Below are 72,089 nucleotides of genomic sequence, written 5' to 3' on the forward strand. Positions count from 1 at the left end.
CAACTGATACCACAGAAATACAAAGGATTGTAAGAAAGTACCATGAAGATCTACATGCCAAGAAATTTGAAAACCTACGTGAAATGGACAAAATTCTAAAAAAATATAATCTTCCAAAACTGGATGAGGATACAGAAAGCCTGAAGAGACAATTAACAGGTAACAAAATCGGAGCCATAATAAAAAAAAACCTCCCAGTACACAAAAGCCCTGGACAGGACTGTTTCACAGGAGAATTCTACAAAACATTTAAGGAAGAGCTAATTCCTATCTTTCACAGACTATTCCAAAAAATCCAAGATGACAGAAGACTCCCAAACTCTTTTATGAAGCCAGCATCATCATAATCCCAAAACCAGATAAAGGCACAACAAATAAAGAAAACTACAGACTAATAACACTGGTGAACATAGACACTAAAATCCTCAACAAAATATTAGCAGACTACATCAAACAATATATTAAAAAGATGATACACCATAACCAAGAGGGATTCATCTCAGGGATACAAAGATGGTACAATATTTGCAAATCAATAAATGTAATATATCACATAAACAAAACAAAAGACAAAAATTGCATGAATATATTAATAGATGCTGAAAAGCATTTAGTAAGGTACAGCACCCACTTATGATAAAAACACTCAGCAAAGTCAGAGTACAAGGAGTGTACCTAAACATAACAAAGGCCATATACAAGAAATCTATAGTCAACATCATACTCAATGTGCAAAAACTGAAATCTTTTCCATTAAGATCAAGAACAAGACAAGGTTGTTCACTTTCACCACTTCTATTCAACATAGTACTGGAAATTATAGCCACAGCAATCAGACAAAACAAGGCAATAAAAAAGCATCCAAATAGGAAATGAGGAAACAAAACTGTCATTGTTTGCAAATAACATGATAGTGTACATAGAAAATACTATAGACTCCACCAAAAAACTGCTTGACCTAATAAACAAATTTGGCAAAACAGTGGGATACAAAGTCAATATTCAGAAATCAAAGGTATTTTTGTACACTAACAATGAAATATCAGAAACAGAAATCAGGGGAAAAATCCCATTTCATACAGCAACAAGAAAAATAAAATACCTAGGAATAAACCTAACCAAGGAGATAAAAGACCTGTACTCAGAAAACTACACAACACTGAAGAAAGAAACTGAAGAAGATACAAACAAATGGAAGCATATATCATGTTCATGGATTGGAAGATTTAACATCATCGAAGTGTCTATACCACCCAAAGCAATTTACAGATTCAATGCAATACCTATTAAAGTACCAATGGGATATTTCACAGATATTGGAGAAACACTTCAAAAACTTATGTGAAACTATAAAGAATCCCAAAGAGCTGCAGCAAATATGAGAAAGAAAAACAAAGTAGGAGAAATCACAATGCCTGATATCAAACTGTATTACAGGGACACTGTAATCAAAACACCCTGGTACTGGCATAAGAACAGAATAGAGAGCCCAGAATAACCCCGAGTCTCTATGATCAATTAATATTCAACAAAGGGACAGAAGCATAAAATTGAGTAAAAACAGTCTCTTCAAAAAATGGTGTTGGGAAATCTGGACAGCTACATGCAAAAAAATGAAACCCGATCACCAACTTACACTATACACAAAAATAAATTCAAGGTGGATAAAATACTTAAATATAAGTTGTGAGATATTAAACGTCTTCAGTAGTATATAGGCAGGAAAATCTCAGATATTCCATGCAGCAGCATTTTCACTGATATGTCCCCTAGAGCACGGGACATAAAGGAAAGAATAAACAAATAGGATCTCATAAAAATAAAATGCTTCTGCACTGCTATAGAAAACAGCATTAAAATGAAAAGAGCACCAACTGTATGGGAAAACATATTTGCCAATGATACTTCATACAAGGGTTTGATCTCCAAATATGTAAAGAACTTACATGACTCCACTCCAGGAAGTCAAACAACCCAATTAAAAAGTGGGCAAAGGACTTGAACTGACATTTCTCCAGTGAGGACATACAGAAGTTCCAGAGACCCTCTGGAAAAGATGCTAAGTATCATTAGCCATCAGAGAGATGCAAATTAAAACCACAATGAGATACCATTTCACAGTTTTCAGGATGGCCATCATAAACAAAACAACAAACAAGTGCTGGAGAGGTTGTTGAGAAAAGGGAACTTTAGTGTAATGTCGGTGGGATTGCAGACTGGTGCAGCCACTGGGGAAAACAGTATGGAATTTCCTCAGAAAACTAAAAATGAAACTGTGTTTTGACCTGGCACTCCACTGCTGGGGTTATACCCTAAGAACACTGATACACCAATTCAAAAGAATCTATGCACACCAATGTTCATAGCAGCACAATTTCCAGTAGCCAAGTGTTGGAATCAACATAAGTGCCCATCAGTAACTGAATGGATCAAAAGTCTATGAAACATTTATTTACACAATGGAATACTACACAGCAGAAAGAAAGAAGGCACTCCTACCTTTTGCAACATCATGGATGGAACTGAAAAGCATTACGCTAAGTGAAATAAGCCAGGAGGTAAAAGACAAATGTCTGTCATATGATCTCACCTATAAGTGGAACTTAATCAACAAAACAAACAAGCAAGCAACATATAACCAGAGACATTGAAATTAAGAACAAACTGACAGTAGCCATAGAGCAGGTGAGAGAGGATAATGGTGGTAAAGGGTTTTCAGGAACATGTATTAAGGACACATGAACAATATCAAAGAGAGGTAGGATCAAGTGGGGTTGGCTGGGGAGGGAGAAGTATTTGGGGGGAAGTGGGGACAACTGTACTTGAAGAACAGTAACAAAAATGTGAAAAAGAATAATGGGGTAAAGATGCCATCCATAAATGTTTCGGGAAAACTGAACACGCAAAAAAATGAAACTGGATCACCTTCATATACCATAGGTAAAAAATGTGAATTTAAACCTAAATGTAAGACCCCAAATTATAAAGGTTCTAGAAGAAAACATAGGTAGTAAACTCTCTGACATTGGTCTTAGTAATATGTTTTGTATACCTTCACAAAAGAAAAAAAATAAACAAATGGTACTACATCAAACTAAAGAGTTTTTGCACAGCAAAGGAAACTATCAACAAAATGAGAATACTGCCTGCTGAATGGAAGAAAATAGTCACTGGATGATACATCGATAAGGGGTTAATATCTAAAATATATAAGGAACTCATACAACTTAACATAAAAAACAAACATACAAACTGATTTAATAACATGCAAAGAACCTGAATAGGTATTTCTCTGAAGAGGACTAACTTATGGCCAACAGTCATATGAAAAGATGTTCAACATCACTAATCATTAGAGAAATGTAAATTGAAGCCACAATGAGATATCACTTCACACCGTCAGAATGGCTTTCATCAACAAATCAACAAACAACCAGTGCTGGCTAGGATGAAGAAAAAAGGGAAATATTGTTGATTGGATTTTAAATTGATGCAGCCACTGTGGAAAAACAGTATGAAGGTATCTCAAATAACTAAAAGGGCATTTATTCAAAGCAACCAAAAACACTAATTCAAAAAGACATATGTATCCCTATGTTCATTGCAGCATTATTTATGATAGCCAAGAAATGGATGCAACCTAAGTATCCTCATTAGACAAATCAATAAAAAAGAAATGGTACATATTACAATGGGATATTACTCAGTATTAAGAAAGAATAAAATCTTGCCATTTGCAACAACATGATGGACCTAGAAGGTGTAATGGTAACTGAAATAAATCATGCAGAGAAAGACAAACACCATATGGTTTCACGTATATGTGGAATCTAAAAAACGAAAGACCAACCAAAACAAAAACCCTCATAGATACAGAGAACATTTTTATGGTTGCCAGATGTGAAGGGGGTTGAGAGTATGAGGGAAAAAAAGGGAAGGGATTAGGATTGCCAGTAATAGTCACAGGATGTAAAGTCCAGCATAGGGAATACAGTAAATAATATTATAACTATGTATGGTGTCAGATGCATACTATATTTATTGGGGTGATTGCTTTGTAAGTTGTTAAACATGAAAGAAAGAAAGAAAGAAAGAAAGAAAGAAAGAAAGAAAGAAAGAAAGAAAGAAAGAAAGAAAGAAAGAAAGAAAGAAAGAAAGAAAGAAAGAAAGAAAGAAAGAAAGAAAGAAAGAAAGAAAGAAAGAAAGAAAGAAAGAAAGAAAGAAAGAAAGAAAGAAAGAAAGAAAGAAAGAAAGAAAGAAAGAAAGAAAGAAAGAAAGAAAGAAAGAAAGAAAGAAAGAGAAAGTCAAATACATAGAAACAGAAAGTAAAATGATAGTTACCAGTGCCTGGGAAGAGGGGAAAATGGGGCATGTAATGCAGGCCTTCCAAGCCAGGGCACTGCACTGCACTTATGTTTGTGATATTCTGGAAAACACCACCCAGAAGACCAGTAGATGCTGACATGCCATGTGGTTAAAAACACCACAATTGGAAACTTTATGTGTTCTGTTATGAAGAAATCAGAGTCCTATTGGATTCATGCAAATAAACATATTGCCATGGAAAAAATATTCCCTCATTAAGAGTTTCCAAATTTCAGAGGGATCAGGTAGGAAAAATATTGCTTACAAAAGTAATTTACCAACATCCTTTAAAAAAAGCAAAGATTTTGTTTATGAAAAAGAAAATATTAAAAATCAGCAATATTTTTCTCAAAAAGCTATTAAAGCCAAAATTATCTTCAGTTTATTATGTCCCATAATCAATTTCTGTCCATCTTGATCATTAGCAAGGAACTCTGTAAGTCCAGCTATTTCACAGAACCCAGCAATCTTCACTCAGTTCAAAGGTGTGATTTGAAAATCCATTCTCCAAAATAAGCAATCCAAAACAAGTCAGAGTCCTCTCCATGAATCCCTCCAAAAATATATTTTTGCAAATGTATCAGAGTAAAACAATGCCTGTTCATAAATGAAAAACTTAAAATGACATCGTTACAGACTTGAATATAAAGCAATTGAAAAAGGAATTTGCTTTGCTGTAACATTTGAATGTAACTAAAATTAAAAATGAAAGCATAATCAGAACTTATATAATCTCTAGAACATCTACTTTAATAATAAAAATTGTATATACAAATAGAATATACTTATTATTTCTATATTTGAAAAAGCCTCCCATATACCTTAAGTATATTAAATGGGCTTAATTAGTTCAAAAATTTCTCTTTTACAAAAGAGGGAGTAGAAATTCTTGAAGTATTCCAGGGGCCCATTGGAATAACTAAAAGTAGTTTGTCAATTAGAGTCTCCTAAACTTTGTACTTTGGGAAGGGTTTCAAATAAACTTAACCAAAAGACTATAATATAAACTTTTTGTAAAACAATGCATTTTTATTGTAATAACATTAAGACGTTAAATTTTTTTTATTAAATACTTTTGCATTTTATTGTGGTTCAAGTATAGTTTTCTGCCTTTTCCCGCCACCCCAGCCATCCCCACCTCCCTTCCCTGTTTCCACCCCACTCTTGATTTTGTCCATATGTCCTTTATTGTTGTTCCTGTAAACCCTTCACCCTTTTCCCCCCATTATCCCCTCCCATCTCCCCTGTGGTTACTGTCAGTTTGTTCTTAATTTTAATTTTTCTGGTTATGTTTTGCTTCCCTGTTTGTTTTGTTGATTAGGCTCCTGTTAAAGGTGAGATCATATGATATTTGTCTTTCACCTCTGGCTTATTTCACTTAGCATAATGATCTCCAGATCCATCCATGCTGTTGCAAACGGCGGGAGCTCCTTCTGTCACTCTGCTGCATAGAATTCCATTGTGTAAATGTACCATAGTTTTTTGATCCATTCATTTACTGTGATGGGCACTTAGGTTGCTTCCAGCACTTGGCTATTGGAAGTTGTGCTGCTATGAACAGTGGGGAGCATAGGTTCTTTTGGATCGGTGTTTCCGTGTTCTTAGGATATAATCCTAGCAGTGGAATTGCTGGGTCAAAAGGCAGATCCATTTTTAGTGTTCTGAGGAAATTCCATACTGTTTTCCATAGTGGCTGCACCTATCTGCAGTCCCACCAACAGTGCAAGAGGGTCCCCTTTTCTCCACAACCTCTCCAACATTTGTTGTTTGTTGTTTTGCTTATGATGGCCATTCTGACTGGTGTGAAGTGGTATCTCACTGTGGTTTTAATTTGCATCTCTCTGATGGCTACCGATACTGAGCATCTTTTCATGTGTCTCTGGATCCTCTGTGTGTCCTCCTTGGAGAAGTGTCTGTTCAAGTCCTTTGCCCATTTTTTAATTGGATTGCTTGTCTTCTTAGACTGGAGTCATGTAAGTTCCTTATATATTTTGGAGATGAAACCCTTGTCTGAGGTATCATTGGCAAATATGTTTTCCCATACAGTTGGATCTCTTTTTATTTTAATATTGTTTTCTTTAGCCAAACAGAAGCTTTTTATTTTGATGAGATCCCATTTGTTTATTCTTTCCTTTATGTCCCTTGCTCTAGGGGACATATCAGTAAAAATGTTGCTGAGTGAGATATCTGAGATTTTCCTGCCTATGTCTCCTCTAGGACTTCAATGGTGTCACAGCTTATATTTAAATCTTTTATCCACCTTGAATTTATTTTTGTATAAGGTGTAAGTTGGTGCTCAAGTTTCATTTTTTTGCACATAGTTTTCCATATCTCCCAACACCATTTGTTGAAGAGGCTATTTTTACTCCATTTTATGTTGCTGCCCCCTTTGTCAAATATTAATTGGCCATAGAGACTTGGGTTTATGTTCTGTTCCATTGGTCCAAGTGCATGTTTTTATGCTGGTACCAGGCCATTTTGATTACAGTGGACTTGTAATAGATTTTGGTATCAGGTATTATGAGCCCTCCTACTGTGCTGTTCTTTCTCAAAATTGCAGCAGCTATTTGAGGTTGTTTATACTTCCATGTAAATTTTTGAAGTGTTTGTTGTTTGTCTGTGAAATATGCCATTGGTACTTTAATAGATATTGCATTGAATCTGTAAATTGCTTTGGGTAGTATGGACATTTTGATGATGTTCATTCTTCCAATCCATGAACATGGTATATGTTTCCATTTGTTTGTGTCTTCTTTGGTTTCTTTCTTCAGTATTGTGTAGTTTTCTGCATACAGGTCTTTTACCTCCTTGGTTAGGTTTATTCCTAGGTATTTTATTTTTCTTTTTGTTATTTCAAATGGGATTTTTTTCTTGATTTCTGCTTCTGCTGTTTCATTGTTGGTGTACAAAAATGCCTTTGATTTCTGGATATTGACTTTGTATCCCACTGTTTTGCCAAATTCATTTATTAGGTCCAGCAGTTTTTTGGTGGAGTCTATAGGATTTTCTATGTACACTATCATGTCATCTGCAAACAATGACAGTTTTGTTTCCTCTTTTCCAATTTGGATGCCTGTTATTTCCTTTTCTTGTCTGATCATTATGGCTAAAACTTTCAATAGTATATTGAATAGAAGTGGGGAAAGTGAGTGGGGAAACCTTGTCTTGTTCCTGGTCTTACTGGAAAAGATTTTAGTTTGTGCCTATTGAGTATGATATTGTCTGTAGGTCTCTCATATATGGCCTTTATTATGTTGAGGAATGCTCCCTCTATTCCCACTTTGCTGAGTGTTTTTAGCATAAATGGGTGCTGTACCTTCTCAAATGCTTTTTCTGCATCTATTGATATGATCATGTGATTTTTGTCTTTGCTGTTGTTTATGTGATGTATTACATTTACTCATTTGTGAATATTGAACCATCCTTTCATCCCTGGGATGAATCCCTCTTGGTCATGGTGTGTGATCTTTATAATGTATTGTTGGATGTGGTTTACCAATATTTTGTTGAGGATTTTCGTGTCTATGTTAATTAGTGATATTGGCCTGAAGTTTTCTTTCTTTGTTGTGTCTTTATCTGGTTTTAGGATTAGGATGGTTTTGGCTTCATAAAAGAGTTTGGGAATGAATCTATCAATCTGGGTTTTTTGAAATAGCGTGAAGGATAGGGACTGGCTCTTCCTCAAATGTGTTGTAGAATTCTCCTGTGAAACCATCCAGACCTGGAGTTTTGTGCATCAGGAGTTTTTTTTTTATTATTACTGCTTCAATTTCATCTGCTGATATTGGTCTGTTCAGTCTTTCTACTTCTTCTTCATTTCATTTTGGAAGATTATGTTTTTCTAGAAATTTGTCCATTTCACCTAGGTTTTCAAATTTCTTGGCATACAGTTCTTCATAGTACTTTCTTACAATCCTTTGTATTTCTGTGGTATCAGTTGTAATCTCTCCTCTTTCATTTCTGATTGTGTTTATTTGGGTTCTGTCTCTTTTTTCCTTGATGAGCCTGCTTAAAGGCTTGTCAATTTTGTTTATCTTTTCAAAAAAACAGCTCCTGGATTCATTGTTCCTTAGAATTGTGGTTTTAGTCTCTATGTCATGTAACTCTGCTCTGATCTTGGTTATTTCCTTCTACTTGCTCTGGGTTGTCTTTGTTGTTGTTCCTTGTGCTCTTTTAGATGTGGTGTTAGGCTGTTTGTTTGAAATGTTTTTATCTTTATTAGGTAGGCCTGTATCACTATGAACATCCCTATCAGGACTGCCTTGGCTGTGTCCCATAACTTTTGGGTTGTTGTGAGTTCATTTTCATTTGTTTCCAGAAACTTTCTGATTTCTTCCCTAATTTCATTCTTGACCCATTCATTGTTTAATAGCATGCTATTCAATCTCCATGATTTTGAGTGTTTGGGGTTTTTTTCCTTGGGGTTGGTTTCTAGTTTCAGTCCTTTGTGGTCAGAGAAAATGTTTGGTATGATTTCAATTTTCTTGAAATTGTTGAGGCTTGTTTTGTATCCTATCATGTGTCTATCTTTGAAAATATTCCATGTGCGTTTGAAAAGAATGTGTACTTAGCTTATTTGGGATCAAGGACTCTATATATATATATCAGTTAAGTCCATTTGATCTAGGGCATTGTTCAATGCCACAATGTCTTTGTTGATATTTTGTTTGGAAGATCTGTCCATTTTTGACAGTGGGGTGTTAAAATCCCCTACTATAATTGTGTTGCTGTCAATGTCTTTCCTTAAGTCCTCTAAGATTTTCTTTATGTATTTGGGTGCTCCTATGTTGGGTTCATATATATTTACAATGTTTGTGCCTTCTTGATGGATTCTTCCCTTGAGTATTATGAAGTGGCTTTCTGGGTCTCTCTTTATGGACCTTTTTTGGAAGTCTATTTTGTCTGATATGAGTATTGCTACCCAAGCTTTTTTTTCTTGTCTGTTTGCTTGGAAAATTGCTTCCAGCCCTTCACTTTCAACCTGTGTAGGTCTTTCATCCTGAGGTGAGTCTCTTGTAGGCAGCATGTGTGTGGGTCATGATTTCTTATCCATTCAGCTATTCTATGTCTTTTGATTGGAGCACTTAATTCATTTACATTTAAGGTTATTATCGATAGCACTTATCATGAAAGTACCATGAAAAATGGCATTTATTCATAGCCATTTTTTTATACCTGTGTTCCCTTCTCTCTCACTCTTTTTCTTCCTTTTCTTAAAGTAGGCCCTTTAGCATCTCTTGCAGAACTGGTTTGGTGGAAGTGTATTCTTTTAGACTTTTTTGTCTGGGACGCTCCTTATTTTGCTTTCCATTTCATTGAGAGCCTTGCTAGGTAGAGTAGTCTTGGTTGCAGGCCTTTGTTTTTCATTACCTGGAATATTCCTTGCCATGCTCTTCTGGCTTGTACAGTTTCCTTTGAGAAGTCAGCTCTTGGTCCCATTTGTATGTTACTTCATGTTTCACCCTTGCTGCCTTTAATATTCTCTCTTTGTCTTGGAATTTTACCATTTTAATGATGATGTGTCTTGAAGTGAGCCTCTTTGGTTTCTTCTTGATAGGGACACTCTGCTTTCTGGATTCTTGTGACTTTTTCTCTCATGAAATTAGGGAAGTTTTCCATCATTACTTTTTCATACAGATTTTCTATCCCTTGCTGTTCTTCTTCTCTTTCTGTTATCTCTATGATATAGATATTATTACATATCATGTAGTCTTACATTTCCCTTAACATCTCTTCATTCTCTTGAAGTCTCTTTTCCTTTTCTTTCTCTTTCTGGGAGTTATTTTCTACCTTGTCCTGCAGCTGGCTGATTAGGTCCTCTGCTTCATCCTGTCTGCTTGTTATTCCTTCTACTGTGTTTTTATTTCTGAGATTTTATTGTTCATTTCTGCCTGTGTTTCATTTAGTTTCTATTTCCTTTTCTATAGTGTTGTAGTTTTCACTCAGTTCCTTGTAGTTGTCTGTGAGTTCCTTGAGCATCTTTATAACCATTATTTTGAATTCTATATCTGATAGTTTGTTTACCTACATTTTGTTTAGCTCTTTTAGTGGGGAGTCTTCCATTTGTTTTGATTGCATGTTCTTTTTTTGTCTCCCCATTTTAGGTGACTCTTTTTGTTTTTTTATGTGCTCCCTGTGCTTTTGTTTTGCTATCTGTCTTTGTAGGGTGAATTTCTATGTTAGGAATTCTATTGGGTTCAGTGGTGTGGTCTCTTTGATCTCCTTGTCTGGATATTCTAGGTTTGCCCTGTCTTCTGTTTGTGTGGGTTCTCTTGTACTTGCATTTTTACATTTTGGTGCTTCCTTTGTTGGTGGCTTCTCTCCTCCAGCAAGTATACTGATGTTCCTTGCTCCACCTATTCTTGTATGTGATCAGTGGCAGGGGTAGGCAAAATGGATTAATGTAGCGGGATAGTATCTTATGGGATTTAAAGTATCAGCAAGTAGAGAAGAGATAGGAGATTCATTGGATAAGTATAGCATTAACTGTGATATTTCACCCAGCTTGCCACTTTTCATGAAAGGTGAAAGAGATATAAAATTCTTGTTAGAGGGGAGAAGGATTGTGAGCTGAATCCAGGAAACAGAGTGTTGTGCAAGGTTAGATGATGAGATATAGTGATAGTAAAGAATGGAAAGTAGGCATAATGTGAGAGAGAATGGAGTTAACCACAATAGTAATGCTCAGGATTAAAATGAAGTGGGTTAAGATCATGGAGGGTTGCTGTGTAGTATGTACAATTGTATGGAACAACAATTACTTACAGTAGTACTGGAACAACTATAATATGACAAGAAATATATGATTTAGATAACCAGAATAGGAAGTACATGATCAAGAACAGTGTGTTATTGGAATATCAATGAAATGAAAAAAGGAAAATTAAAATACAATAAAGAGAGAACAAGGAAAACCAAACAATGTAATTAAACAGAGAAGTAAAACAAGGAAAATGAAATATAAGGAAGAAAATTTTTTAAAATACTAATAAAACAAAAGTAGTAAAAATCATGAAAAAATAATAACAACATACATAATAAAATGCCATCTCTATGGGATAGCAAAGTGACATTTGTGTCAGTTTCTCAATTTTGGGGGTTAGCCTTGTGCTCCCTCTTTGGATCTGCCTCTGGACCTTTCATAACTATATGTCTTATTGTCTCATTTGGGGAAAGAAGAAAAAGGAAAAAAAAGAGAGAGGACAGAAAAAAATAAGCTTCCTGCTGACTTTAAACCTGTTGAGCAAGTTCTGATGGTCTCCCTGGATGCCACAGGAAGAGGGGACTGGGCTTTGCTTTTCTCCCTTCCTATGGTTTTGAGAGGATGGGGACCAGGTGATCTGGGCTGAAATATTCAGTTGCCCAGCCTCTGGCCCAGGTCCTCTGGGAGCTGCCAGGCTCAAATCAGCCACTCAATCTCTGGGCACGAAGCTCAAATCACCCTCAGGGTGAACTAATCGCTGCTAGAGAATTCCTTACAAAGCAGCTGCCTGCTGTTCTTAACAAGCACACAGCTTTTCACACAGCCCAACTTTCTAACTAGTCTGGAGACTCTCTGAGTCATGGTGGTCCCACATGGTTCAACTCCTCCTTTCTCCACGTGTTGCCCAGCACCCCAATTTCTTTGGTGCCATCATCCACAGTCCCAGTGGATGTGTACTGCCTCTGTGTGTTCACTTCACTTCATCTCTATTTCCTCCAGCAACTTTCAGCATCCAGGTCCCTCCTGGCACCAGGCTGCCCTCCTGCTTTGGTAGAGGCTAGAGAGCTGGTGATCTAACTCTCCTCCCTGTATCCTACAGCAGGAGCCAGGCTGGGAGCTACAGTGGCCTAGGTCCCCGTGCAGATCCCCAAGACCTTACTGTCCCAACGTAGATCCCAGGGATCTTACCACCCCAGCACAATCTCCTTACCATCTGTTTTTCAATGTTCTCTACAATTTTTGGCCTCCAAACTTCATATAAGCTGGGATTCCATTGGCTGTTCACTCTGTTCCTCAGAAGATGGGCTGGGTATTCCAGCTGGGAACAGGGAGAACTGGGCTCTGCTCCCACCTACCTCACCATCTTCGATATTAAACTTTTTTTGAAGTTAAATGTAAATGCTTCTTTTTTAAAATCATTTTTATTGTTATTCTATTACAGTTGTATCAATTTTCCCCCCTTTGTCCTCCTCTGCCTATCCTACCCCCCACTCCCACAGTCAATTTCCACACTGTTCTCCATGTCTGTGGGTGATTCATACACATTCTTTGTGTAGTCCCTTCCCCTTCTTTCCACAATTGCTCCCCTCTGCTCACTTTCAATCTGCTCCATGTTTCCATGCCTGTGGTTGTATTTTGTTTCTTAGTCTATTGTGCTCATTAGATTCCACTTACAGTTGAGATCAGTTTTCACATCAAATAACTTGTCCAGACCACAAGATCCTGCCTAACTTATATAAGTGTTTACTTTCTTTAGGCCAATAAAATATTACATCCTAGTTATGCCATCCAGAGGAGAAAATGAACCACATGTATCACACAGATGAACATATAAAAACCATACACATGAACACTGGACACATAAAGACTATGCATACAATTTGAATTACTAATTTGTGTAAAGAAAACACAAGATGTTCTCATTTGCTTGTCTTTTTGCTTCTTCCCTCTCCACAATCCTTCTTTAATTTGCACAGACCCTCTGCAATTTCCTAGTCCCTTTTAGTTTGCCCTTTTAACTCATCCAGAAATTAGAAAAATTTACTTTTAATTCTATTTCCTCCAAAATATATTGCCATAATTTACACTTTTTATCACCAAAATTATAATATATATTCCTTCCCAACTTAATTAGAATCTCCAGTTTTTAGTGATAATTAAAATTAAGTAATTAGTATTCATTCTTTAGATTAACAAATTTATGAATACTTTTTATAATTTTCAGAAAGTTTTTTTCTATTGGCAAGTACACTCACATTTTTATTCTTAGTGATTTCTTTATTCCTTTAGTGTGCTCAAAAGTGAGATGTTTCATTATCTAGTGTTCTTGACAACTTTTATAGAGGCCAAAGAAAAGGTAGGGGAGATATCAGCCTTGGGCTTGTTACCAGAACTGCAGCACCTAGGCCTCCAGTAGGACATTCAGAGTGTTTAAAAGACTCACTTTTTCCCTTGTCTTCCTGAGCTTTACTATCTAAGAAGGGAGTGAGATCTTTTTCTCTCTTTAAACCATCAATTTAAATCTTTTATGAGTTGAATCCTTATGATGTAAGAACATGAGATCTTGCACATTAAAAATCTTACTTCATTTACTAGACCTTTAGCAAAACAACTCTAATTAGCCTAAAATGCAACCTATGCCACTCCTTTTGAAAACAGAAACAAAAACAAAATCTAAAGCAAAGGCAAAACTTCAAGGAGGGACTAGGACTAGCCTTAGAACCTTATCTCCTCATTTTTCTCTCTAACTTAATCTCACCCTCTACCTACCTTACTTTCAATTTGGCTGCTTCTTTCTTTTCCCTGTGCATGTCCTTTGCAAGCCCCATGGGAGCATCGTGGGCAACCCCCCCAATACTGGTGTACTACCCTGAGATTCCCCCACAGTTCTCCAGATTTTTCCCACTATTCCCGGTATTACCACCCTCCCGGCTCCCCCTCCTAGCATGTTGTCACATGCAGTCAACTAGATGGGGGTATTTTCCAGAATATCCTACCAGCTATGCCAATTGTAATTCAAGTGCTTCAAACTGGGGAGCTGCACTGCACTTGTGTTCGTGATATTCCAGAAAAAAAACACCCAGAAGACCAGCAGATGTGGGCATGCTGTTTGTTACCTGCATTTCAGGGGAATGCACAATTGGTGGTGAATCAACTGTGTGAGAGCGACTGCATCTTGCCTCCACCCTTGGTGCTACTTACCAGGTTAGGAAGGAAGCAGTGGCAGAGAGAGGGAGCCGGGGTAGTATGTGAAAATGCTACAGGATTGTGATAAACACAGGGGACTTGAGAAGTCTGGGACTCCAGATACAGTCTGTTTTCCTCACTCTTTATGGCTGCTGGCCAGGCAGCCACCTATTCTCTGAGGAGGATGGTCCCTGTCTTGAGCTACCCTGCAGGGAGTTATTGTTTAATAGGTATAGCATTTCTGTTTTGCGAGACACTGCTGCACAATAGTGTGAATATACTTAACACTACTGACTCTGCACTCAAAAATGGTTAAGATGGCAAATTTTGTTATTTTTTACAGTTAAAAAAATAAAATTTAAAATAATTTTTAAAAACATGTTTTACTTCAAGCAAGCAAAGAAAACACTGGGGGCATTTGGATCCTCTCTTCTTTCCCCAAGTCCTGACTACCAGCCAACACCATTAAAAAGATAAAACAAAACAATTTTAATCCAGTTTTCTGTGTGGCAGCCTGGTATTAATTTCTCTTTAGTCTGGGGCCAACTTGCCATCAGCCTGATCTTAGAGCACTGCAAGGGTCCTTCCTCAGCACAAGAAGCTCCTTTGCTTTTACTTTTTTCCAAGTCTTCAGGTCTCCAAACAATTGTATGGGTCTCAATTCTTTCAAAGGACCTTGAGATTAATGAAGCTAGCCACTTGGGCCATATTGATTAATCACATCCTAGCACTAGAGAGCATGTTTCTGAATTTTTCTAAACAAGTGCAGCTTTAAATACACCAAATAGTACCATCAATGTTTCCTGGGAGATGCAGAAAAAGTTCAGAAAGCCACATTGGTATCTCTACACTGACTGCATCAGGTCTATTTCATGTCCCTGGCAGGTGCGACCTTGAATAACACTAGCCAATTTTTAATAACCCAAGAACTGGCCAAAATTCTCTTTCTATAAAACAAACATGTGTCTTACATAAAAACAAATGCAATGTATGAATCTTGTTTAGGCCAGAGAGACAATGAGAGAAACTCTATTATGAACTGGGTATTAGATGATATTCTGGAATGATGATGAATTTGGATAGGTATGAGATAAGGTGATTAGATATAGATATAAATATAGATATAGATATAGATAGATACAGTCAGTGATATACCCTAAAGTATTTATGTGCCATCCGGAATTTACTTTTAATAAAACTAATGAAAAATATTGTGGGGGAACAAATGAAGACTGACCCATTGATTTATGGAAGCTGCATTATGGAGGTGTGTGGGTTTACCATACTTTTCTTTCTATGTGAACATGAGAGATAATGCTTTGTTCTACTTCCACTTCAGACATTGACTTTATTTATTAGATTGAGTTCTTAGCATCATGTTAAACAAGTCTGCATTAGTTTTAGCAATGAATTGGAGCTATGTAAAAGGTAGATTCTTTTTCAAATCACTGGACTTATTGCAGAAATATAATAATCATAGCTACCATTATTCGTTGTTTATTACATTCCAGATGCTGAAACGACCATTTTGCATACATTAACTTATTCAATCCTTACAATAAGTCTATGTTTGAGAGCATAAAGAGGAGTTCAGTTGCTGCCTTCAGACAGTTCTTCCAAGACCACACACACACACAAAAGAAATTCTAGCTAAATAAGTTGAAAAATCCTCAAAAAGTCTTTGAGGCAGTTTTCTATGAATACCTCTAATTTCTATCTGTAGTCTTAAAGTACACAGAATAACAATGATTATGATAATGATGGCAAACATTTACTGAGTACTTACAATGTACTAGAGTCTCTATTCTAAACCCTTTGCATGTACATGCTCACAACAACCTATTAGATAGTTTGGTAGATTATGTTCATTGATAGTGCCAATCAAATGTTTCCCTATATTCATGTCCCCTGAAGCTCCTGCCATCAATAGGTGGAATTTCACATCCTTGAAACTGGACTTATTTTTGCCTATACAATGTGGTCAGTAGTTGTGAGGACTGACCATATTCAAGCTAAGATTTCAAGAGGCCACAAATACTACTTTCTCTCTCTTGAATCCTAGTCTCTGCCATGAGACTAAGTTTGGGGTTACCAGCTAGAGAATGAGATACCACATGGAGAAGATCCAATGGGCCCTAACAGCCAACCACCAGAAGCAAAGCCACCTAGCCACTACCTAGCTGACCACAGGTGCATGAGCAAGCCCAGCTGAGACCAGGACTGCTCAGCTAAGCTTTGCTAACTAAATATATAGTTAGCAAACTATATGGTTGTATTCTGAACTAGTAAGTTCCAGAATGATTTTGTGCTATAAGCAAGTGCATTGTTTACTGTAGAAGAAACCATGACACATAAAGTTTCTTTTCCATAGTAACATAGTAAGTGGGAAACTAAGAAACATACCCAAGAACTCTGACTCTAAAGTCCACACTGTTAGTGCCTGGCTTTTCAGAGTAGATTATTTTTACTAAAGGCAAAGCAAAGTGGGAGCTTATTGGGCTTGACACCCAGTAACCCAATCATGACCAGAGATAATTTATTACAACCACTTGGCAAGATAGGTGTCCCCATCCTTCCTCACTACTTCAAGAACATCTTCCCTAGAGCTTGGCTTGCCCTTCACAAGAGGAAGAATCTCTCCTCTCTGGATGTAACTTTCAAGAGACAAGGCAGAAATTTGGTTAAATTATGCTGAATTCTGAAGGAGCCCAGTGAGGAGCCTGAGGAGTGATGTGTTAACTAAATTCAAAAGGTCAGAAAAACAGAAAATAGCATCCACACTTAAGCCTGAGAACCATTGTAAGTTTTGTTTTATTTTGAAGGCCATAGAAAGCTAGTGATACATTTTTAATAAGGAAATAATGTGATTACATTCACACAGTTAAGAAAATCAGTCTGTCTTTCACCACCTGGATTATGTCACTGTGTAAATGTACCATAGTTTTTTTGATCCATTCACTTACTGATGGGCACTTAGTTTGCTTCCAGCACTTGGCTATTATAAATTGTCCTGCTATGAACATTGGCGTGCATAGGTTCTTTTGGATTGGTGTTTCAGGGCTCTTAGGGTTGTAAGGTTTTCTTAGACCCTGCCGAGGAAATAAGCAGCCAATTAGCCATGAAAACAGGCAGATGAGCTTTATTTTGGAGGTTTGTGCTCCCAGGTGAGATTTTCTCTGCAGGTGCAGAGAAAGGGCTGAGAAAAGTCCGAGTGGGAGAAGGGAAAGGGTGGGGATTTTATATGGCTTGACTTCCCACGGGAATCAAGGATTGATTCTTGGTGAACAAAGAAGCAACATATCATTGGTGGTTCCTGGTCTGACGTCAGCTATCTCTTCCAAGTCAGAGTTCAGTCACCATATTACTTGTAGTCCAAACGGCGGCCATATTCCTTGTTGGCCATATTTGCAGTCCAAAACGCTATAATTGTGATTAGGTTCCCAATTGTCCTACCCTGCTGATCCTGACAAGGGTATAATCCCATCAGTGGAATTGCCCAGTCAAAACACAGTTCCGTTTTTAGTTTCCTGAGGAAATTCCATACTGTTTTCCACAGTGGCTGCACCAGTCTGCACTTCCACCAACTGTGTACTAGGGTTCCCTTTTCTGCACAACCTCACCAGCACTTGTTTTGATTTGGTTATAATGGCCATTCTGACTGTTGTGAAGTGGTATCTCATTGTGGTTTTAATTTGCAACTCTCTGATAGCTAGTGATGCTGAACTTCCTTTCATATGTCCCTAGGCCCTCTGTATGTCCTCCTTGGAGAAGTGTCTGTTCAGGTCCTTTGCCCATTATTTAATTGAATAGTTTGTCTTCCTGGAGTAAAAGACAAATACCATATGTTCTCACCTATAAGCAGAATATAATCAACAAAACAAACAAGCAAGCAAAATATAACCAGAGATATTGATATAAAGAACTAACTGACAGTAACCAGAGGGAAGCAGGGAGAGAGATAATGGAGGAAAATAGGGGAAGTGTCATCAAGGAACATGTATAAAGGACACATGAACAAAGCCAAAGGGGGTAGGATCGAGGGTGGAAGATGGGGATGGGTGGGTTGGGAGAGAGTGGAGGGGGAAAATGGAGACAACTGTACTTGAACAACAATTAAAAAAAAAAGAAAATCAGTCTGGCTGCAATATAGAGAATGCTGGATATTAATCTTGGAGCTAAGGAGATCAATTCAAAGTTAGAGCAGTCACTCAGAATATGGTGGTGGCCAGGACTGGGATAACACTCATGGGAATAGAGAGAAGTAGAGGGGTTCAAGGGTTATTAAGAGATAGAATCAACAGGACCTAGTGATCCAGTGAATGAGTGAAGGAGAGGGAAGAGTTGAGGACAGCCCAACCACAGGTCCACAAAAAGTAAATGACAGCCAAGAAATTCTATTCCATCCCACACAGTGTTCCTGAGTAACGACTGATCAGTTTCCAAAAAGGCCTGGGCTTGGTGTTCCCACAAGCAATGTCTGATGGAGATCTCTGAACCACTCTATCCGCAAAGAGTAAAAGCAGGCTTAGAAAATGTCATGAATTTAAAAGCCACTTGTCTTGACAGCATTAATAATCTGTCACCACCTCCTAACTTTGTTCTTCATTACAAAGGCCATTTTTTGAGTGAACAAAGAGGGTAAAGAATCTGGAAAGAACTATTTACCCAAAGAAACTGATAAGAGCTGAGGCTGGAGAAGGCTTGCAGGTGAATGAGGAAAGGAAGACAAACTAGGGAGAGTGTGCCTTTTGTCTTCCAGGGTCAAGCACATTCTGCCTGCTGCAAACCAGTCAGAGGCTCACACTTAGAAATGGAAAGAATACAGTTTCCAGCAGCTGTTCTTGATATATCCAGAATATTCTGAAAATGATCTAGCATCTCAGTAAAAGACATTTCCCATCTGATGAATCAGATATTCAACTCCAAGAACAATAAACTGGTGGTTATTGAGGACTAAAGGGTCTTTCTGACTTCCTCTATCAAACCCTGGTGCCAAAGTACCTTGTTCCCTGCTAGGATTCCAACAAACACTCACTACATGCAGATGGCAGTCATTCCATTTTAAGAAAAGTCCTTAAAAAGATTCAATAATACAATCTAAGCATACAAAAACCCACAAAATTTGCTTCAGAATTGTTTTGTTTCTGGTTCCTATTGTTCCCACTCTGCCAAACTCAGGATGACTGTCCTTGCATAGGTGATTTTCCTATTGGAATCAACCCCCCTGAGATGATTTCAGGGAGCTTTATTTTCCATTAACTAGCTAATTGTTTCAGGTTGTAGATGTTCTTCTCTACTTACGGTCACTAGATAGGCCTATATGGACAGGGTTCAGGCAATTCAGTTGGAGGTTTGTAGCTAACCCCAGCAATGAAGAGTGCCAGCCAACCCAGCTGAGGATCAAATGGGAAAAACTATGGAAGGTAGAAGGCTTAGCTCTCTAAAGGCAAATCTTAAAGGCACCCAATGAAATATTGTTTTGAAGTAAACATCCCCTTTGTCATAAAAATTGTATTTTATGGCTCATTTGCTAATTTTTCACCAATTTAGATTCTGCCTGATAAAGTTGACATTGTTAAATAGTACTAAGTTCTCTGATGTCCACCAGCTTTCAAGAAAGCCTCCAACTGCTTTTATGTGGTTTAATCCAAGTTAAATATTTGTAACACAAGTATGAAGTGTACCTTTGCATTCTAATTGTCTGGAATCACAGAAATCAATTTGATTTCATTTATTAAAATTTTTTTAAAAACCCTCCTACACCATGGGGTTATTACATTGGCTTAAACAAAGTATGGTATTTTGTGATGCATGATGCATTTACCAAATTCAGGAGGGAAAAATTGCAAAGGGCCAGAGACCCATTAGTAACCATTTCCTATTAGATTTTGGTGGCAATAGGGAAATAAATCACTCAGCTTCTACCTTCACATCATTCCTCTTCCACCTTTTTGCACAGATTAGATGTGTAGTCACCAGCTGGAGAAAGGAAATACTTCTGTCATTGTTCTCCCTCATTTGAAATGTCTGGTGCTAATTTGGATTAGACCAGGGGTGTCAAACTCATTTTCACTGGGGGCTACATCAGCCTCACGGTTGCCTTCAAAGGGCTGAAATAATTTTAGGACTATATAAATGTATCTACTCCTTAACTGTTAAGGAGTTGAAATTACATTTAGCCCTTTGAAGGCAACCGTGAGGCTGATGTGGCCCCTAATGAAAATGAGTTTGACACCCCTGGATTAGACTCAACAACTTCCTAAATCTGGGAAATGGATACCAAAACTATGTTTAACTCAATTTTTGGAGACCAGGTTTATATGGTAATGCAATCTAATAGAGTTTGAGATCTGCCATCATTAAGTCTCTGTTGAAGTCCCAGTTTTGCTCTGACTAGCTGGCTAACCTCTGGCAAATCCTTGGCATTCCAGTTTTCAGAGCTTTAGGATAAATAATAATTCCCACCTGAAAGGATGAAGATCACAGAGTCACATCAAGTGAGAAGCAATGGACAAAGAGTTCTGCAGGTGTGGGCTATTGCCTTTGGCTCACCTTCTGGAACTTTCTCAAGACTCAGAAATCTAGCAAGTATGAACAATGGATTAGGAGCGAGGATATTTCAGTCTCAAACACATGTCTGTCAAAATAATCAGTTTTTTCCATCAGTAAAACGGGTACTCTTTTCCCTTACATGTATCTACTCACTTATATCCATTACTAGTGAATAGAGCATTATATTAAGAACCAGGTGGCTTAACTCACCACACCACAGTGATTCCTCAACTTGTTGCACATTGCAATCACCTGGGGAATTTTAACCCTCCCAATATCCATTTGTACCCAATACCAATTAAATCAGAATGTCTGGGGGTAGAATCCAGGCATAAATATTTTTCAAACACCTTAAGATGACTCTACCATGTAGCAATGATTAGTATCATCTGTCTGACTACCTTCTATAGGCACCTGAGGGTACCTTTCAACTTTTTTGTTCTAAAGTATGTTCAACTTTGAAGTGGGAATCAAAGCCCAGAGCAACAAAATTGAACCTCTAAATCTCCCTCCAGTAAGCCTGGCAGCCACCCACCCCACATCTGGCATCCAGTTGGGAAGTGTGACCCATGAGCAAGCAGAGGGCACACGGGAGTAGGGATGTGAGCCTAGGGGTCCAGGTGAACACAGAGCACCACTTCCCAAACTGGATGATCAGCAGAGTAACATAGAAAGAAATATCACAATCGAATAAAAATAGGCTATTCTGGGTTCATCAAAACTAGCAGGTTTCTTCATTGTAGGACTTCTGAGACATTTTCAGGTGGAGTATGATTATGAATCTGCCATAGAAGGTTGTACCAGCATTTCTACCGCCCCCCTCCTTGGAAACCTTCATTTTTTTTTCAGAGCATTTTAAGGACTAGTGTTTCAAGGCATAAACTTTAACCTAGAGCAATGTTGGAAGTAAGGGACAGGCATTTTGTCCTCTGAGGGACATCTGGTGATATCTGGAGACATATTTCGTTGTCAGCACTTAGGAGTAGGTGTCTGTTACTGGCATCTAGTGAGCAAAGGAAAAAGCAAGGTGACAAATATACTACAATGTGCAGGAGAGCCAACACAACAAAGTTATCCAACCCAAATGTCAACAGCAGCACAGTTGAAAAGCCCTTGTCTAGAGTCACCTCTTCCCCTACAGATCATCTCCCATGCCATAGTCTTAAAAATTGAAGGCAATGGGAAAGCGAGAGAGAGAGGAGAGGAGGAGGAAAAAAGAAAGAAGAAGGGGGAGGAAATGTGTTGGGGACTGCTCTGTGTGGTTTCAGAGATTGTAGTCCTGAAAGAGCAAGCTCTGAAAGGGGCTGGTAAGTCTCCCTGGAAAACCAGGTCATAACGCAGGTGGCAGGCATGACTGAATTCTAACACTTAGGGCTCCTGTGGGAATCAGGCCTGAAATGTACATTTTTGTCCTTTGAAGCCTGCTCTGCTCAGCGATAAGCCCCATCAATGTAACCCAGATGTTTGAATTCAAAACAAGGACTGAAACTTCCTATTTCATGATATATGTCTTTATAGCCATCTGGCGTTTGCGTGTCTCACAGACCCCAACCTGAAGAGATTTCTGTGTTTCTTCAATTGTCGTGTATAGACAGTGTTAGTTTTTTATGACTATAGCCTTGTTGGACATTGATTGATAAGCTGTAGCATAAGCTATCCCCCTGCACTTCCCAACCCTAATAAAAGTTGTGTTGGAGAAAGGACGGGGGTATTCTCCACTAGAGGGAATTGCCACCCCTTTTCCCACCAGAGCAACAAGATTGGGTACAGGATGACTTGATTTTCATCTGTGGGGGCCCAAGTTCCCCTCAGAAATTAAAAACAGAATATAATGAAAGAGCAGACTGGGGAAAAAGAGAAGAAAAATAAGCCAGATTCATAATTGCCAAGACTTAGAGGCAACTTAGATGTCAGTAGGTGAGTGAATAAACTATGATACATCCAAAAAGTAAAGATAAACACAGACGGTAAGTGTCTGTCAAATTTGAAAATTCTTTCCGTGTCAGTCATACTTTAATAGAATAAAAATGAAATTTTTATTAAGGCTTTTAAAAAAATAAATTCTGGTACATACTGACAAGAAAATATTATTCAGGGCTAAAGAGAAATGAGCTATGAGGCCCTGAAAAGACGTGGAGGAATCTTAAATGCATAACACTAAGCGAAAGAAGCCAATTCTGAAAAGACTTCTGTATGATTTCAATTTTATGTCCTTCTGTTGTGCACAGAGGATTTTTAGAGCAATAAAAATACTCTGTATGATATAAAAGTGAATACTTGTTGTTAGACATTTGTCCAAACCCATAGAATAGACAGCACCAGGAATGAACCCTAATGTAAACTATAGACTTTGGGTGATTCTGATGTGCCAATGTAGGTTCAGAAATTTTAACAAATGTACCCTCTGGTGGGGCATGCTGATAATGAGGGAGGCTGTGCATGTATGGGGCAGGAAGTGTATGTGAAATCTTTGTACCTTCTGGTCAATTTTGAGTGAGCCTAAAACTGCTCTATAAGGGGAGGGGAGGGGAGGGGAGAAAAAGGAAAGAAGAAAGGGAAGGGAAGGGAAAGGAAAAGGAAAAAAGAAAAAGAGAAAAGAAAAGAGCAGCACTGTGTTAACTGGCCTCAGCCTCCTCACGCCTTTATTAGTTCTCTGAATTTAGGAAGGCAGATCTTTCTGCTCTTCCACAGGCACAAGCTGGTGGGTGAAAGCGAAGAAGACAAAAGAAAGGCAGGAAATGTTCTGTGCCCCAAGCTTGGTGCCTCTGTGCACTCGGGCGGCCTCAGACCCTGGGAGGCTTCTTAGGGTCCTTGTTCTTGGCTGGCATGAAGGCGTAGAGCTCCTCGATGAGCATCTCCATGCGGGCGGTGACTTCGGTCACAGTGTCGATGACCAGCTTCTGCTGCAGCTTCAGCTTGTTGTTCTCCCACAAGGCCTTGTTTTCCTCCTGGAACAGCCGGTGCTCCTCGCGCAGAGCGTGCAGGGCCCTGTTCTCCTCCTGCAGGAGCCGGTTCTCTTCACGCAGGGTCTGCAGGCTCTGGTTCTCCTCCCGCAGGGCCTGCAGCGCCCGGCTCATCTCCCTCAGCAGCTCCAGGGGCTGGCTGCCATCCACTATGCCAGGGCCCGGGCCCGGGCCCACCTGGCTCTCCTCCCGGGAGGGCCCAGCCAGGCTACTGACCATTTCGCGCAGGGCACGGAGAGTCTTGGAATCCTCCTGCGGGCTCGAAGGTCCCTTGGGCTCCTCGAACGCGGAGGGGAGGCCGGGGCCCGGATCCGTCAGAAGCCCTGAGCCACGGGGCTCCTCATGGGGTGAGGGGGCCGGGTTGCTTTCCTCCGCAGGACCCGTCTTCTCCTCGGCCGGGGCCCAGTAGGCCTTCCTCTGCTCCAGCAGCTGCTGCAGGGCCCGGTTCTCCTCCCGGAGGAGCTGGAGCGTGCTGCTCTCCTTGCTGCGGTGCCCGTGTGGGGCCGGGTCCTTCTTTACCACCTCCAAAGCCGTGCTGTCCTTGCGCAGCAGCGGCGACGAGGCCCTGCTGTCCTCCCGGCCCGGCGGGAGCTTTTGCTCCTCGCAGAAGACCTGCAAAATCTTATTCTCTTTCCGGAGGGTCTTGTTCTCCTCCCGCAGAGCGCGGTTCTCCTCCCGCAGGGACCGGTTCTCGTCCAGCAGCAGGTACTCCTTCGCCAGCCTCTTGTGGTGCAGCTTGTGGTGGAAAGAAGACGAGGGGGAGAAGTAGGGAGACTGCAGGCGGCAGTTCTCATTGACCCACCGCCCGTCCTGAAACACAAACATCTCGTCGCTGAGCTGTACTCGTGGAGGGTTGTAGTCTAGCTCTAGGTCCGCCTGGGAGGTGGGGCGCTCCATCGGATCCAAGGGCACCGAGGAGAAGCGATTCAGCGGGTACGAGTGCTGGCTGGCCACCCTGCGGCTCAGCCTGGGCAGGGCTGCCTGCCTGGCGCAGCGCGGGCTCGGGTACAGGTTGTGGAGCCTCAAGAAGGGCTCGGTTGTGCCCCGCTGTGGGAAAGAACGGGGGAAGCCCAGAGTTAGTGAAGGAGCTGGTACACCTGAGGCTGACTGACAAAGTAAGAGGCCAGGACGCCTCACAATAAACCCAGTCTGATAGTCTGCTCTGGCCTGGCCTCAGTAGGCACTTTTACACTTGGCCTGTTGGGGTCCTCACAAGGAAATGCAGTTGATCCTCATCATTCCCTGCAGTTATGTTCTATAAAATTGTGGAGAACACCGAATTAGTGAATACTGAACTATGGCTGCTAGGAGAAATACAAAATTAGGTGTCTGCCAGCCTCTGGTCACATTTTCATCAACCATCCAATACATAAGCGCAAACTGCACTGAAACTCATGCCTGAACAAAATTTATCTAACACAACTGTTTTCTCTGTAAAGCACATCATTGCCTTCTTGTGCTTAGAAAAATTAAGCAGCATTTCAGTACTATGCTTGAGGGTGATTTTAGACAGTGAAATCACCAACAAAAAAAAAATGTGAAAAACCTGTACTAAATAAACTGTGAAGTAAACATTGTTTTATGGTATGAAACAAGAAGGCTCCTCAGCTGAGATTGTTTGCATCAGGTCACTCAAGTGTTTCATCACTCTGTGCATGTCAGTGAATGATCATGGAAGAGTCATGAGTATTGATTTGGGGGTTACAAATTTTTGTGAAAAAAATTAGGGAAATTCACAAATACGGAATTCATCAGTAAGAACTATGATCTGTCACTGATGTGCATGTGAAACTGAAGCCTCTCTCTCACCCTCTCTGAGACTCAGATTTTTCACTAGCAACAAAGAAGGAGTCAAACTGCATGATCTTAAATTAGGCACTTTCTAATACTGAAAGTCAGTGAAATGTGCCTGGAAAATGGAAATAATAACATGTGCCCTGCTTAGTTCACAACACTGTGTGAGGATTGAATGACATAATGAATGTAAAAGTGATTTTAAAACTGTCAAGTGCCATAGAAATGTAAGGTATTGTTATCAAGAAAATTAGGCTTCAGTAATGGAAGAATTCTGAGATGTATTCAGAACGTGGTGAACAGGTGGCAGAGGCAACAACTACAGAAATAAATTTAAATAAGATAAGATCATGATAGCAACTTCTGAATATACCAAAAGAATTTTATCCAAGCAATGTTCTCCAAATATAAATTCCTTATTTCTGAGGTTATTTTCACAATTTTACAGATAGAGAAGATAGAAAACAAATTAGGTTACATACTATATACTACATATATATAATGTATATATGTATATATGTATATATCTCTAAACATATACTATATAAGTGTGTGTATAGAGAGATGCATAATTTGCACAGTATATAAAGTTGGTTTGAATTTTTTAAGACCCAAAGAGCTAGATAAGTAGAAGACACAGTTCTATGCCATTAACTTTGCAATAAGCACATGCCATTACCTTTTTGTAAGGATGTGCTTAATCTTCCAGATAGCAAGGGTGTAGGAGTATTCTGTAATGAGAACCTTATTTGCTTTAAATAAATCCAGCCTCTACAGTTTTTATATTTCTCAATTAGGAAAACACATTAGCTCTTGTAGCTGAACCTATGATCAGAATGAACTTCATTGTGGATAGTCCACACTATATCCTTGTAAATTGAAGGTTTCTTGATCTGAATTTCTGGGAAGATTAGCCAAGATCAATAGGTAATAAAACTGGAGAGGTTCTCTCCATCCTCAAATTAGAACTAATGACGGCCTCCATCTCAGCAACATCTTACCTTGGATGATATTATTGTGGAAAATGTGGTTTTAGTCAATGGTGTGTATCCAGATCTTGTGAAGGAATGGGGAGACAGAAATATTGAGCCTCAATTTTGTGCTAGGCCTGAAGCTGAGCATTCCACCTACCAAATTACCCCACAACCCTGAATTAATAAGGTGTTATTATTATTCCTATTTTATAGATGGAGAAACTGAGACTCAAGGAAGTTAAATAACCAGTATCAGTTTAATTACTAAGTCACAAACCCAGTTCTGGCTCCTTGAACTTATATGTATAAAGTGAACACATGAGAGATCACCATGAATTTATCAAAGGATTGGCAGTATTTTGGGGGATCAAGATACTTTTTCCTTAACTTTTTTATTATGGAAATTTTCAAACATCTATAAAAAGAGAAAGAATAATAATTACTAGATGGGTACATTTTTTCATGTAACCATCACCTAACTTCAGCAATTATCAAATTAAAGCCACAGTTGTTTCACATATACCATCACCCAATTCCACAGCACTCCCTTGTCACTGGGTTATTTTAAAACAAAGTGTAGATTTCCAGTCAAGATGGCAGCATACAGTACTCACCTCCCCCTGAAACCACATCAAAATTACAACTAAACTACAGAACAACCATCATTCAGAACCACCTGAAGTCTGACTGAATGAGAGTCCTATAACTAAGGAATGAAAGAAGAAACCACACCAATACTGGTAGGAATGCAGACATGGAACCAGCTAGTCCCATGCCCAAGTGTGGTGTGTAAAAATCAGGAGGGATATCTCAGCAATGGAGGTCCTCCATGAGGAGTGAGGGGTACCTGCCTCACACCAGGCCCCCAAGCCTAGGGTTCTATAGCCAGGAAGAGAAGTGCCCTTAACTTCTGGCTGTAAAAACCAGCAGGGATTGAAGCTGGGGAGATAGAGGACCTCTGGAGTCCCAAACAATTCTTCTTAAAGAGCCCACACACATACTTACTCAGACTCATCCTTTAAGCTCCAGTGCTGGGGCAGCAGCTTGAAAAGTACCAGAGCACTTCAGGTCAAGATGGAGGTATAGGTAGAGATGCTTTGCTTCCTTGTACAACCAAAAGGACAACTACCAATTTAAAAACCAAAAGCAACCAAAACTGCCAGAAAATTGAACTGTATGGAAAATTGACAACCAAGATGTTAAAGAAGAAACATTCATCCAGACTGGAGGGAGGAGCAGAGTCAGGCAGCCAGGGTGAAGAGGGTGCATGGCAAGGTGACAGACAGGGCCAGGCAGCAGCTGGTGGACCGGGAGGGTCGAACATTCATGTGTCGCTAAGCCAGGAGGAACAACTGGGGAGTGAGACAGACAACACAACCCAAGGTTCCAGCATGGGAAAAGAAAGCCTCAAAACCTCTAGCTGGAAAAACCTATGGGAGTTGCAGTGGCAGGAGAAACTCCCAGCCTCATAGGACAGTTTGTTGAAGAGACCCATAGGGTCCCAGAATGTACACAAGCCCACCCACTAGGGAATCAACACCAAAAGGGCCCAATTTGCTTGCAGGTAGCAGTAGAAGTGACTTACTGTGGGGGGAGAGCTGAACAAGCAGCATTGTTCCCTCTCTGACCCCTCCACCACATATAGTGCCACAACGTAGCAAAGTGGGTTGCCCTGCCCTGGTGAATACCTAAGGCTCTGCGCCTTACAATGTAACAGGAATGCCTAGACAAGGAAATATGGCCCAATATGGATCAAAACTCCAGAAAAAAAGAACTAAGTGATGAGGACACAGCCAACCTATCAGATGCAGAGTTCAACACACTGGAAACAAGGATGTTCACAGAAATTATTGAGTACAGATGCAAAATAGAGGTAAAGGCTATAAAAAGGGAAATAAAGAAAAATATACAGGGAACCAACAGTGAAGGGAAGAAAATGGGACTCAAATCAATGATTTGGAGCAGAAGGAAGAAATAAATACTCAACCAGAATAGAATGAAGAAACAAGAATTCAAAAAAAAAATGAAGAAAGGCTTAGGAACCTCTGGAACAACTTTAAATATTCCAATATCTGAATCATAGGGGTGCCAGAAGGAGGAGAAGAAGAGCAAGAAATTGAAAATTTATTTGAAAAAAATATGAAAGAGAACTTTCCCAATCTTATGAAGGAAAAAGACTTCCAGAAAGTCCAGGAAGCTCAGAGAGTCCCAAAGAAGTTGGACTCAAGGAAGCATACACCAAGGCACCTCATAATTACATTACCCAAGATTAAAGATAAGGAGAGAATCTTAAAAGCAGCAAGAGAAAAGGAGACAGTTACCTACAAGGGAGTGCCCATAAGATGTCAGCTGATTTCTCAAAAGAAACCTTGCAGGCAAGAAGGGGCTGGAAAGACGCATTCAAAGTCATGAAAGACAAAGGCCTACATCCAAGATTATTCTATCCAGCAAAGCTTTCATTTAGAATGGAAGGGCAGATAAAGTGCTTCCCAAATAAGGTCAAGTTAAGGGTGTTCATCATCACCAAGCCCTTATTATATGAAATGTTAAAGGGACTGATCTGAGAAAAAGAGGATCACCCCTATGAACAGTAAAATGATAACAAATTCACAACTATCAACAACTGAACCTAAAAACAAAAACAAAGTAAGCAAACAACAAGAACAAGAACAGAATCACAGAAGTGGAGATCACATTGAGGGTTATCAGCAGGGATGGAGAGAGGGGAGAAGGGGAGGAAGGTACAGGGAATAAGCATAATTGGTAGATACAAAATATACAGGGAGGGTGGGGGTGGTTAAAACATTGTAGGAAATGTAGAAGCCAAAATACTTATATGTATAACCCTTGGACATAAACTAAGGTGCTGGGGAATACTGGTGGGAGGGGAGGTGCAGAGCAAGGGGTATAAAGGCAAGCAAAAATGGGACAACTATAATAGCATAACCAATAAAATATGCTTTTAAAAAAGAAAGGTACCAGAGACATATGTGGATGAGCCTAATTATCCAGCATCAGGGTGAGATTTGAGGGGAAGCAGCTTTTTCCAAAACAGAAGTGCTGGCAAAGGCCATTGTTCCTTTGATGAGCCCTCCCCCACATAGCTGGCAGACAGGCACCATATCTGAGTCACCATAAATCTGGCTCATACTGTTGGCCCAACACTGGTGATTCTCTGAGGCCCTGACCCACCCAAATTTCAGGTCCACCCAAGCCATTTCCTGTGGCTTTTCTATACAAATGACCTGTCTTGGCTCATGCCTCAGATTTTCCTAAAATCTCTCAAATAAGCAGCATCTGGCCTCAACATGCCCTATACCTCTTACTAAGAGGCCCCAGGCTTGGCATGAGCAGCAGTCAGCCTCAGTTCACAGCTTTTCTGCACCTGGGCACCTCCAAGCTCAGCACAAGTAGCAGCCATCTGCAGCTCGCTTGGTAGCTCATGCTGGATGGCCAAGGGCAGAACACAAGTGGCAGTTGACTTTGGCTCTGCACCTCCTCCTGGGAGGTGCAGAGCCAGTGCATCCAGTGGACAGCTTCAGACCATATCAAAGCATAACCACCCAATGACCTCCATAAGCAACACACTCAAGGGGTGGATTCAGCAGGCACTAGAGCCCCACTGAAACTTTGCAAGCCTGCTCTTTGGGGTGGGTCCCTGAACAGCTTATCCTCCAAGATGGTCAGAAGTCAGTGGCAGTAGCCAGTCCTTGTTGCCAATCAGCCTGGGGGTAAATCCCTCCCACTGAGGAGCCAATAGCAATCAAGTTTTAACCACAGGAGAGGGTATACAGAGCCCACACAGGGGGCACATCTCAAGAGCCTAGCTTGCGTAATCAGGGAAGCAGTTTCACTGGACCCTACACCCACTACATTGAGCCACTCAACCAAGCCTGGAAGACACAGTAGCTCTACCTAATACATAGAAACAAACATAAGGAGGCGGCCAAAATGAGGAGACAAAGAAGGAGACATAAGTCCCAAATGAAGGAACAGAACATAACTCCAGAAACAGAACTAAACAAAATGGAGACAAGCAATCTGCTAGATGCAGAGTTCAAAACACTGGTTATGAAAATGCGCAGTGAACTTATTGAGAACATCAACAGCATAAAAAAGATCCAGTCAGAAATGAAGGATACAATGGAATGAAAACTACATTACATGGAATCAACAGTAGAGTAAATAAAGCCAAGAATCAAATCAGCAACTTGGAATATAAGGAAGCAAAAAACACCCAGTTAGAACAGCAAAGAGGAAAAAGAATCCAAAAATATGAGGATGGTTTAAGGAGCTTTGGGGACAACTATAAGCATACCAACATTTATATCATGGGGGTACAAGAGGGAGATGACAGAGAGCAAGCAATTGGAAACCTGTTTGAAAAGGTAATGACAAAACATCCCTAACTGGTTGAAGGAAATATACATATAAGTCCAAGAAGCAAAGAGAGTCTCAAACAAGATAAACCTAAGTAGGCCCAAACCAAGACATATTGTAATTAAAATACCAAAGGTTAAAGACAGAGAGAATCTTAAAGGCAGCAAGAAAAAAAGCAGCTAGCTACTTACAAGGTAGCTCCCATAAAACTGTTAGCTGATTTCTCAAAAGAAACTTTGCAAGCCAGAAGGGTTAGGCAAGAACAATTCAAAGTGATGAAAAGTAAGAAGCTACAACCAAGATTACTGTACCCAGCAAAGCTTACATTTAGAATCAAAGGACAGATAACGAGTTTCTTTGATGTGAAAAAGCCAAAGGAGTTCATCACCATCAAGCCAGTATTATATGAACTGTTAAGTAAAGGGTTTTCTTTGAGAAGAAGAAGAGTAAAAATGAATGACAAATACACATTTATCAACAATTGAATCTAAAAAAAATAAATGAACAAGCAGAACAGAAACAGACTCATAGATACAGAGAACATTTTGATGGTTGTCAGATGAAAGGGGTTGGGTAGATGAGTAAAAAATGTGAAGGGATTAAGAAGTACAGATTGGTTGTTACAGAATAGTCATGGGTATGTAAAGTACAGTATAGGGAATACAGTCAGTAACATTCTTATTTTATCCATTAATACATCAATGTGTATCTTTTAAACAAAACCACAATACCATTATCATCCTGTTAATTTTTGTGGCTTTTTTTTACTGTATTCTTTCCATTACCATTTAGTCCTCTTATATACCTCACCCTCCTGTAATCATCACACTGTTGTCCATGTCCATAAGTCCTTTTGCCTTTTTTCTCAATCACCCCATCCCCTAATCCTACCCCTCTCCCCACTTAACTGTCATCCTGGTCTCTATCTGTGAGTCTGTCTCTATTTTGCTTATTAGTTCAGTTTGTTCATTATGTTCCACATATGAGTGAAATCATACGGTATTTGTCTTTCTCTGACTGGCTTAATTCATCCTTTTAAAATTTAACAATGATCTCTTAACAACAAATATCAAGTCAGTGTTCAGATTTCCCCGATTGTCTCATTTCTTTTTTAGGATTGTTTGGTTTCAATCAGAGGAATACTCTTCTTCATCCAACTAAACATCCAAAGAGGAATCTATAATGCTTTATAACTGTTTAGAGAATCCTTGGTGACCTTTAAATCATCCTCTTCAGCTGCTGTTACACTATATTCACAATCTGAACTGGGTACTCAATGGATTTTTTACTCTCCCCTCAACAAATGCACTAAATAGCCCTAGCTGGTGTGGCTCAGTGGATTGAGCACTGGCCTGCAAACCAAAGGGTCGCTGGTTCAACTCCCAGTCAGGGTGCATGCCTGGGTTGCAACCAGATCTCTGGTGGGGGATGTCCAATAAGCAACCACACATTGATGTTTCTCTCCCTTTCTTTCTCTCTCCCTTACCCTCTCTCTAAAAATAAATAAATAAAATCTTTTAAAAAAGAAATTACTGTTACTTAAAAAAAAGAAATGCACTAAACAAAAACTTAACATGTAATGGTAGATCCCTAGTTATGGACAATCTGGCTGTCTGGTCCTTGTCCTTATGCATGCCATCAGGTAACCTTGGTCACATCCTCTCATCTTCTGAACTTGTTTTCCACTTGTGTATAATGAAGGGTCAGCAACATTATCTCTAAATGCCCTCTTAATTTAACTTTCTCTGGTTCCATCGATCTATATTTGTAAGTGGGTACAACTATGCCCCTAGCAGACCTCTTTTACCAACCTAGTTGACATCTTGTCTCCTTCCTTAAATGGTCAACACCTCCCAAGAAGATCCTTTTGCATTTTCTGTTTCATGCCTACCACTCCTGATCCAGAAAATGTCAATGGGCTAATAGGTTCCTTTACTTCCTTACCCAGGAAACCAAATCCTTCCCTTAAAACTGAGTCCTTCTATCTTTCCTCCTATCTCCAGACAGGATGAAGAAAGAGGTCAGATTCAGTATTGACTCATGGCCTAGTTTCTTAGAACACAGAAACCACTTTAGCCTCATTTATCCAATGTAAAGCTAAAGTAAAGTGTACCTTTTCTGTTTCTGAAAGTGAGAAGATTTAAGGAAAAATATGTCAAGAGTCCTGATTGAACATTAGGCATTTCAGATATACCAAGAATCCTGATTGAACTTTAGGAAAATATTATGCCAAGACAAATTCTTTCTTTCCTGTGGCATTTCCCCAACTGTAATCAGACCAGCTGGACTTAGTGCTCAAGTGAAAGTTTTTTCCTAGCCTTGTGAAAATGCCTTGCCCTTATCTAGTCCTACTCTGAAAGTTCTTGTACCAATTCTTCCTCCGCATTCATGTTAATGAATCAACTAACATTAATTTAGCATCTGGTCTCAGATCCTGCCCTCAGGGAACTTCAAGTCAATTTGAAAAGTCATTTATTAAGGGTGGGGCCTGACCTTATTGTGTGCATGTGCAGCTTGGTATGTGGCTGTTCCTGGTCTCTAGCAGACCTGAGAGGCAGCTCTCCTGTCCCTGCCCTGGACCCTCCTGCATTGCAGACCCCTCCCCCAAGACAGGGGGCCCTAGACCCCAGGGCACAGAAGTAGCCAACTTCCAAGTCTGGTGGGCCAGCAAGAATTCTCTGCACATTGACATTCAGAAGCTGAAGGAGAAGAGAAACATGCTGGACAGGGAGATTTCCCAATTAATATCTGAAGACTACAGAGTGGATGAACTGGAGGACCACATCTCCCAGCTCCATGAATACGATGACATCAAGGGTATAAGCCAGATGCTGATGGGAAAACTGGCCATGATCTGAGGTATTACCATCAGATTTGCATCCAGGATTTGGCCTGGATGTGAGTGACTGAGCAGAGGTTCACAGCCCCTTGTCCATGGCCCACTGGGACAACCGATGTGGATGTGAGATCAGCTGTGAAAGCCCAAGAAGTACACCCACAGGCTTTCCAACATGGCAGTGATAGAAGCCCTTTTCTAGAGAACCCATGCTCAGTCAGGAGAGGAAGGTGTGTTCCCAGCTCCAAGACTCCCAAAATGTCCCAGTGATACCTGTGTATGTGTATGTGTTCTATTTGTAAATAAACATGTGAACAATAAAGATAAGAAAGAATATTCAGTTATTAGTAATGATTACTTCTTGGTGCCAATGAAAGAGGTCAAAGTACCACAAGTATTATGTAGGCAGTAAGGTATGGGGATCTGGGGGCTGGACATTATAAAACCTGGAGAGTCCTGGCATTGCCTGTATGAGTGTATAACCTTTTAAGATCACTTAATTTCTGTGCTTACATTTCCATATATAGACTGTGTGAATACTAGCATGATTCAGAGCCACCCCATATGTTTGTGCAGGTTGTACAATGACAAATTTTAGAGGGTGATATTTACAACTGTTGTTGCAGTGCACAATCTGTACAACCATCCATAGCAACCTTACTAACATCTGCCCTATTTCACAGTTTGTTGTAGAGTTAAAAAGAAGTAAAATAAAATGTGATATTTCCTTTGTTTATAAAGAGCTACGGATGTACTTTGATATGGAAGAGAAGTTGCTTAGCATTCCCTTAGAGAAAAACTTATAGAACAAGAAAAAGGAAATAACATTACTGAATGACTATTATGTAACAATATGCTAATCGATTTATTCATATATATTGTCTTACCAAAAAGAGCCACAATGGTTCTACATCAGATCACCTAGCCATCAAGGGGCAAAGCCAGAGTTTAAACCCAGGATATCTGACTCCAAATTGCATGCTCATCCTAGCTCTTCACAATGCCCAGATGCTTTATTTTGCATCTGTTAATATTACTTTGCAGTGCTTCTCTTATGTTCTGTCTCACCTTCTCCCCAGATGAATAAATTGCAATTCTATAAGACAGTAACCTGTCCCTCATTTTTTGACATCCCTAGTTCTAGAAATTAGAACAGCACATTTTATATACAGCAAAAGTGTAACAAGTCCTTGTTGATGAACTAATCAACCAAAATACACTAAAAGGTAAGGAGGAGCTATTAGGTTGAAATATGTGAAACTGTTAACATTGTACCATTTTTAGACTATAAAAGTGATTATTTTGTTTGTTTTAATATACTTAGTGTATTTAATAAAGCTATGTCCTCATTTCAGTTTATATATTTAAACTGCAGAGCTGTTGCTGCATGACATAAATGCTACAACAGTGGGGGTCTGCTCATGTGAATTTCACAAAACTGTGGGTTCATCTGTGTAGTCCTTAAAAGCAGCTGCCCCTGCCTACAAATGCCTCATGTGTGCTGGTTGTCCATATCACCATCTTGAACCCATAGTCTAATGAGTGTAGAGGCCTCAAATTGTCAGTAACTCAAATTTTGGGTTCAAAAGTCCCATATCTTTGAGTGCTCTTCAAAAAGTCACTTTGCTCCTCTGAATGTCACCTCTAAAATGAACTTAAATGTAGCTGCCCTGACTACTTCCTGAGATGGTGGTGAGGCACCAAGGAAGTGGTAGGCAAGCTGTCATAAAGACCAGATGGCCAGATGGTTCTACTGGTAAGGCTTAAACAAGTTTCCTGACCTATAGCAAATGATGAATATATTTCTTTACAAAAGGCCTTTCCAAAAAGTGAGCATCTGAGCTAAGTAAGTACATGAGGTACAAAATCCCAGGCCTCCTTAGCCTATGTTTGAAGCCAGAGCCTGCTCAGTAGGTCACCTTGACCAGTGTTTTTACTGTGTTGGATTCATGAACAAAACTAATCCGTCCTTGATGTCTTCAAGCCCTAACAAGAGATATGGGCTGCCCTGACAAATGTGGCTCAGTTGATTGTGTGTTGTCCCACAAATCAAAAGGTCACCGGTTCAATTTCCTGTCAAGGCACATGCCTGAGTTGCAGGTTTGGTCCCTGGTCAGGGAGTGTACAAGAGGCAACTAATTGATGTTTCCCTCGCACACTGACATTTCTCTCCCTTCTTTTTCCCCTCTTTTCCCTCTCTAAAAATAAATACATAAAATCTTTTTTTAAAGAGAGAGATGGGCTAACAAAGACCCTGGAACACCCCTGAAAGTTCTGCTAAGCCTGGGAACAGAGTCAAAGCCTATGGCAGCACAGTGCAAGCCTCCAGAGAAACATGGCTCAAGTTTCCCATGAAGAAAAGATTGTCTCCTCCCTGGTCTATGGGAAATGCTCTCACATATGGACATATCTAGTAGAAAGGAGAGGAAAATGTTGGCTTCTTCATGTAAAAATGGGATATGAGGGTGGATACAAGAGAAATACAACTGGCTATGAGGTTCATTATACCTTCCCATCAGGACTTATTTGGAAGTGGCTAAGAGACTCTGCCCTCAGGTGAATACACTCACAGTTGTGACCTAAGATGTATTAATTCCAGGGATTCAGGAAGAGCCCCCTAGGCACAAACATATCCATCACAGATGCCTGAATGTCATCTATGAGTGGATGTTCTTCCTTAGTACCAGGCCTGGCCCTCTCCCTATCATCTCCTTAAACACAAGTGGTCCTGAAAGAAAAATGCTTGAAATCACCAGTGACTGGGTGCCTTTGTCAGATCACGAACTTCATAATGAGTAGAGAACATGGAGGAAAATTGGCCAATGGTGGGGGGTGGCAAAGGGCAAAGGAGAGGTGATAAGACCAAAGTCTCTTACTGATGCTACAGAATTTCTAAGGAACAGAACTCTCAGACTGGGACCTTCTGGAATGGAGTTCCTGGGGTTAATGGCTTCCCATCAAATGGGTTTGGGGACAGGACTGGACAGTGACTAACCAGGCTTAGCTTACACTCTAAAGTTCTCTTCACTCCTAGAAAAGTGTGGCTACCACAGACCAGAAGGTATTTCCAAAGCCTGGTAGATTCCGAGAGTGTTGACCAAGGTTTTAAACACATACTTTGCCAACAGTACTGAGGGTTACAGTCAAAGAACACTCAGCCACCTGAGGTTCTTTTCAGGCATGAGAATCTGAGGTACCCAGAATACTGGAAGGAAGAGCCAGATACACTACTAATTTTTCAGATGAGATGACAAAGTTGAAGTTCATTATCACATTTTTGTATTAACTCAGCACCCTATAGTCTGATAAAGTCAGTGTGGGTTTTAATGTGAACAGGTAAGAGGATAATTCACAGGTGAATGTGACTGATTTTGATAGAATTATAACATTACCAGGAAAGAGAATAAATATGTCATCATGTTATGGTAGTTTCAGCTAATCGTTTAACATGGAATCTCATGAAATCTTCCTTCTAACAGTCAATTCAGAGATACGGGTATTGTCAGCAATACCCCAAACTTCTGCAAAACATGCTCAAACAAATGGGGTTGAGAAAAGGCAACTGGCTGGGGGTTAGAATGAAGGGGGCCTGTTGGGTGCTTTCTGATCTGGTATAGATCATTAATGATCTAGCAGTAAACAACACCTTCATGTAACTCACAGATAGTGCTCAATTGGGGAAATGTGAATGCCTATGAAAACTGAATCACTATGCATGTTATGCACAAAAGGAATAAGGTCAGCTAGCTTGGGCAGGAAGTGACTGGCTTGATGGCTTCCAAGTTAATATGCTAGAAAGAAATAGATCAGAAAACACAAATATTTAATGTGAGAAAGAAAAACTGGAATCAATAAGACCTGAAAAGACCTCAGGGTGATAACAGATAGTGAATCATAAGCATTTGGAATGTAATTGAGACACCCAAACACCCAGCATGATTGGGATCTGGAGGGCCAGAGGCACTTTCTGGGGACAGAGCTGCTGATGTAATTCCCTTTTAAAATGAATGGACTCAGCTCCAGAATGAAGCAGCATGGGGCAAATAAATACAGGGAGCTCCTGGCAAACAGTAAGATGTGGGAAGAAGAGGTGGGATCTCCTAATAGCAAGAGAAGAAGCAGAGGGCTAAAACATGACCTTGTCCAGCCAGGTGGCATATACCCAGCAGAGAGATTGGGTGTAGCAAAGAGGGTGGGTTTTGACTTGGGTTCAAGCTCCCAACTCCAGTTCTGCTATTTATTACTAGTATGGTTCATGGGGTTCCCAGTTCCCATACCTATGCAACCTCTGCCTCACCCTTGCATGGCCCAGTGACCAACATCTGATTAAATCAATGCTTAGTTGATTGTTCTCTCCCCTTGTGAACCACATCAATGCCCCCCCACCAAACCACCATCTCATTGGAGTAGGTCCAATAAGTTCTTTGGTCCCTCGCACAGCCCTGCTGGTGGCACATTTCAGATAATCTAAACTTATAAACGCCCACATTCCCCTAGTGCACCATCCTAGAGCATCCTGGCAGGTGTCTGAAACCTGGTGCAAAACTTGTGCATAGCAAATGTACCAATGAGGCCACATTTGCCCATGAGGGGTACACATGCCCAGGCATCAAGTATCCTCTCACCCATGCACTCCATGCCCTCCCAGACCCCCACAGCAGCATTGGATCCTGCAGCACAGGAAGTGGATGGCTCGAGCATTTTTTTATTTTTAATCCTCACTGAGGACATGCTTATTGACTTTAGAGACAAGGGAAGGGAGGGAGAGAGAGGAAGAGAAACATCAATGCAAGAGAAGCATCAATTAGTTGCCTGTCATATGCACCCTAACCGGGACTAAACCCACAACCTTTCAGTTTACAGGACAACACTACAACCAACTGAGCCACACCAGCCAGGGCACTTGAGCCTTTTTTAACCACTCTCCAGTTCTTTTCCCCTGCCTCTCCTTCTTAATGCTGAGTTATTTCTGGGAGGTAGGCAGGGAGAGTTATGCTAGATTTAAGACTTCTCTATCACTCTATCACATAATCACTATTTCACTACTATTTCTGGGCCCCCTTCCCCAACCCCATCATTAGGTTGGCACCCTCCACCTGTCCCTTGGCAAAACAAACATTGATTTATCTGAGCTGTGAACAAATCAAAGGAGCAACACCTGCCATCACGAGGGTAGCAGCCAACAGAGTGACACATGTATTTCAGGTAGAAAGAATCAGACCTAAATCTAGGTTCCTACAGCTGTAGGAACCCTGTGAGAAGCCATCTTGTCTAACAATTCAGAGAAAGTTAGCTGGTATTCTAAGCTTCATGAGCTGAAACAGAGAAGCAGCTGTTCATCACAAAGTTATAGAAAAATGTGAAAACAAATAGCCAGAATATGTTTTTTGTCCTATAGTTTTTCCTCCTGCTGAACATATTTACCTAGATTGTTACAATTACCTCCACCTATAGAAGGAATGCTGAAGGTTTTCTTTCTAATGGTGTTCTTCTGAAAATCCTTAAGGTAGAGAGAGCTTTCCTAGAGCCCTCTCTTTATGAAAGCTGACTTCCCACAGGGAAGTGATCAGTACTGTCCCTAACACATCCCTGGACAGAGCTTTCAGATAGTTACCTCTGCATTGGACTCCTCCACTCTACATTTCAGCCCCTCTGGTGGCACCGCCATGGTCTTCCAACAGGGCCTTAGGTGACTCTGGAGAAGTAAGGTCACCCCCTTTGTGACATAGCAGCAGTAGAAACAATCCAATCAGGAGAACCCCATCAAGAAAGTGGCTGCTAAGCAGAAGGAGACCTGAGAATTTCTAGCCTGTCAATACTTCCTCCTTTCATTGGCCTCTGTTCTGATCCCTGTGCCCACCCTCTTATCCTGTCATTGGTATATAGGAGGTCTTAATTCCCTTGACATCTCCAAATGACCCTGTAACCCTTGATATAACATACTGGTTTTCTTCTCATGGATTCAGTTACATACATTTGATTCCAAGCCCCAGTTCTAATTTTCCTCCAGAAATTCAGAGTGGTTGAACATTAAGAAGTACCAAAAGACATAATATTGAGAAGATTGGCTTATTTCAGTGTCATGTGTTAGAGCTGGAAGGTCTTACAGATCACCTAACCCTCTCTCTTCATTTGAGGGATGAGGGACCCAAGATCCACAGTCACTAAGTGGTCTCACCCATGCACACAGCTGGTTGGAAGCTGACCTGCAATTAAAATCAAGGTCTTAAATACTCTGTCCATTCTATAACATCTTGCTACAGTTTGAAAGAGGAGGATTTTTCTGGCTAAAATTGGTACTTTAAATTCTTCTGTGATTATCCATACCTGAGGTAGAACCACATTGATTGGAATCTCTAGGCTATCAGATCTGGCATCTCCTTTCCTTGTAAAATGTGGCCTCGAGTGCTGTGGAAAAGAGAAAATAACATGTCTGCTTCCCAGTCCACTGGATCTCAATTACCCACCTGTAAAACAGAGGACTTTCTATTCACTTATCTCCTCTTGTAAGTTATGGACATTATGAAAAACTGAGTTTGCCTGGCTAGCGTAGCTCAGTGGATTGAGCACGGGCTGCAAACCAAAGTGTCACAGGTTCGATTCCCAGTCAGGGTACATGCCTGGGTTGCAGACCATGACCCCCAGCAACCGCACATTGATGTTTCTCTCTCTCTGTCTTTCTCCCTCCCTTCCCTCTCTGAAAATAAATAAATAAAATCTTTAAAAAAAAACTATCTTAAAAAAAAAAAAAGAAAAACTGAGTTTGAAAGAATGTGAAGATAATACCTGATAAGGGACTTTATCAAAATCTGAACAAAAATTAAGATAGGTATTGTAGTTGGTGTCAAAGCCTTCCAAAAGCCTTTTCTAAGATTGTATTTTTTATCTCAAGTAAAAAGTCATACCAATGTTAGGTGCCAGGTATATGTCCTATGTAGAATTTGGTCACCAAAACACTCAGAACATTCCAGAGGTGACATCACAAAACAATATAGTGTTTTTCAGGGCTCATGGTCTCTCAAACAACATAGTGCTTTTCAGGGCTCATGGTCTCTCTCTCTCTGAACATCTCAGGCAGGAATGAGGCACTGGCAGTCAGGAAATCTCACCCTGGTGTGTCCACATAGCTGGTCATGGTCCATGTGACACACAATAGTCCAAACACTAGCCCCCTGTTTGGTCATTCTGGCTGCCATTCACATCTCTCCTGTTAGGCTGGGCTGAATCCCTATCCTTTCTCCAGAGGTGGCATCTTCTGATTGGATCACTCAAGAAGAAAGAAACCCAAAATGAACTCTTTTCAGATCAAGAGAAGGAATGCAGTATGAGATGTTTTCTGACACCAACCAGTTCTCCCAATTCTCTGACACCAGCTGGACATCCTGAAATTCAGTTCAATTCTAAAACAATCTACTAGAGTTGGAATTGGGCCCAAAGTTAAAGGGCTCATTCCCACAAGACTGCAATGATTCAGACACCAGTCATATATCTGGGTCACCAATCTTTCTGACTAATTGTTATATCAAGAATTCCTATAAATCCCTCCTCAAATTTGATAATTTGATAAAATTGTTCACAGGACTAAAAAAACTTACTTACAATTACAGTTTTATTTTTAAAGATGTGGCTCAGGAACAGCCAAATGGAAGAGTTACTTAAAATGAGATATTTGGAGTGAGAGATGCAGAGCCCCAAACCTTACTGGTATATCACCCTACCAGCATCTCCATGTGGTCACCAAGCCAGAAGCTCTCCAAACCCTGTTGTTTCGGGGTTTTTATTGAGGTTTTAATACCTGGGCACAATTGATTAAATCATTGGTGTTTGGTAATCAAAAATTTCCAACCTGCTACCATCCTCTTTTCCAGAGGTGGAAGGGAGGGAAGGGAGGAGGCTGAAAGCCCCCTCTAACAAAATGGTTGATTTCATCTGGCAATCAGCTCCCATCCCAAAGCTATCTAGGGGCCCCACCGAAAGTCACCTCATTAGCATGAACTCATGTGCTCCAAACCGTCTTCTTATAAATAATAAAAGACACATCTATCACCCTGAAAATCTCAGGGTTTTAGGAGCTCTGTGCCAGGATCTGAGAACAAAGACCAAATATACATATTTATTATACTGTAATGGGGGACACCTCCCTGGAAATGGGGGAGGGGTTTGAGCTGTGAACTTGTTGCTGGAGACTTTGCCCCCTTGCTAAACATGGTGGTCAGAAGAGAGGCAATGGCAAACATGGCCAACACTGACCCTCATTGTTTGGAAGGCTTGACACTCCCGCTAGCTTTCAGTGCATATGAAACAGAGGGCACCAGAAAGCAAAAAGAAAGTTGGTTCTTTCCCCTCCCCCAGTGGGGATGTGTCAATGGTAGCCAGCAGACCTGCCAACAGTGGTCAGTGTGGGCCTATGAGCAGAGGCCTGGGGTCACAGACTCCAAAAGTTCCCTGAAGCTGAACCACAACTGGAGATTAGGTAAGCTACCTACATTCATGGTACTTTTGGGTGGGAGAAGAGGTTCCTGGCACAACCTTGAACTGAGCTGGCAGAGGGTGACAGGGTGATTTTTCCTTGGGTGTCTTAGAGGGAATAAGCTTTAAGAAGAAACTTGCCATTATTTCTAAAGACCTTGGTGATTAATAGTCAGCACTGTAAACAGATTTTTGTTCTTGTGCTATTTTCAGTTCTTGAACCTACATAGTAATTGTAATGACAAATATTTAAATAACTATTTTTGGTGTCATACTGACTCTTCCTTTCTCCTTACTTTTGTGACCCAGATATTTTAAACAGAAACTTGCCATTAAATAAAAGATTCCTTTCTTTTCCACCAAACTCTGTCTTTGGAGATTTGCCTGGTAGGTGGCTAGTGGCAGGACCCCACCCTCCCCATACTGGCTAGGTTTGGTAACAATACCACATGTAGAAACTGCATCAAGACCACAATGCCAACATCTGGGCTTCATGAAAGGGCTACCCTATGGCCTCAATTCTGTCCAATTGTTTACCTATAAAGGTTGTTAGTGGGGTCCCTCTTGTGTACCTTTAGCCTCTTTTAAGGCAGAGACCTCCAATTCCACATTATTGTGCCATATACAGAGGAAGGGAGTGGTAGGTCAGTGACAGCAGATTCAGGGACACCTCACTTCCCAATAGAGTCTCCTACACCCAAGTTACAATCAAGTATCACCTCACAAAAATCTAATATACAAGAATTCTGGTCAAGACGGAGGCATAGGTGGAAATGCTTCACTTCCTCACACGACCAAAAGAAGGATAACAACCAATTTAAAAACAGTAAACAACCAGAAATGCCAGAAAATCAAACTGTGTGGAACTCCAACAACCAGGGAATTAGAGAAACATTCATCAAGAACTATAAAAGGGGTGGAGATGGGCAGCTGGACAGAGAGGACCCACAGCAAGGTGGCAGACTGTGCAGGTGAGGCAGGGTCTGGCTGACTGGGAAACTAAAGACTCAAAACCTCTGGATGTGGAATCCTGAGGGTGTTGCAAAGGTGGAAGTAACTCCCAGTCTCACAGGACAGTTCGTTGGAAAGTGGAGCAAAAGCTGAGAGAGAGAACAGCATTGTTTCATCTCTGACCCCTCCTCCACAGACTGTGCCACAATGCAGCAGAGAGGGTTGCCCTGCCCTGGCGAATACCTAAGGCTCTTCCCCTTACAAATCTAGCAGGTGCACTAAGACAAAGAAATATGGCCCAAATGAAGAAACAGACCAAAACTCCAGAAAAAGAGCTAAATGACGAGGAGGTAGACAACCTATCTGGTGCAGAGTTCAAACACTGGTAATCAGGATGTTCTCAGAATTGATTGAGCTCAGTCACAAAGTGAAAGAAGAAATGGAAGTTATGAAAAGTGAAATAAAGGAAAATATACAGGGAATCAACAGTGAAGGGAAGGAAACTGGGACTCAAATCAACTATTTGGACCAGAAGGAAGAAATAAACATTCGACCAAAACAGAATGAAGTAACAAGAATTCAAAAAAAAAAAAATGAGAAGCTTAGGAACCTCTGGGACAACTTCAAACATTCCAACATCCAAATCATGGGGATCCTGGAAGGAGAAGAGCAAGAAATTGAAAATTTATTTGAACAAATAATGAAGGAAAACTTTCCCAATCTGATGAAAGAAATAGACTTCCAGTAGTCCAGGAAGCTCAGAGAGTCCCAAAGAAGTTGAATCTAAGGAAGAACACACCAAGGCACATCATCATTAAGTTACCCAAGATTAAAGATAAGGAGAAAATCTTAAAAGCAGCAAGAGGAAAGGAAACAGCTACCTACAAAAGAGTGCCCATAAGACCATCAGCTGATTTCTCAAAAGAAACCTTGCAGGCAAGAAGGGGCTGGAAAGAAATATTTGAAGTCATGAAAGGCATGGACCTGCATCCAAGATTACTCTATCCAGCAAAACTATCATTTAGAATGGAAGGGCAGATAAATGCTTCCCAGATAAGATCAAGTTAACAAAGTTCATCATTACCAAGCCCTTAGTATGTGAAATGTTAAAGGGACTTATGTAAGAAAAAGATGGTCAAAAATACTAACAGTAAAATGACAACAAACTCATAACTATCAACAACTGAAAACACAACAAAGACAGTCCAGAGCAAGTATAAGGAAAGATAACCCAAATCAGAGCAGAATTAAATGACATCGAGACTAAAAACACAATTCTAAGGATCAATAAATCCAGCAGCTGGTTCTTTAAAAAGATAAACAAAATCAACAAGCCTTTAAGCAGACTATCAAGAAAAAAAGAGAGAGGACCCAAATAAACAACTGAACCTAAAAAGCAAAAACAAACAAAAAAAACAAGCAAACAACTAGAACAGAAACAGAATCTCAGAAATGGAGATCACATGGAGGGTTATCAGCAAGGAGGGGGATGGGGAGAATAGGGGGAAAGGTACAGAGAATAAGTATAATTGATAGGCATAAAATAGACAGGAAGAGGTTAAGAAAGGTATAGGAAATAGAGAAACCAAAGAACTTACATGTACAACCCATAGACATGAACTAAGGTGAGGGGGAATGCTGGTGAGTGGGGAGGTGCAGAGTGGAGGGAGGATAAAGGGGAGAGAAAAATGGGACAACTGTAATAGCATAATCAGTAAAATATACTTAAAATTTTTAAAAATTATATATAACAATTCAAAGATAAACTGAGAAGGTAATTATTCATGTTATCGAAGAATATCTCATTTTACTTTTTTAAAAAAAGATTTTATTTACTTATTTTAGATAGAGGGAAAGGGAAGGAGAAAGAAAGGGAGAGAAATATCAATGTGTGGTTGCCTCTCTCACACCCCCTACTGGAGACCTGATCTGGCCTGCAACCCAGGCATGTGCCCTGACTGGAAATCGAACCAGCGACCCTTTGGTTTGCAGGCTGGTGCTCAATCCACTGAGCCACTCTATCCAGGGCAAGAATTTTTCTTAAATGGGAACTTCTCTAGGGGTTTCTTTTTTATTTTTAATTTGTTTAAATTGTGGTTATAAACACATGGCATTAAATTTACTATCTTAAATATTTTTTAAATATACAGTTCAGTAGTGTTAACTATACTCACATTGGTATGTAATAGCTCTCTACAGCTTCTTCATATTGCAAAATTGAAATTCATTGGGGCATGTGACAGGATGCCTTTTTTAAGCTATGTAATATTCCTTTGTATTTATATGCCACATTTTTATTCAGCCATTGATGAACATTTGGGTTGTTTCCACCTATTGGCTATTGTGAATAATGCTGCAATTAACACAGGTATGCAAATATCTCTTCAAGATCCTGCTTTGAATTCTTTTAAATATATACCAAAAGTGAAATTGTTGAATAATATGTAGTTTTATTTTTAATATTTTGAGGAACCTCCATACTGTTTTCCATAGCAGCTGCACCATTATTTGACATTCCCACCAACAACATTCAGGTTTCCATTTTTCTGCATCTTCTTTAACATTTATTGTTTTCTGCTTCTCCAGTGTTTCCTTGGGTGGTTAACTCTCATACTGTCTGAAAACACAATTTAGGTTTTCCTTATACACACATTTCATGGAAGCACCTGGACATCTATCTACCTTTGAGGGTGAGCTAGGATGATGAAAGCGATAAGCAAGTAGCTATATTCATTTATTAAGGCAACCCAAACAAAGGACCATGAACTAAATGGCTTAAAACAACAGAAATTTATTGCCACACAGTTCTGGAAGCCAGAAGTCCAAAATCAAGATACAAGCAGGACCATGCTCCCTCTGAACCAGAAGAACCATTCCTCGCCCCTCTCCTAGCTTCTGTGATTGTTGCTAATCCCTGCCCTTCCTTAACTTGCAGTATAGTATTCCAGCCTCTGCCTCTGTCATCACATAGGTTTTTCCCTCCTATGTCAGTATCTGTTCTCTTCTTGTAATATTACCAGTCATATTGGGTTAAGGTCTACCCTACTCCTGTATACCCTCACCTTAATTAATTATATTTCCAATGACACCATTTCCAAACAAGATCCAATTCTAAGGTATTGGGGGTTTGACTTCAACATATATTTTTTTGGGGGGTGGGAGGGACAAAATCCAGCTCAAAACAGAAGCTAATATTAACTGAATACCTAATGAGCATCAGCACTCTGCTCAACACCTGATACGTTATTTCACTTAGTTAGAGTCATTGGCCTGTGTGCAGGTCCTACCATCCTTGGGATATAGCCAACCCTTCGAGGTCCCTAAGCTCATCACTCTAGCCCATCTCTAGCAAGTTCAGTTGAACTTTTTCCTCCCACAGAATGTACATCTAATGCCAAGGAACACAAGCTCTGCTTACAAGGCTCCCATGGACAAAAGAATCTGCTGTAAACCTGATGTATTTTATTATATATATATATATATATAAAATAAAATACATATACATATACACATATATATATATATAATTCATGATGTTATTATTTACATTATATTATTTTGCCTACTCTTAGTCCCATTGGTTTCTTTGCACTTTTGGCAACCTGGCACCTAGTTACCTCCAGTGTGGTAAAATCCTTACTGTAGTCCTGTCTTGAGGTCATAGCTAGAGAAAGAAAACACCCCACCCCACTTAAGTTCCTTGTGGTTCTCTAGGGTGACCCCAAAGTTATACCCATGATATCATGGACAGATTATGGTGCAGTTAATTCCTAGAAAGGAAGTCTTACTATTGGATGATCACAAAAACTCCCAGGGTCCAGGAAATGGTGCAAATCATTTCTTTCCCTTTTGCAGCATCAACTGGTTCACCAGAGTCCTCTACTAATGGGCATGTGGAGTCTATCTCTTCGTGGGCTCCCTTCTTCTTTGGGTCTGCATTAGTCTTTGCCTATTTGTTTTCAGAAGCCTGGCCCCTTTAACTGGGGCCCCTTTAGCCTGGCCCCTTTTTAGCCTGGCCCCTTTAATCTGTGTGTCTGACAGTGATGGTTCTCACAGCATGATGGCAACACATTACCCACCATAATCTGATCAAAGACCCTCCTTAACCCATCCTGTGAGGAGAAGTGCTGGGGAAGGAAAGAAAGCAGTGAGCACATGGACTCTCCTGTCACATTAGCATGAAAAGATCTCTTTTTTTCTAAACCCAAAGGAAGGGCATTTTTAAGAATAAATGTACAGATAGCAAGGTCATGGACTCTGGTGTCAGTCATTAGACCTGTGTGCAAATCTGGAGGCCAAGAAATAATTACTTACTATGTGTCTTAGCTCTGTGTGCTATAGCAAAATACCATAGACTACATGGCTTAAACAATAGACATTTTTTTCTCATAGTTCTAGAGGCTGGAAGTCCAAGATCAAGGTGTCAGAAGACTTAGTTCCTGATGAGACCCACTTACTGGCTTGCAATGACCACCTTCTCACTGCATCTGGACATGATGGAGCTCTTTTATATCTTAGATAACCTACATAAAGGACACTAATCCCATCCACAAAACTTCATCTAAACCTAAATGAAAGGCCAAATCTCCAAATACCATCACACTGGGGAGTGGGGCTCCAAAGTGTGAATTTTGGAGGGACACAGACATTCAGTTCATAACACTAGGTGACTTGGGAAAGTTACCACACCTCTCAGAAACTCAGTTTCCTATATCAAAAATGAGGAAAATATATCTAATTTTAGATAACCTACATAAAAAAGCCAAACACTTAGTAAACTCTCAATAAATAAGCATTGTTTTGGCACCCTCATACAAACTTGCCTTGCTCCCTTTGACTTAAAATCTCAAGTAGTGTACACTCAACTGGTGCTCAATTAAAAAGCTTAATGCTGAAGCTTGTTGAGGGCTTCTTTGTATACTTTCTTGATGATTTGCTTTTTGTTTTTAAGGGAGGAGCATTTTCAGCTGGGCCATTCTGGTATTTATATCTGCAGTTGCCCATTAACCACATTCCTTTCTCTTTTGCAGGATACACGATGCTTCCTTGAGACTGCACCCAAAATGCCTGTTATTACTCAAATTAACAACATCATCAATCATCCATGTTCTGCGATCATCCATAATTAGTGGGAAATACACAGAGCTCAGAGGTAGACATGCCTCTTGGATTTCTAATCTAAACAGACAGGTAAAGCATAGTCAAAGGAAAAGGAAAGCATGCATCTGAGACTCTACAGGTTTCCTTGCCTACAACTGTTTGATGATGAATCACGGGAAGAAAAATTCAACAAAAATGATGGCCTATTAGAGAGCATAGGGCCTCCTACCCTACCCCAGAGAGTCTTAAAAAATGTAGCTCTTTGTCCAGGAGTCAGAGGAGGGAATTGGGGGTATGTTCTGACTTTTCTCTCCTCATTTGTCAAGGGGTGAGAAGTTGTGTAAATGTAGTAAATGATCATGATGTCTGTCATCACCAAATTGCATGTAACATATTTGGAAACATTTGTTATTTTTGATACTTAGGGCAGAGGTTAGCACTACTCTGGAGCCAGAGGAACAGCCCAAATATAGCAAAGCTTTGGGCCACACTGCTCTTGAGACAGGTTGGGAGGTCTCACCTTCTCAGGAAGCAGAAGACAGTGGCTAGGAAGAGCAAGAGGGGCTACCAAGAGATGAGTCTATCAGGCAACAAATAAAGACCAACTGTTGGAAAAGTCTGGGTGGGAATAAAGTCAAAATATAGAATAGTAGCTACTGGGGAATGGTTGCCACTGATGGAAGAATCACTCACATTTGTGGGAATATGAGGTGGATGGTGCTGGAAATCAAGGCAGTTGACACTTTCAAGGTCCAGAGCTAACCAGAATGGTAAATCTTTATCATCAGAAAGAAGACCATATGCAGGATGGGTCCCCATAAACAGCAGCGATACTTGAGGGCTTCTAGCATTGTGTACCATCCTTATAAAATTCCCTCCTCAATCCAAGAGCCACTAGGAATTTCCACAAAATTCTGATGTTTTCTGAACATTAGTTAATTTGTTTACTCAATCCAAGAGTGAGGCACTATCAAAAGAATACAATACATGGAATATAAAACAAAAAGTAACAAAGGAACTAGAAAAGCAAACTCATAGGTACAGACAACAGAATGATAATTACCAGAGGAGAAGGAGGTGGGAGAAGGAAAACTGGATAAAGTAGATCAAATATATGGTGACAGAAACCAGACTTCAGGTGGAGAGCATGGTATAGAATACATAAATATCAAATTATAACGTTGAGACCTAAAATTTATGTTATTAACCAATGATACCTCAATAAAGTTTTCTAAAAGATATCCACTGAAAAAGACTTTCGACCTCTAAGACACTTTTTATTTTGGAAAAAGCCAAAAGAGGCAAATGAGTGATCTCTTGCCCCCCTCTGAGGTGACAATTGGCCTTTTGGTCACAGGCAGGCAGAACCATGGGAGGAGACCCTTCTAAATGAAGAGGCAGGAGGTCTCCAATCCAACAGTCTTGACCAATGGGGCAAAACTGAAAGCTTTGTTTATTAGCACAACTCTCATCATAATTTATGTGATTAGGTACATTTCAACTTAAGCAAAATTTTAGTCATCGAGTTAGTTACATATGTAATCCCTTCAATTAATTGTCCATTAGCTTGCTCCTTAATGACAAAGGAATGCTTACTAAATAGCATATGATCTCTGAATAGTACCAAATAAATTGAGTAAAATATTTCTTTAAGAACTAACAAGGGTCGCATCTGCTCAATTTTCTCAGTGAGTTTTAATGTTTTCAGATCTCTGAAAAATGGGTCTGAGATTGAACTTGCTTCACTCTAATGAAGAGCAGCCTCATCAAGTGGTTATGCCAGAGGAAACATTCATGTTGCTCTGGTTATTGAAAAGACACAAAGTCTAAGTCACAGGGCCTACACAGGAACCCTGTTCCACTCCCAGGTAGCTGTGTGAACTCTGCCACTTACTTCTACTCAGTTTCTGAGGTGACAGAATGGGTGTAATAGTTCTTATAATTCAGGGTATTGGAAGGATTAAATCAGACAACACAGGAAAGGAGAGATTTCAAAAACACTTGTGGGTGGGCTTTGCCCATAATGATGATCAATAAATATATATTATTAAAAGGTTCATGTGAACTGAAATCATTATAAACACTTGAACACTGTCTCTAAGTAAGGCACTGTGTATGGTAGCACAGATAAGAAAGAAAAAATGGGAGAAAAAAGAGAAAAGAGATCAAATACCATCTCTTGCTTTCAAAAGGACTGTAATCGAATTATATAGAAGAATTGGGGGCAAAAGATATGACAGTGATAATAGCCAATATTTATTAAGTGTTTGTTATGTGTCAGGCACTATTATAAGGCCTTTAAGTATTATTTAATCTTCCCAACAACTTTATAAGGTAGGCACTATGATGTTTAGCCTCATTTTACAGATGAGAAAACTGATTCATCAAGAAGTCAAGTAAATTGCCTGAGGCTACTCAGTACATGTCAAAGGTAGGATATGAGCTCCAACTCTGCACCTTTAATATTGCCCATGTAATAGGGGCTAGAGTGGGGATCCTGGACTTGAAAATGGAAGTTCCAGTTTGAACCATTCATATCATCTGTGTCACTCTTTGCAAAGTACTTCACCTCTCAGGGTTGAAGTCTCCTCTATAAAAGAGTTAACAGTCTCAACTGTATGGTCTGTTGTGATTGTGAAATAAGGGAATATGAATGTTCTGTGTTGTCCCTACCATGTGTTACGTGTCTAATAAACTTCAAATGCATCTGATTCTACATTGTAATCACTGTTTATAAACCAGAATTTCTATCAACTAAAAGTTCTCTGGGTCCTCCAGATAAAACTTGGACACTAAATATACTTCAGCCCATCTCATAATGTTGACCTAGACTATTTCAAACATTATATTGGAGAATTACATGTGAATTCTACACACAGTGGACTGCAAAATCATTTCATAGTAAATCCCGCCAGCAAAATATTTTGAGTGCAAACTTCTATAAGTATGTTTTTAATTTATAAATTTGATATTTTTTCTAGCATATTAATATAGTATGTGTATTGTAAAACTTATGCAAAATTGAACTTCATAGTTATAAACAAAGATCAAATAACTGTTTATAATGATGTTATTTCATTTATTATTTAAATTTAAAATCTTTTGCTTCCATCATCTTAATCCCAAAACCAGATAAAGACACAGAAAGAAAGAAAACTTCAGGCCAATGTCGCTGATGAACATAGATACTAAAATCCTCAAAAAAATATTGGCAAACCACATCCAGCAATACATTAAAATGATCATAAACCATGACCAAGCGGGATTCATCCCAAGGATGCAAGGATGGTACAATATTCACAAATCAATAAACATAGTATATCACATTAACAAAAGCAAAGACAAAAATCACATGATCATATCAATAGATGCAGAAAAAGCATTTGATAAGGTACAGCACCCATTTATGATAAAAAAACACTCAGCAAAGTGGGAATAGAGGGAATATTCTTCAACATGATAAAGGCCATATACAAGAGACCTATAGTCAACATCATACTCCATTGGCAAAAACTAAAAGCTTTCCCGCTAAGACCAGGAACAAGACAAGGTTGTCCACTTTCACCACTTCTATTCAACATAGTATTGGAAGTCCTAGCCACAGCAATCAGACAAGAAAAAGAAATTAAAAGGCATCCAAATTGGAAAAGAGGAAACAAAACTGTCATTGTTTGTAGATGAGATGATAGTGTACATAGAAAATCCTGTAGACTCCACCAAAAAACTGCTCAATGTAATAAATGAATTTGGCAAAACAGCAGGATGCAAAGTTAATATCCAGAAATCAAAGGCATTTTTGTACACCAACAAAATGAAATATCAGAAACAGAAATCAGAAAAAAATCCCATTTGATATAGCAACAAGAAAAATAAAGTACCTAGGAATAAGCCTAACCAAGAATGTAAAAGACCTGTATTCAGAAAACTACACAACACTGAAGAGAGAAATTAAGGAAAACATAAACAAATGGAAACATATACCATGTTCATGGATTGGAAGAATTAATATCATCAAAATGTCCATACTACCTAAAGCAATTTATAGATTCAATGCAATACCTATTAAAGTACTGATGGGATATTTCACAGATATTGGAGAAACACTTCAAAAACTTATATGGAATCATAAAGGACCCCAAAAGCCACAGCAATTTTCAGACAGAAGAACAAAGTAGAAGGGATCACACTACCTGGTATCAAACTGTATTACAAGGCCACTGTAATCAAAACAGCCTGGTACTGGCAAAAGAGCAGATACATAAATCAGTGGAACAAAATAGAAAGCCCAGAAACAAACCCAAGTCTCTATGGTCAATTAATATTTGACAAAGGGGACAGCAACATAAAATGGAGCAAAAATAGCTGCTTCAACAAATTTTGTTGGGAGATCTGGAGAGCTACATGCAAAAAAATGAAACTTGATCACCAACTTACACTATACACAAAAATAACTTCAAGGTGGATAAAAGACTTAAATATAAGTCATGACACCATAAAAGTCCTAGAGGAGAACATAGGCAGGAAAATCTCAGATATTCCACACAATATTTTTACCAAGATGTCCACTAGAGCAAAGGACATAAAGGAAAGGGTAAACAAATGGGATCTCATCAAAATAGAAAGCTTCTGCACAGCTAAAGAAAACAGCATTAAAATGAAGAGAACCAACTGTATGGGAAAACATATTTGCCAATACCTCAGACAAGGGTTTCATCTCCAAAATATATAAAGAAGTACATGACTCCACTCTAAGAAGACAAGCAACCCAATTAAAAAATGGGCAAAGGACTTGAACAGATACTTCTCCAAGGAGGACATACAGAGGACCCAGAGACATATGAAAAGATGCTCAGTATCGGTAGCCATCAGAGAGATGCAAATTAAAACCACAGTGAGATACCACTTCACACCAGTCAAAATGGCCACCATAAACAAAGCAACAAACAACAAGTGTTGGAGAGGTTGTGGAGAAAAGGGGAGCCTAGTGCACCATTGGTGGGACTGTAGACAGGTGCAGCCACTATGGAAAACAGTATGGAATTTCCTCAGAACACTAAAAATGGATCTGCCTTTTGACCCAGCAATTCCACTGCTAGGATTATATCCTAAGAACACGGAAACACCGATCCAAAAGAACCTATGCTCCCCACTGTTCATAGCAGCACAACTTCCAATAGCCAAGTGCTGGAAGCAACCTAAGTGCCCATCACAGTAAATGAATGGATCAAAAAACTATGGTACATTTACACAATGGAATTCTATGCAGCAGAGAGACAGAAGGAGCTCCCGCCATTTGCAACAGCATGGATGGATTTGGAGATCATTATATTAAGTGAAATAAGTCAGGAGGTGAAAGACAAATATCATATGATCTCACCTTTAACAGGAACCTAATCAGCAAAACAAACAGGCAAGCAAAATATAACCAGAAACATTGAAATTAAGAACAAACTGATAGTATCCAAAGGAGAGAGTGGAAGGGATAATGGCGTGGTGGGGGGGGGGATGTTGGAAGGTGAAGGGTTTACAGGAACAACAATAAAGGACACGTAGACAAAACCAAGGGGGTAGAAACAAGGGAGGTAGGTGGGGATGGCTGGAGTTGGGGGGAAAGGCAGAAAACTGTACTTGAACAACAATAAAATGCAAAAGTATTTAATAAAAAATAAAATGTTTCACTTCCACAAAAAAAATCATCAATAGTAATGTTTTCAGTGAGCACAAAGCAATTAAATGTGTTGTCTTCTTTCTTAAAATCCTAGTTTAACATGGGGAGCCAAAAGTCAAATTCTAAAGTTCAGTACTTAGATTTTGGAATTTAATGACTGTCCTTGCTGAAGAGGGTACCACACAAAGACCTATAAATCCAAATGGAAAAATACATTATTGACTGCAATTTCTAAATAACAATACTCAATATTCAGACCTATCCCCAAATAATGCCAAAATTTTTACTAAATTTGCATCCATTTTCAAAGTGTTTTCTTCATTAAATAAGAAAACAAAGTCTCGTGGAGCTGTGCTCTTGTGAGAGAAGAAGCATGGTAAGTGAATTTTTAGAAATTAAACATATGTTAGGGGTAAGCATGCTAAAGAAAATTTCAACAGCATATTGGAATAAAGAGTGATAGAATTAGCCATTTAAGGTTCTAAGAAAGACCAATCTGAGGAGGTGATGTTTGAGCAAAGCCCTGAATGTGTTAGAGGGTATAAACCATGAGTAGCTGAGAAAAGAGTATGTCAGCAGAGGAACAGCAGAAGCAAAAGCTCTGAAGCAGAGGATTTGATAGGACCAGAGTCAGAGAATTTTTTTCTGACCAAGAAGGGCAGCCATTAGAGGCGTGCAGCAGAATGTGTCATGACCTGAATTAAAAAGACTTCTCTCGCCACATCAGGGAGAATAGACTGCATTGTGGCAAGACAGGAATGCAGGGCCAATTTCATTTGTCCAGACAAAAGATAAATTAAAATGGTAGTGGTAAGAAGGTGAGAAGTCATAAGATTCTAGACATATTTTGAGGTAGAACCAATGAAATTTGCTGATAGATTTGGATACAAAGTTAGAGAGAAAGAAGATATGGTACTATAAGTTTAATTAACCTAAACCCTTGGAAAATATAGTAGTCATTTATAGGGGTGAAGACAGGACAGGGCAAGGATAAAGATCAAGCATCTGGTCTGGGCAGACAACTGTACTTGAACAACAATAATTTTTTTAAAAGAATCTAGTCTGGACACATTTAGTTGGAGAAGATTACAGCTATTCAAGTGAAGGTGTCAAAAAACAGCCATTTATGAAAGTAGGAAGTTACAATGGAGGTATTTAAAGTGGAAATATAAATGTGGAACCTGTCAGTGTATAAATGGTATTAAAAGCCTTATCAGTATATTTTTTCTATATATTATTTCAGCTGTATTTATTACATTGGAAAGAACAAGTGTTTCTCCCCATGGTATGAAGATTTTTTTCACTACTAAGTAAGAAATGCCAAAAAGAGCTTTTAAGTACTTTCCATTACATTTGTTAAAATTTTAAGGATATTACATTGAATAGTGTATTATTTTAAATCAATAAGAACAATTGTAGTTATTTTATCATTTGTTTTCTTCTTTTATTTTTTCACTTCTTCTTTTAACTCTTTTTAAAAAATTGTTGTTCATGTCAGTTGTCTCCATTTTCCCACCACCACTTTCCCCTGCCCTACCTCCCACTTTCAGTCCTACCCCACTTTGTACATGTCCCTTGATGACCCTTCCCCTTCTTTTCCCTGTGATCTCCCTCCCCCCTACCCTTTTGGTTACCAATCATCATGTCTTTGTACTCCTGTGTAATATCCCAGGATTTTACACAGTTAGGTAAAGGTCATCATTAGTGATAAATTGTATAAATTTGTATCTGCATAACTAAATAGTGTCTTCACTGTAAAAGATATAGTTAAAACAACCAAGATGTCCTTAGTAGATAAAGACAATGGATAAATAAATTATGGTACATCCAGACACATTATATATTATTATAATATATTATTATACATTTTTATTATTTACTGCTAAATGTGCATTTTTCAACACTAAAAAGAAATGAGCTATCAAACCATGAAAAGACATGAAGGAACTTTAAACGCATATCACTAAGTGAAAGAAACTAATCAGAAAAGGCTACATAATGTATGATTCCAACTATATGACATTCTGGAAAAGACAAAACTATAGAGACAGTAAAATGATCAGTGGTTGTCAAGGGGTGCAGGAAGTTGGGGATGAATGCATAGGAGGAACACAGTGGATTTTTTAGGGCAGTAAAACTATTCTATATGCAACCATAATGGTGAACACATGTCATACATTCATCCAAACCCATAGAATGTACACCAAGAATGAATCTTAATGTAAACTATGAACTTTGAATGATTGTAACATGTCTATAGACATGTTTACAATCAGTTTATCAGTTGTAACAAATGCACCGCTCTGGTGGTAGATGTTGCTGGTGGTAGGGCTATGCATGTGTGAGGGTAAGGGGCATAGAGGAAAATCTGTACTTTTCCCTCAATTTTGCTGTGTATCTTAAACTGCTAAAAAATAGTCTTAATTAAAAGAAAAATTAAAATAAGAGATAGTTCTGGAAGTGGAGTTGTCACTGCTACTTTTTCTTCATGGCCACCTTTTTATTGTTGACAATATTACAGACGCCCCCTATGTCCCTTTATTCTTACCTTATTATTGACATTTTACCCCTGATCTCTTTACAAATATCCTCTTATTCCACCTGTCCATTTGTGATAAGTAATTTAATTAGGACTAGAGAGCATCAACCATAAATCTACTTTACCTGACGTGTGTTCACTGCCATCCATTGTTGTCCTATGCATAAAAGGAAAGATATCACCAAGACACTTGAGGAATTCCTGCTTTCTCTCAGGTCCTTTATTGAACAAGAAATGTGACACTGTTCAGGCCCCATGGAGGTGATAGTGCTAGTCCATGCATATGTCTTAGTAAAGCTTAGTTTCGTTCTAGCTCTTGAAAAAATAAACATAGATATTGAATGTTTTCTGCCCACATCCCAGTGCCTCTTGTGCACCCTTCACAGTACACACACTCTGCCCTGACCTAGCTTGTTTCAGAATCAGAATGAAGTCTGGCCCCAGCTTCTCAATAAACAAATTCCCTTTAACAACTCAATTATCATGTACCTCAGTGACACATAATGAAAGATTATATTGAGTTCCCAAGCTTTAAAAAAAAATCATTAAAAGCCAAAATAGCTGTTGTTAAATGTTAAAGGCTTGCCTCTGGACTATTAAAATATTAAAACTGTGCTAATTATCTTGCTTGAGGTAATTAACATTGTTATTTCTGCAGGCTTATCCAAAAATATTTAGTTTTGCATGTCTTCATAGTCTCCTAAGTAAAACTGGTTATTAAAAGAGAATTAAGAACTTGAACTTCTTTTCTGAGGAAGTTTTATATCTAATGTATAGTCAGAAATTTAATGAAATTCATTTTACACTCTCTCTCTCTGAAACTAGTAACTCTGAGTTTTACTCAGCAACAAAATAAGCAATGTTGCCTCAGAGGAAATGATGAAGTCAATGTGAGATAAGACACTTTTATTTCTCTAGTAAGACTGAGATTTGAGGTGGTGGCAAAAATGTGAATGATGTCCCTCAATTATCAGGTTCCAAATTACCTGGCTTCTGGTGAACACAAATGGGTCCCTAAATCTAGGGTCATGCTTCACTTCATAGAAACCCAAACAGGAGAACAAGCCGAGTGACCTGTTGGGCATTCTCCTGCACTATTGTCAACCAAAGCAGCAGTGAGTGTGCAATAATTTGAAATGCATGATGCAGCACTCACATCAAGATATCTCAGCTGCATAAGACACCCCTGAGGAGTGAAGGGTTCCATCCTCACACTGGGGTCTCCAGCCCAGAGCACCAGTGTTGGCAGGAGCAACCCAACATATGACTATGAAAATCACTTGGGATTTTGGCCATCTGGGTGAGATGGAAGGGTACTGGAAATCCAGGTGTCCCCGTAAAGGGCCCATTCACAGACTTACTCTCAAGCCTGGGGTGTGGTGGAGGGATAATGGCCAAAAAGGTGTTATAGACATACAGGGAAAAACTGAGTTGTATGGCTTCAAGGTGAAGGCTGGAGGAACAGCCACAATCGGCTGTGTTGAGCCCTCCCTCCACACAACAAAATATGAATCTGCATTAGCCTGGTGAAATCTGCTAACCAACCCTGATGGCTCCCTGAGACTCCATCCCACCCAAGTCACATACCACCTTAGGCTCTTTCAGCAGCTAAGCCTTATGGGCAGCTGGTAGATAGCATCAGATCTCAGGGTGCTCTGTGCCTTTTGTTTAGCTCCTGAAGGCCTAGTACAAGTGACAGCTGATGTCTGTTTTCAGCATGACCTATCCTGTGTGCTTCCAGGTCCAGCACAGGCAGCTACCAATATCAGATTGTTTTATAGTTCCTACCATGTGACTGTGGGCTGGTAACAGGCATCAACTGATCTTGGCCTGAACCAAAGCCACTCTCATAAGGCCCTAGAAATAAAACATCCAAGTGGCCAACTTCAGACCACACCAGAGTACCACTCAATTAGCTCCACAAGGGGCATACCCAATGGGTGTTGTCAGTAGGCACAGGAGCCTGCTGGGACAAATCCATCTTTGTGGGTTCAACTCATATGCTATAGTCATAGCCAAGTCTCATAGCCACTCAACCTGAGAGTCAATCCTAACCACTGATGTGCCAACAGCAATCAATGCTCAACTATAACTAGATGGCACACAAAACCCATATAAGGTATATGACTGGAGCACCTGAATCAGGTGATCTGGGAAACCACCACTGGGCCCTACAGTACACATATTACATAAGGCCACTTTGCCAAGACTGAAAGATGTAACAGATCTACTTAATACATAGAAACAAACAAAGAGGCAGCCAAAATGAGGAGAGAAAAAAACATGTCCAAAATAAAAAAATAGGAGAGAATTCCAGGAAAAGAACTAAATGAAATGGAGGAAAGTGCCTACTATATACAGACTTCAAAACACTTGTTATAAAGGTGCTCAAGGAACTTAGTGAGAACATCAACAAAGAGATGGGAAGCATTAAAAAGAGAAATCATAAAAGAGAGCCAGACAAAAAAAAAATACAGTAACCAAAATGAAGAATATACTAGAAGTAATCACCAACAGATTAGATGAAGCAGAGGACTGAGCCAAGGAGTTGGAAAACTAGGTAACAGAACACACTCACAGAAAGCAAAAAGAAAAAAAGAATCAAAAGGGAGGATAATTTTGTTATTGTTGTTCAGTTACAGTTGTCCCCATTTTTCCCCCTTTACTCTCCCTGCCCTACCCACCCCCAGCTCCCACATTCAGTCCTTCACCACCCTATTGTCTATATCCGTGGGTCCTTTATACATGTTCCTTGATTTAACCCTTCCTCTTCTTTTCCTCATTATCCCCCTTCTTCCACCCCTCTAGTTACTGTCAGTTTGTTCTTTATTTCAATGTCTCTGGTTATATTTTGCTCTCTTGTTAGTTTTGTTGATTATGTTCCACTTCTAGGTGAGATCCTACAATATTTGTCTTTCACCACTTGGCTTATTTTACTTAGCATAATGCTCTCCAGTTCCATCCATGTTTTCATGAAGGAGAGGAGCTCCTTCTTTCTTTCTTCCATGTAGTATTTCATTGTGTAAATGTACCATAGTTTTTTGATCCACTCATTTACTGATGGACACTTAGGCACTTTCCAGCACTTGGCTATTGTAAATTGTGCTGCTATGAATATTGGGGTGCATAGGTTCTTTTGAATGATGTTTCAGGATTTTTAGGGTATAATCCCAGCAGTGAAATCACTAGATCAAAAGACTGTTCCACTTTTAGTTTTTAGAGGAACCTCCACAGTGTTTTCCACAGTGGCTGCACCAACTGCATTACCATCAACAGGGTTCCCTTTTCTACACAGCCTCGCTAGCACTTGTTATCTGATTTGTTCGTGATGGCCATTCTGACCAGTATGAGGTGGTATCTTATTGTGGTTTTAATATGCATTTCTCTGATGGCTAGTGATGCTAAGTATCTTTTCATATGTCTCTGGGCTTTCTGTATGTCCTTGTTGGAGAATTGTCTGTTCAGGTCTTTTTCCTATTTTTTAATTGAATTTTTTGTCTTCCTGGAGTGGAGTTGTGTGAGTTCTTTATATATTTTGGAGATCAAACCCTTGTAAAAAAAAAGGAAGATAATCTAAAGGATTTCTGGGACATCAAGTGTAACAAAATTCCCATGTAGGGGTACCAGTAAAGGAAGACTGAGAACCTATTTGAAAAAATAATAACTGAACATTTCCCTAACTTGGTGAAGGAAATAGATATAAAAGTCCAGGAAGCAAAGAGAATAACAAACAAGATGGACCCAAAGAGCCCACACCAAGACACATTATAATTAAAATTCAAAAGGTTACAGACAAAGCAAGAAATGTAAAAGTAGCAAGAAAAAAACATTACTTATCAACAAGGGAGCTCGCACAATGCTATCAGCTGACTTTTCAACAGAAACTTTGCAGGCCAGAAGGAATTGCCATGAAATATTTAACATGATGAAAAGCAAGGACTTACAACTAAGACTACTCTACTCAGCAAGGCTATCTATCATTTAAAATTGAATGAGAGAGATAAAGAGCTTCTCAGACAACAAATAGCTAAAGAAGTACATTACCATCAAAGCAATATTACAAGAAATGTTAAGGGGGACTTCTTTAAGAAGAAGAAGGAAATAAAAACATAAATATGAATAATAAAATGGCAATAACTACATACCCATTAATAAGTATTAACATGTAAATAAATTAAATGCTCCAATCCAAAGACATAAGGTAGCTGAATAGATAAGAAAAGAAGACCTGTAAATATGCTGTACAAGAGAACTGCTTCAGATCAAAAGACACACACAGACTGAAATTAAAGGGATGGGAAAAGATATTTCATGAAAACTAAAACCAAAATAAGCTGGGATAGCAATACTTATACTAGGCAAAATAGACTTTAAAACAAAGGTTTTATATGGAATAAAGAAGGACATTACATAATGATAAATGGATCAATCTAAGAAGAGGATATAACTCTCATAAACCTCTAGACACCCAATATATGAGCACCTAAATATATAAAGCAAATATTGACAGACATAAAGAGAGTGACAGTATTACAGTCATGGTGGCATACTTTAACACCCTATTGTCATCAGTGAATAGACCTTCCAACAAAAAATCAACCAGAAAACGGCAGCTTTAAATGACACATTAGACCAGATTAATTTAAATGATATTCTTGGAGCATTTCATCTCAAAGCAGGAGAATATATTTCCTTTTGAAGTTCACATTGAACATTTTCCAAGACAGACTACATGTCAGGGCACAAAACAAAACAAATCTCAATAAATTTAAGAAGATTGGAATTGTAGCAACCAACTTCTCTGACCATGATAGTATGAAACTAGAAATCAATTACAAGAAAAAAAAAACTGAAAAACACACCAACAAATGGAAGTTAAATAATATGCTACTAAACAATTAATGGGTTAACAATGAGATCAAAAAAGAAATCAAGACTTCCCCTGCTACCCACAAGCAGATTGTGCCCTTTCAGAGTTCCAGCCAAGATGGAGGTATAAGTAGAAACCCTTCACTTCCCCGCACAACCAAAAGGAGAATAACAGCCCATCTAAAATCAATAAATAACCAAACATGCCAGAAAATCAAACTGCATGGAACTCCAACAACCAAGGAATTAAAGAAAAAAATCAATCAGAACACCCAGATCAGTAAGGTGGCAGAGCAGGCAGGCTGACTCAGAAAAACCAAGGCAGCCCAGGCAGGCAAGGCCTGCTGCTGTGAGGTGGCGGGCTACATGGGCAGGGCTGACTGAAGGAGAAATTGAGACTCAGAGCTGACTGTGGGCTATGGCAATTGGTACAGTGGAAAAAACTCCCAGTCTCACACAAGAGTCCATTGGAAAGTGCACTAGAGCCCAGCAGGCAGGCTGCACTGTTCCCTCTCTGGACCCTCCCCCAGAGGCAGGACTGCATTGCAGCAGAGAGTTGCTCTCCCAGGGTGATTACCTAAGGCCTCACCCCCTTACAACTTATCGGGTGCTCCAAGACAAAGAAATATGGCCCAAATAAAAGAATAGAGAAAAACCTCAAAAAGAGAATTAAACACTGAGGAGATAGCCAACCTATCTGATGGAGAATTTAAAGCCCTGGTAATCAAAATGCTTACAGATCTGATTTAGCGTGGTCAAAAAATGAAAAAAAAATGAAGGATACCCAAAGTGAAATAAAGCAAAATATTCATGGAACCAACAGCAGCAGGAAGGAAACCAGGAGTCAAAGCAATGATTTGGAACAAAAAGAAAAAATAAACATCCATCTGAAATAAAATGAAGAAACAAGAATTTGAAAAAGTGAAGAGAATCTTATAAACTTCTGGGACAACGTGAAAGGTTCCAATATCCTAATTATAGGGGTGCCAGAAGAAGAATAACAGCAAAAAAATTGAAAGCTTATTTGAACAAATAGTGAAGAAAAATTTCCCCAATCAGCAAAGGAAATAGACTTCCAGGAAGTACAGAGAGCCCAGAGACTCCCAAAGAAGTTGGACCCAAAGAGCAACACACCAAGGCACATCATCATTAAATTATCCAAGATTAAAAGATATAGAGAATCCTAAAAGAAGCAAGAGGAAAGGAGAGAGTTACCTCAAAGGAGTTCCCATAAGGCTATCAGCTGATTTCTCAAAAGAAACCTTACAGGCAAGAAGGTGCTGGTAATCAGTATTCAAAGTCATGAAAGGCAAGGACCTACATCCAAGATTACTCTATCCAGCAAAGCTTTCATTTAGAATGGAAGGGCACATAAAGTGCTTCCTGGATAAGGTCAAGTCCAAGGAGTTCATCATCACTAAGCCCTTATTGTATGAAACATTAAAGGGACTTATCTAAGAAAAAGAAGATAAAAAATATGAGCAGTAAAATGACAACAAACTCACAACTATCAATAAATGAGAAAGAAAGAAAAGAAAACAAAAACTAAGCAAACAACCAGAACAGGAACAGAATCAGAGAAATGGACATCACATGGAGGGATTTCAGTGGGGAGGGGGAAGGGAGGAGTAGTGGGGGAAGGTACAGGGAAGAAGAAGCATAATTAGTAGGTATAAAATAGACAGGGAGAGATAAAAATGGTATAGGAAATGGAGGAGTCAAAGAACTTATATGTAGAACCTATGGACATGAACTAAGGGGGGGATGCAGAAGGGTTGGGGGAGCAGGGCAGAGGGGGAACAAAGGGGAAAAAATTAGGAAAACTGTAATAGCATAATCATTAAAAATACTTAAAAATAGAAAAAAATAAAAAAATATTGAAAGAAATCAAAATAAAGATACAATGGCCCAAAATCTGAAGGACACAGCAAAAGTAGCCAAAAGAGGGAAATTCATAGCAAGACAGGGCCACCTCAAGAAACAAGAAAAATCTCAAACAACCTAATCTTACACCCAAAGAAATTAGAAAAGAGCAACAAAGCCCAAAGTGGACAGAAGGAAGAAAATAATAAAGATCAGAGTGGAAACATACAACATAGAGTCTAAAAAATTACAAAAGGTCAATAAAACCAAGAGCTAGTTTTTTTAAAAGATAAACAAAATTGGAGGAAAAAAAAACACATTTAACCAGGCTCATCAAGAAAAAAGAGAGAGGACCAAAATAAATAAAATCAGAAGTAACAGGGGAGAAGTGACAACTGACACCACAGAAATATAAAGGATTATAAGAAAATACTATGAACAATTATATGCCAAACAATTAGGCAACCTGGAAGAAATAAATAAATTCCTAGAAACAAACAATCTTCCAAGACCAAATTAAGAAGAAACAGAAAATCTGACCAGACAGATTGCTACTAATAAAATCAAATCAGTAGTCAACTCCCAACATACAAAATTCCTGGACCAAATGACTTCAAAGGTGAATTTTACCAAACATTCAAAGAATTAATACCTATTCGTCTCAAAGTATTCCACAAAATTTAAGAGAAGGAAGGTTCCCAAGATTATTTTATAAGTTTACCACTACCCTGATTTCAAAACCAGACAAAGACACTAGAAAAAAAGAATATTTGAGGCTAATATCATTGATGAACATATGAGGGGGGATTCCAAAAAAAATGGAACTTATGTATAAAAAATTGTGTATTTATTCTTACAAGTTTAAACTTCAGTCACCTTCAAAGTACTGTCATTTTGATGCAATACACCTATTGAGGCTTTATTTTTCACTGCTCAAAACAGTTTTGAACTCATTAATTTTTATGCTTTTAGTGTGTCTGCTGTTCTTTGTTTCACCTCTCCCACATCAGCAAAATGTTTCCATTTGAGGACTTTTTTTCAACAGAGGGAAACAAAGAAAAAGTCACCCAGGGCAAGATCAGGTAAATAGCGAGTATGAGGCATGCTGTTCAGCCATTTTTGTTCAAAAACTGCTGAATACTCTGCATGGTGTCAGGCAGGTGTGCTTGTAAATCACCCATCAAAAAATGAGCAAACGTGTTGAGTCTTCAAAAAAAAAAATTCACTGAGGCTGAACACAGACTCTCACAACAGCACCAGTTGGTACACAAATACAGATGGGTTCCTAGAACACTCACCTAGTGGTGAAGCTTGTACTACAAAGGACCCACCCTCAGAAGATAATTCTGGTTTTGGAGGGGGTCCGTTCTCACAGATGCAAAAATTCTCAACAGTTTTAGCAAATCATTTTCAGCAATACATTAAAAAGACCACACACCATGTTCAAGTGAGATTTATTCCTGGTATACAAGGTTGGTTCAATATTCTCAAATCATGACATGCCACATAAACAAAATAAAGGATTAAAGATTGTATGATCATATCAATAGATGCAGAAAAAGCATCTGACAAAATCCAGCATCCATTTATTATAAAAATACTCTCAGCAAAGTGGAAATAAAGGGAACGCACCTCAGTATAATAAATGTAATATACAAGAAACCCACAGTTGACATCATACTCAATGAGGAAAACTTAAAAGCAATTAGAAAAATCTAAAATCTTAGATGAGCAATATGACAAGAATGTCCACTTTCACCACATTTATTGAATATAGTATTGAAAGTACTAGTTATAGAAATCAGACAAGAAAAAGAAATAAAAGGTATCCAAATTAAAAACGAAGAAATAAAACTGTCATTATTTGAAGAACCCTAAAGATGCCACATGAAAACTATTAGAACTGTTAATAAATTCATGGTCAGGGATTTTAACACCCCACTGACTTCAATGGATAGATCTCCCAGGCAGAAAATCAACAGAGACAGTAGCCTTAAACAACACACTAAATCAAATAAATTTAATTGACATCTTCAGAGGATTTCATCCCAAAGCAGCAGAATATACATACTTTTTAAGTGCACATGGAACATTTTCTAAAATAGACCACATGTCTGGACAGAAAGCAAGTTTAAATAAATTTAAGAAGTTTGAAATTATATCAAGCATCTTCTCTGAAAATGAGATTTTGTGTTTGTATGTGAAAAATCTTGGTATATCAGACATTCAATAGGTGCTTGGTCTGATTTTTAGAGAAGCATGTGGCAGGTCTGGGCTAAGGAGTTGGCTGCATTGATTCTCAGGGGAGTATGTGACACTGAAGCACTCACAGAGAAGCGGTGTACATCTGTTTTCTTGAACAAACTTAAGGAATCTCCTCACTGAATGGGCAACCTATTCTGCTCATCTTTCTAGAAACTAGGCAGCGATGTTCCTGAATTAGCATATGTCATTTCTAACTACATTCCTTTAAGCAGAACTCAGTCACATGGCCTAAACAAGCTCAAGGGGGCTAGGAAATACAGTCCATGGCTGAGTAGTCACTTCCCAGTGACATCTTTGCTCCATGGAGAGCTGGAAGCACCTTTCTTTCTTTCTCTTTCTTTCTTTCTTTCTTTCTTTCTTTCTTTCTTTCTTTCTTTCTTTCTTTCTTTCTTTCTTTCTTTCTTTCTCTCTCTCTCTCTCTCTTTCTTTTCTTTTCTTTCTTTCCTTTCTTTCTCTTTCTTTCCTTCCTTCCTTCCTTCCTTCCTCCTTCTTTCTTTCTTTCTTTCTTTCTTTCTTTCTTTCTTTCTTTTTTTGTGCTTTGACAGGTGATCAATTAGCTGTCATTGAAATGAGTAGTAAATGTTGAAGGTCCTGACATATGGAGAAGGGTTGTGGGATAACAGGAATTAGAGGGAAAGAAGAAATGATTAATCTACCAGAAATGTTTTCTTGCTATAGCAGAAAAACAGAGCTGTTTGTCCCTTGCATGGCCTTTTAACCCCTCTCATAAATAAGTTCTTTTAAAGTCAGTTCTCTGAGAGTAGTTAAAAAACACTTGACAACCATTTCATTTCTCATTCATTGTAAGGATTTCATTGCAATTTGGAACATAGTAAGACACACCTGTAGAAAAATGAATTTTGAGCCTGATAGGCTTTATAAGGTGGGCTTATTTTTATTTACATTTATTATACTGGGAAATTGATAGAAGACATTTAAGAGACTTGGCTCACGGTTGCATGGCAGACTGTCAGGGAATAGGATCCAGGAGTCTAGCAATCCCAACCATGGCCCTGGGGACCAATTTTACTATACATATGAACCCAACTACACTTTCCATCTCCAATTTCATCAGTCAAATGAAGTCTTTTTGTTATTCTAGCCATGTAAGAAAATAAATGTCTTCCTCTTCCCCCAGGTCCAAGTTTCTTTTAATATTTCATTTACTGTAAAACTACTTTTGTGGAAAACAACTTGCCATTTAACTGTGTTGTATGATTGGATATTATGAGGTATCCATTTCCTCCATTAAATTTACTAGGAAAATAAGTGGTTTTCCTAGTAAAGGTCTGGGTTGCCAGACCTGGGAACCTACAGTAGCAAGCAAATGTCAAGTCTGGATTGGGGGTACACCTTCTGTTTCTCTTCCACTCCTGCTGTTCCTAACATTCTGTGTTCCTGGGCATAATACTTTTCTTCATGTCCTCCCTATTGAGAGTTTAGTTAAAGTAGCATTTTCCTGAATGATGTAGGTGAAAGCAGTTTCACAAAATCAATTTCAGTTTTAAGAGCACTTTGAGGATTACAGGGAGTTTGTAAGTTTCATTGTATTGAGTCAATAGGCATTTCTGAAACTAACATTCTAGAGTTCAGATTGTCAGTTTTTTCCCCTTTTAGCTTCACTTCAATTATTTTAATGGAAACAAATGACCTTTAAGTGAAACTTCTGAATAATGTGCCTTGCCAATGAATCATCTTTAGGAAAATAAAGTCCCTTCAGACACTCAAGCTTGCTACCATTTAAAGTTGAGAGTCTGGATTCATAGAAGAGTTTCCGAGGAATCAGGTCTTTCTTTTGGAACTACTACTTATATTTTCTACTCAAGGGGTAAAAGGACAATAATGTTCAAGTATACAAACTTACCCTTAAGCTCTGCTATACTAAGGATTACTACTGAGAATAGAAATTGGCATAATATTTTTGACTGGTAAGTGCTACCCTAGACAGGACACTGTAATAATATAAAATGCAGTCCCTTTATAGATATTCTTAAAGTAACTTGGTGCTGATAGGCTTGGGTGAGAAGGGATGTGTGACCTGCTTTGAAATCTTCAAGGTCACTTGTGTGTCTTATAAAATCAGGAATTCCAAACTTGGCTGTACATTGTAATCATTTTTTTTTTTCATTTTAAAAAGAAAACCTTATTTAGGTTCCACCCGATATACTCTCTGTGGATTTGGGGGAGGGGGGTTGTTTGTTTGTTTTTTGGTGGGGAGTGGTTCTAAAAAATTTATATGTTTTCAGTATTTATTTTATTTTAATTTATTATTTATTTTTATATTTCAATTACAGTTGACAGTCAATTTCATTTTATATTAGTTTTAGATGTACAGCATAGTGGTTAGAAATTTATATAATTTACAAAGTGGTCTTCCCATAAGCCTAGTACCCACCTAACACCATACATAGTTATTAAAATATTGTCACCTGTAATATCTATGCTGTACCTTACATCCCCTCGACAATTTTGTAACAATTTGTACTTCTTAATTCTCCCACCTTTTTTACCCAGTCCCACAAGCCCACTTCATCTAGCAACCATTGGCTGTTCTCTGTATTTATGAGTCTGTTTCTGTTTTGTTTGTTTGTTTACTTTATTATTTAGATCCAACATGTACAATCATATGGTATTTGCCTTTTCTTGTCTGACTTATTTCTCTTAGCATAATACCCTCTAGGTCTATCCATGTAGTCACAATTAGTAAAATTTCATTTTTTAAGGCTGAGTAATATTTTATTGTATATATGTACCACATATTTTTTTATCCAACCATCTATCCATGGACACTTAAGTTACATCTATATCTTGGCTATTTTAAATAACACTTTAATGAGCATAGGGATACATATGGCTTTTTGAATTAGTGTTTTAGATTTTTTTTCTGATAAATACACAGAAGTGGAATTGCTGGGTCATCAGGTAGTTCTATATTTAATTTTTCCATAGTGGCTGTGTTACAGGGTGCAGCCAAGAGAGGGGATCCCAAATAGGCATTTGAAATGGGGTCCAGAACTCAAGGTGTCCAGGAGATTTTAAGGTGTCTTCACCCCCTTCCCCCACAGGTGTGAGTTGGGGGGAAGGGGCACACAGAGCAAGAACATGCAGGGCAGCTTTGCAGCTAATCCATGGCATGGTCATTTAGCATACCTATAGCCTTTGGATGGTCACTTAGATATGCTAAATAGCTATGGCCATGCTCTAGGCCAGGGGGATGGAAAGGGACCTCCCCCCAAGATGGGACCGGGGGGCAGGTCCCCCAAGTTACAGTGCCTGCGTGGGAGCTGGGAGAAGATTGGCTCCATGACATAGGGTCACACCTGCCCAGACCCACTATGGCAACCAGAAAAGCTGGAAAAGACAGCAGATTGAGGGCAAGTGTGCCCGAGTGTAGGAGTCAAAAATGGGGCTGCAGAGGAAGATTGGCGCCGGGATTTAAACCCAGACATGGCAGCCATTGGAGAGAGAACCATGCGGCCTTGACAGAGTGGAGGCTCCCGCAGCCCTGAGAAAGAGAACCATGTGGCTTTAGCAGAGAACCGCCACTCGCTTTGGCAGAGTGGCGACTCCCGCCCCCCTTGCAGCCATTGTGCAGAGAGAGAACCATGCAGCTTTAGCAGAGTGAAGACTCCCGCAGCCCTGCAAGAGAGAATCACCATGCGGCTTTAGCAGAGAACCGCCACTCGGCTTTGGCAGAATGGAGACCCCCCTCTCCCCTTGCAGCCATTGTGCAGGGGGAGAAGCACACAGTTTTGGCTGAGTGGGGACTCCTGTGGCCCTGGGAGAGAGGACCACGTGCCTTTGCCAAAGTGGGGACCCCCGAAGCTTTAGAAGGGGGAACCACCACCTGGTTTTAGCAGAGATCCCGGCGACTCAGCTGAGGGTGCCGGGAACCCAAGGAGGTCTCCCATTCGAGATGGAGTACTAGCTGGGAATAACCAGAGAACTGCCTGAGCCATGGACTTCTATTTCCTTTCCTGAGATATGGTACTCTGGACTGGGCAAAGGGGGAAGGAAGGAAGGACGGTATCTATTTGTGGGTGTTTTAAGGGACTTTAGGATTTTTGATAAAGACATTAGGTCACTACTTTAAGTTTGTATAGCATTAAATAAACATTTCCTTTCCTTTTCATGAATCTCTGGCATCGAGAGGCGTCTTTCCTCTGGTGGTGGACATAACAGACCTGGGGGCTTCTTTCAGTAATAGTATATCGTCCCAGGCCCCCCTCTTGTTTGTTCTGTAACAGCTGTACCAATTTTCAATCCCATCAACAACAGTGTACAAAGCTTCCCTTTTCTCCACATCCTTGCCAACAATTGTTGTTTGTTAATTTATTGATGATAGCCATTCTGACAGAAGTGAGATGATATCTCATTATGGTTTTAATTTGCATTTCTCTTATGATTAGTGATGTTGAGCATCTTTTCATGTCTATGGATCATCTGTATGCCCTCTTTGCAGAAATATCCATTCAGGTCTCCTTCACATTTTTAATTAGATTGTTTGTTTTTTGGTGTTAAGTTGAATGAGTTCTTTATAAATTTTGGATATCAACCCCTTATAGAATGTACCATTGGTTAATATCTTCTCCCATTCAGTAGGTCATCTTTCTGTTTTGTTGATGGTCTCCTTTGCTGTATAAAAACATATTCCTTTGATGTAGTACCATTTGTTTGCCTTTTCTTTCATTTCCCTTGTCCAGTGAGATATATCAGACAAAATATTACTAAGAGCAATGCCGGAGAGTTTACTGCTTATGTTTTCTTCAATGAGTTTTATGATTTTGGAACTTACACTTGAGTCTTTAACCATTCTGAATTTATTCTCAGATATGGTGTAAGAAGGTGGTCAAATTCAATTTTTGCATGTGTCTGTGCAGTTTTTCCAACACCATTTATTGAATAGACTTTATTTACCCCATTCTATATCCTTGCCTCCTTTGTCATAGATTAATTAACCCTACAAGTATGGGTTTATTTCTGGATTTTATGTTCTGTTCCATTGATCTATGTGTCCATTTTTATGCTAGTACCATGCTGTATTGATTACTATATCCTGTAGTATAGTTTCTTTTCTTTTTTAAAGATTTTAATTATTTATTTTTATATTTTATACATTATTTTCAAGTATTTTATTGTAATTTTTCTATTACCATTTAGTCCCCTTGTAAACCCTTTCCCTCCATAATCACCACACTGTTGCGCATGTCCATGAGTCCTTTTTCCTTTTTGCTCAGTCTCTCCACCCCCTAACCTCCCTCCCCTACTTAGGTATCATCCTGCTCTCTATTGATGGTCCTGTCTCTCTTTTGCTTGTTAGTTCAGTTTGTTCATTAGATTCTACATATGAGTGAAATCATATGGTATTTGTATTTCCCAGACTGGTTTATTTCACTTAGCATAATGTTCTCCAGGTCCATTCATACTGTCGCAAAGGGTAACACTTTCTTTCTCTTTTTTTTTACAGTCCAGTAGTATTCCATTATGTAAATGTCCCATAGTTGTTTCATCCACTCATCCACTGATGAACACTAGGGCTGTTTCCATATCTTGGCAATTGTAAATAATGCTGCAATCAAAATAGGGGTGCTGCCCTGGCTGGTGTGACTCAGTGGATTGAGCACTGGCCTGTGAACCAAAGGGTTGTTCATTCAATTCCCAGTCAGGGCACATGCCTGGGTTGCGGGCCAAGTGCCTAATAGGGGGTGTGTGAAAGGCAACCACATATTGATGTTTCTCTCCCTCTCCTCTTTCCCTTCCCCTCTGTCTAAAAATGAATAAATAAAATCTTCTTTAAAATCATGTTTTAAATAAATAAATAAATAAATAAATAAATAAATAAATAAATAAATAAAATAAGGGTGCTTATAAAATAAGGGTGCTTTAGAATTAGTGTTTTGGGTTCCTTCATATATATTCCCAGAATAGGATCACTGGGTTAAAAGGCAGATCCAGTGTTAATTTTTAAGATATCCCCATACTACTTTCCACAGTGGCTACCCTAGTCTGCATTCTCACCAACAGTGCTAAAGAGTCCTCCTTTCTCGATGTCCTTACCAGCACTTGTTGCTTGTTGATTTATTGATGATAGTCATTCTGGCAGGTCTGAGGTGATATCTCATTGTGGTTTTAATTTGCATTCTCTGATGATCAAGTGATGTTGAGCATCTTTACATATGTCTATTGACCATCTGTATATCCTCTTTGGAGAAGTATCTATTCAGGTCATTTGCCCGTTTTTTCAATTGGATTGTTTGATTTTTTTTTTGGTGTTGAGTTTTGTAAGTTCTTTATAAATTTTGGATGTTGACCCCTTATCAGATATATCAGTGAATATGTTCTCCCATTCAGTGGGTTGTTTTTTTCATTTTGTTGATGTTTTCCTTGGCTGTGCAAAACTTTTTCAGTTTCATGTAGAAACTAAAGAGGTCTTTTACATCCTTCGTTAGGTTTATTCTTAGGTGTTTCATTCTTCTTGAAGCAATTGTGAATGGGATTGTTCATTATTGGTATATAAAAGTGCACCTGATTTCTGTATATTAATTTTGTATCCTGCTATTTTGCTGAATTCATTTATCAGTTCTAGTAATGTCTTGGTGGAATCTTTGGGGT

The 72,089-nt window shown here is 39.2% G+C and overlaps 1 protein-coding gene across 2 annotated transcripts; it reads right to left on the bottom strand.

The window, feature by feature from the left end:
• Positions 1–23,589: 23,589 nt before the first annotated feature.
• CBY2 (chibby family member 2) lies at positions 23,590–40,733 on the bottom strand. Of its 2 annotated transcripts, XM_045839286.1 has the most exons (3): positions 40,659–40,733; positions 40,081–40,161; positions 23,590–24,816 (listed from the first exon to the last, which is right to left on the bottom strand). In XM_045839286.1, the coding sequence occupies exons 1-3, from the start codon at positions 40,731–40,733 to the stop codon at positions 23,590–23,592; spliced, it is 1,383 nt and encodes a 460-aa protein (XP_045695242.1). The 2 variants fall into 2 exon arrangements, with proteins under 2 accessions (XP_045695242.1, XP_045695243.1); XM_045839287.1 differs by lacking the exon at positions 40,081–40,161.
• Positions 40,734–72,089: the final 31,356 nt, after the last annotated feature.

This window comes from Phyllostomus hastatus, unplaced genomic scaffold, assembly GCF_019186645.2.
Source record: "Phyllostomus hastatus isolate PE091 unplaced genomic scaffold, TTU_PhHast_1.1 phas_contig_29, whole genome shotgun sequence".
Lineage (NCBI taxonomy): Eukaryota > Metazoa > Chordata > Mammalia > Chiroptera > Phyllostomidae > Phyllostomus > Phyllostomus hastatus.

What these genes read in the sequence shown, in the direction of transcription:
- CBY2 (XM_045839286.1), bottom strand. Translation starts at nt 40,733, where the DNA reads ATGTCACCTCTGGAATGTTCTGAGTGTTTTGGTGACCAAATTCTACAT. An exon ending in ATACCTGGCACCTAACATTG is followed by an intron (nt 40,162 to 40,658) that starts GTATGACTTTTT and finishes TCTTTTCCACAG; the next exon opens with CACTCGAGGCCACATTTTAC. An exon ending in TCAATGTGGTTCTACCTCAG is followed by an intron (nt 24,817 to 40,080) that starts GTATGGATAATC and finishes TCTTTCCCACAG; the next exon opens with CGGGGCACAACCGAGCCCTT.